Raw genomic sequence first — 71,714 nt, 5'->3', positions numbered from 1 at the left:
CACTGAAGTTCAGAAGCGGAAGATATAAATGCAGATGTTGTAGATAAAACTGGTATTACGTTATTGTAGTGCAGTACACTCATTACAAAATCTGTTTCCCTTCTTTTATCGTTATGTCTATTTCATCTGGCATTTGTCAAATAAATGAATTTGTGAGCAGTTTTTTTAACAGGCTTTTTGGAATTACATGTCAATTTGGTGAGCAGGGCCCCTGTGGAAAATTGCAGGCTTCCTCAACAGAGAGAACTATGTTAGTATTCCAGAATACATAATGGAGCTAGGCATTGAGCTGCTGTATCCCCAAGGAGACATCTATTTCCTACAAATATGAACAGAAAATAACATAAAAGCTTTTTGATAGTTTTCAGATAGTCACCCATTCATTTCCTAAGGACTACAAATTGTCGAAGCAACCACCCTTCTCTGTTGTTCAGTGTTCTCAAGATGTCCCAAATATTGTTGTTACATTTTGTTCAGGTCATGATGGCTTGAAAGTAGTTTCCTCTGTCGCCTTCACAGCTTCTAGCCTCATATGTTGTCACTAAATACACACATCAAAAAAGTTTTGCATCATCTTACCTCGGTTCCGAGAGTTCCAGAACCTGTACAGAAAATTGGAATAGAGATCAACATAAACATCATTTCTGCCTTTTTTATTGCTCATGAAAACCACACATTGCATGTCGTACCACCATGCAGCGAGACCTTCAGAGGTGGCGGTCCAGATTGCTGTACACACTGCTACCTCTGTCCACAAGTTCATCTAGGCACTGTTGGTCCAGATTGTCCCATTCCTCAATGGCGATTCGGCATAGATCCCTCAGACTGGCTGGTGGATCACATCGTCCATAAACATCCCTTTTCAATCTGTCCCAGGCATGTTTGATAGGGCTCATGTCTGGAGAACATGCTGGCCACACTAGTAGAGCAATGTTATCCTGCAGTAAGTCATTCACAAGATGTGCATGAGGGGGGTGCAAATTGTCATTAATGAAGGCGAATGCTTCGCCAATATGCTGCCAATATGGCTGCACTATCATTTGGAGGATGGCATTCATGTATCATACAGCCATTACGGTGCCTTCCTTGACCACCAGTGGCGTACGTTGGCTCCACATAATGCCACCCCAAAACAGCAGGGAACCTCCACCTTGCTGCACTCTCTGGACAGTGTGTCTAATGCATTCAGCCTGACCGGGTTGCCTTCAAACGCATCTCCGACGATTGTCTTGTCGAAAGTATATGCGACACTCATCAGTGAAGAGAACGTGATGCCAGTCCTGAGCGGTCCATTCAGCATGTTGTTGCATCAATCTGTGCTGCACTGTATGGTGTTGTGGTTGCAAAGATGGACCTCACCATGGATGTTGGGAGTGAAGTTGCGCATCATGCAGCCTACTGCGCACAGTTTGAGTCTTAACACAAAGTCCTGTGGCTGCCCGAAAAGCATTATTCAAAATGGTGGTGTTGCTGTCAGGGTTCCCCTAGCCATGATCCGTAGGTAGCGGTCATCCACTGCAGTAGTAGCCCTTGGGTGGCCTGAGCAGGGCATGTCATCGAGAGTTCCTGTCTCTCTGTATCTCCTCCATGTCCGAACATCACTTTGGTTCGCTCTGAGGTGCCTACATATTTCTCTTGTTGAGAGTCCTTCTTGGCACAAAGTAACAATGCGGACATGATAGAACTGCGGTATTGACCGTCTAGACATGGTTGAACTACAGCCAACACGAGTCATGTACCTCCTTCCTGTTGAAATGACTGGAACTGATCTGCTGTTGGACCCCCTCCATCTAGTAGGCACTACTCATGCATGGTTGTTTACATCTTTGGGCGGGTTTAGCGACATCTCTTCTATCTTTCAGGAGTTCTGGGAACTGAGGTGATGCAAAAATTTTTTATTTAATGTGTGTATATTGACAGGAGGGTGATATGTCCAGAGGTGTATTGACTGAGTTCGCATCTTCCTTTTTTGTATTTTGTCCAAGTGCCTTATTTGTCTTGTGTAGTGCTTTCAGCTGTTTCATTGTTTCTGTCTACACTGTTCCATTCTTTGTCCTCTGCATGTAAATTACTGTTGCCTCCAGCCAGTTCTCCCCTTGATTCCTCAAGGGTTCATATAGATGTAAATCACATAAAGTAAATTTTGCACTGGAGCTATGTATTTTCTGTGATATGTTAAACTGTTGAAATATCTTAACAATAAGTGCTTGTTTCTTTATTGCTATTCTTCTATGCACATGTTATAATCATCTGTTGTAATTATCTACTTTTGAGATAATTCAGCAACTCAGTTTGATTAACTTTAGTACCCAATGTTTTCACATCTATATTGATCTCTTTAGTCTTTTTCCTCAATGACATTAATTTAATATTCAGGGTTTTTAAAAGTTACTTTGACTCTCCCCTTTCATAATGCAAGGATAACATTCACATTTTCATGTTTCTTTTCTGAATTTGGAACTACCACTATGTCATATTCGTCAAATTTCCTTCTACAGTTGCTACTTGTTACTCCATCAAATGAATTTTTTTGCACATTACTGTTGTAGCGCAGAAGTTGAATTTTTTTGTGTGTGTAATTTTTTCTATATCCCAGTTCAGTACCGCATCATTCGTATCTGATTCTAGTCTTAATGTGGCTCTCAGCAGGCTACAATTCTCGTCATATGATGCACTCAGTAAACTGTCTTCTTAATCAGACTACCTACCCTACATCTTTCAGCTGTGACAAGACCTGAACTCATAATGCTATAGAAAATACTAATACAGTGTGCTAGTTACAAATATGTTTTTTAAATACAAATAGATGAAATAACTAGACAACGATTTATTTACAGCACGACAGCCCAACCCATCAAAGCAGAGCTGTTCAGGATTGGTTTCAAGGCCAAGACAGGAAAACTAATAAAAATTGCATTAAATATCACTGTGAAGTATTTTAATCCAATGGCAAGTTACAAAATTCATTTTTATGCAACCTGTGTCCTGCATGTTCTTGGAGGACATATTACATCCAAAATGTATTTAACATAGACAGGGTAGTCTTGAGGTTGTGATTCATGACAAGTGCAGCAATAAACAGTGCCCAGTTTGTTTATGAGATGCTCGACTGACACTGCAGCAGATGCTACATTACAAACAGAAAGACATTTTCACTCTGAATGCAATGTGCAAACATTGCTGTCTGCACATGTTCATCAAGTAGCCAACATTTACAGATTTGATTGAGTACGTGGAATGAATATCACATCATTAATCATGATAATATGAACCAGTAATATACTGTCTACTCGCTTTTGACCCCCAAGAAATTGTAAGATGTGATGGTATCAAAATTTACACATCATGCAAAAAAGGTGTAAGGAGCTTTTCTGCAATCAGTTGTAGTACACAAGTAAATAATTTTTCTTAGAAACATATAACTCATTTCCTTCTCTCATCAAATAAGACTTGTTTTAGTATGAAATGAGGAAATAAAAGCTTTAGGGTTCTGACCCATGATTTGACATGAGATTCTTATCTTAGTCCCAATCGGACACATTGCAAAAACCATGCAGTTCTCCATTCTTTCATCCGAAAGTCTGTTTCCTTACATGCATCCCTACTTCTCGCAGACACTTATTTGAGGACTTGGATGCATTGGGTTTTTTAGCAGAATGAGCTTACATTATTTTACTAATGATGGTATGGGGCACATGCAGCAAAGTAGAGTACCCCTTACCGCAATGAAGATCTTTGCAGATACCAGCATTCAGGTCTGACTGCCAGATGCCACAACTCCTTCCAGAATTCAGGCGACAGGCAACACATACCATTAGTCATCAGGAGATAAGACTGAAAGTCAAATTAATATCACATTCAGAATCATATTGAACCCAAAATGGAGTACTGCTTAAGGTATTCATGTGTTAAAGCAACTGAACTTTGATGTTACCCATACGGATATGTTGATAGCTGAAAGGACCTGGAAGTATACAACTGTCAAGAATTAATTAAGATCAAATTGCAAGAATTTGACAAAATACATAGAGGCTCTGCCTTTCCTTTTATGAACCTCTTATTGTTATTTTGGATCTCAGTCTTAGGCATACTGCAAATCAAAATTCTCATTCATAAGGAACTTTTTGCTTTTCTTGACAAAGTATTAGTAGCAATTATATTATAAAGATTGCCAGTAGATGGTAGTAACACCTGTAAGATCATAATGGTATGGATGCTCAATGAATGTGGTGGTGTTACTCTGTCCACCTGGTTTGAATTACGTCAGTGGTGACGGATTTACTCTAGGACTGAGTACCTTAGTAAAAATAGTGTGGGGGCACTGGTGCTTCTTATGAGAAACAACTGTGATTAAGCTGTACTCACTTCCTCCTGCTCTGTGAGGAGGCATACACTATACACTGATGTGCGACTAGGCACACCTGCCATGCTACCCCCACTGCCTCACATTTCCATCAAGAATAAGTGGAGAATGGAACCAAAAACGCCCAACATTTGAAAGGAAACACCCATCAGTCTGCTCAGCCTAATATTCGAAGCACCTGTCTCACTAGCACCGAGCAGGCACACAGTTCATTCTTGTAGTAATTGCATTAATTCTGCAGATAATTCCTTAACAAATATTACTTTCTGCTTTGCAACTGAAATGTTGATCACTATGTTTTATATGTTATACTTAATTAGGTAATAAGCTTACTGCAGTCCTGCTTCCATTGCTCTGAAACATACCGACCATTTGTTATTTGACTATATAAATGCTACACTCTGATTCACATGTATTTGATATGAATTAACGGCATAACTAAACAATGATTAAGGAAAGGATGTCATTAAAATGTTATTACACACATAGCAAGGCAGATGTTCGCAAATCATTAGTATTGTCTCAAAAAAACAATTATGTATAAAATTATATGAATACGGAACCATCAGCTGTAATACATTATATATCTATTGGTGGAGAAGGGACAAAGAAAAGGAAAGGGAAGGGATTAAAATGGAATCTTGCTTAATGAGCACCTCCCATATGTTTAATGAGCAAATCAGGTTGTAAAAAGAATGAATTGCTTAACGAGCGATGTTTTGCATGATGACAATCTAGTGTGATGTCACCAGCTATTTGCATGTGGTGGGGGAAATATTCAACAATATGAACATCTTTCATTATCAGAAGTTACATATGAACAATGTCTTTAGTACATACTGCAGTGTGGGTTTAGCACTGTTTCTGCAACTGTCTTAGTGCAGCTCGTGATCACACATTTTTCTAAACTTGTGTTCACACAGTTTTTTGTGTGCAAATTTTAATAACCTTCGTAGAAATGTCACCGAAGGCAAAGCCGCAAAAAGACGACCATAAGAGAAAGAAAATGACCACAGAAATTAAACGTAAAATCAGTGAAAAATGCGGATATGGTGTGAGTGTTGTTGATTTAGCATGCACATACAATCAGTCTACATCAATTATTTGTGCTACCCTCAAGAACAAGGACAAGATTAAGGAGATAGAAGCTTCAAAGGGAGTGACAAGAGTATCTAAAGAATGATTTCTTACTCTGTTGATGCTGATGTTGAAAAGTTGCTCCTTATTTGGATAAATGGAAAGCAATTGCAAGGTGACACTGTTAACAAGAACATCATTTGTGAGAAGGGGAGAATGATTTTTGCAGACCTTATTGAGAAGATGCCAGGATCATCAGGAGCCAAAGAAGTGTTTAAGGGAAGCTGTGGATGGTTCGAGAAGTTTAAGAGGAGAACCAGCACCTGCAGCATTCTAAGGCATGGTGAAGCAGCCAGCTCTGACAAAAAGGCAGCAGAGAACTTCATCAATAACTTCAAGACTCTCCTAGATTCTGAGGGTTACCTGCCACAGCAAGTTTTTTTTTATTTTTTTTATTTTTTTTTTTTATTGTGACTAGGTGGATATATTCTGAAAAAAGATGGCAAAGCATGCCTTTATAACAGCAGAGGAGAATGCATTGCCTGGTCACAAACCAATGAAAGACCATCCCACACTGCTATTCCATGCCAATGCAAGTGGTGATTTGAAAATTAAACCACTACTTTTTTACCATTCAGAAACTCCATGAGCCTTCAAGAAGTGTAAAGTCCAGAAGAGCAGGTTAAGTGTGATGTGGAGGTCCAACAACAAGACTTGGATTGACATGCGATCTTTTTTGTGATTGGATCAATTAAGTGTTTGGTCCTTTAGTAAAAAAATATTTGCGTGAGATGAATCTGCCACTTTATGTCTTGGTTGTTATGGACAATGTTCCTGCTTATTCTCCAGGCCTACAAGACCACCTCCTTGAAGAATTTCAATTCATCAAGATCCAATTTCTGCCTCCAAACACAACTCTGTTACCCCAGCCTATGTACCAGCAGATTATTTCTAACTTTAAGAAGCTCTACATTAAAGCACTCTTTGAGTATTACTTTGAGTTCACAGAAACTACCAATCTCATTTTCAGAGAGTTCTGGAAATATCACTTCAACTTCATTGCCTGAGTCAAGATGACCAAAAAGGCATTGCAAAGGGGTTACCAAGAGAACTTTCACTTCCGCTTGGAAAAAGCTTTGGCCAGAGTGTGTTGTCGAATGTGACTGTGAAGCATTAGAGGCAGTACCTGTGGAGCCTGTAGTCAATGAGATTGTCTCTTTGGCCAAGAGCATGGGACTAGAAGTGGATAACAATGATATCAAAGAGCTTGTGGAAGATCACAGCCAAAAAATGACCACTGAAGAACTTACGGAGTTGCAGTGTGTTTCAAAGAAGGAAGTTGTGGAGGGTTCTTCAGAGGAGGAGGAGGAGGAGGAGGAGGCAGTAACAGCAAAGAAGCGATCTTCTGGCTTAATAAGAGAAACGCTGGAAGCATGGAGTCAGTTGCATTGTACATTGAAAAGCATCACCCCAATAAAGCAGTGACTACAGGCGCTACAAATTTATTTGACCGTGATTCTGTGTCATATTTTCATCAAGTGCTGAAGCATCAGCGGAAACAAATGACTATAGATAGCATCCTCGCAAAAAAGAATTAGTTACGTATCATGAACAATAATGTACAAAATACTGTATGTACGAGTATAATTTTCTTTGAATAAATTGCATGAATGAGATAAAACTTTTAGGACTTTTTCTGCATGTCCAAACGAACAGACACCACACAGAATCTGTAACTGTGACACATTATATGTAAATTTAAGGTGGAGGGGGGAGAAAGGAAAGGAAAGGGGAAGGATTACTGATGTCAAATGGTCCAAATGGCTCTGAGCACTATGCGACTTAACTTCTGAGGTCATCAGTCGCCTAGAACTTAGAACTAATTAAACCTAACTAACCTAAGGACATCACACACATCCATGCCCAAGGTAGGATTCGAACCTGCAACCGTAGCGGTCACTCGGCTCCAGACTGTAGTGCCTAGAACAGCACGCCCACTCTGGCCGGCGACTACTGATGTCATCTGCATCAGGACATTATGTGGAATCGGCAGCGACGAGCAAACGTGTACAGACTGGGATTCAAACCTGGGATCTTCTGCTTACCAGACAGGTGCATTAACCAATTTGGGACATAGTGATATCACAACTGCAGACTATCTCAGTATGCCTAACATCCGAACCACATTCCCACCAAGCACGACCTATCCACAGTTCCTGTCTATTTCCTCCATGTTCTCTACTCAAGGATTCCTGCAGGAGGTTGAACTTACATGTGCATCTGCACTGAAGAAGGTGGATCCATTGTCCACCTAGGTGAATCAGTTATATGAATGCATGGTGTCTGTTCTTTTGGACATGTCCAAAAGAACAGATACCACACGGAATCTGCAGCTGTGATACATTATATGCAAATCGAAGGTGCAGGGGGAAGAAAGGAAAGGAAATGGAAGGGAAGGGATTTCTTATTTAGCTGCATCAGAACATTATGGGGAATCAGTGGCAATGAGCGAAACTGTGTACCGGGATTCAAACCCAGGATCTCCTGCTGGGCTAGAACATGTCTGAAAGTACAGACACAACACATTCATGTAATCCATTTGCCTATATGGGCAATGGATCCACCGTCTTCAGTGCAGATGGACAAGTATTTCCAATGTCCTGTGAAATCTCTGAGTAGAGGGCATGAACGAAATGGACAGGGCCTGTGCACAGGTGGTGCTCAGTGGAAATGTTGGTCGGCCATGAGGCATGCCAAGATAGTCCATGCAGTTGCAATAACACAGTGCTCCAGATGGTGCAGTGGTTAATGAACCTGCCTAGCAAGCAGGAGCTTCCGGGTTCAAATCCCAGTCCAGTACACATTTTCGCTTGTCGTCACTGATTCTAAGTAATGTCCCAATGCAGCTGACATCAGTAATCCCTTCCCTTTCCTTTTCTCCTCCCCCACCCTCCACCTTCAATTTACTTATAATATAAATGAAATGCCATCCAGAAGATTTTCGGTGACTGTGTGATAGTCGATGGTTTCCAGGACTGGAGCTGAATTATCCTACTATGTTTGCTAGATATTTATGTGTAATTTTGATGAAATAGTCTGAACAATCCTCGCGTGATAAGTCACAGTGAGTTTGCAAAATTTGGTTTTTGACACAAGAAGGCTGTGACTTCATAAGCTTTCCCAATATGATAAGGCTTGAAAGTCTCCTCAGATCCTAAAATCTACTCGATTCAATATTTCAGTGATCCAGCTGTCTGCCGTCTTCACGAGAACACTGCTGCTGCTGAGTCCCACCCTACTGTAAGTAATTTGGATCCACTCATTTATAATCCGACAAAGTATATAACATCTGTTCTTAGCCCATACATTGGCAAGTCTGAACACCATACAGTAGATTTTATTCGACGATTGAAACCTTTGAGGTTGGGTCCTTCGGATGTACTAATGAATTTTGATGTAGTATCTCTATTTACATGATTCCATCTGGAAGAGTCCCTGAGTTTGATTAGTGAAATCTTGATGAAGAATTGGTGAAGCTTTGTCATAATGTGCTGACATCCACATATTTTTTATTTAATGGTAACTTTTTCGAACAAAATGATGGAGTGGCTATGGGTAGTCCTTTATTGCCCATAGTCAACATTTGTTTATGGAGGACTTCGAGGACAGGGCACTGAGGATTTCAGCTTTTCAACCAATGTGCTTCTGGAGGTATGTAGATGATACCTTTCTCTTGTGGTCTCAAGGACATGATGTTCTCAACAGATTTTTGGACCACTTTAGCTGCCTTCATCTCAGCATCATATTTAACATGGAGGTTGAAACTGATGAGATCCTTCCATTTTTGGATGTCATGGTTAACAAAAATAAGATGGTACTCTGGGACACAGCATTCACTGAAACCTGGCACACACCGATTGGTATCTGCATGCTAGGAGTTGCCATCCACCATATCAATGCTGTGGTGTTCTTAGGACTCTGGTATGCTGAGCATATGCTATTTCCAATGAGGACAGTTTAATCTAAGAACTTGCAAATTTAATGGCTGTTTTGAAGGAAAATGGATACACTGAGAAGCAGATTTGTTGGACTACGGAATTTGGATCATGCCAGAGGTGCATGGAGAGGAGCATAGATCTATGTCCTTCATCCCTTATGCTGGGGGCATATCATTTAATATTGGAAGAATTCTAAAGAGTTTTGACATTAAGAGTGTGTTTCATCCACTTTCCAAGATAAGGGCACTACTCGGGTCTGTGAAAGATGATTTGGGGCTTAGGATGCCTAGCATATGCAAAATTCTGTATCATTATTGGAAGGCTTACATCGGCCATTCAATGCTCACAGTTCAGGACAGGTTTGTTGAATATCATTGTCATACAAGGCTTCAACAACCGGAAAAATTGGTTGTAGCAGAACACTGCTTAAACTAGGAACATGGGATGAAATTTGATGAGGCTACAATAGTTGCCAACACTTCCGGTTTTTGAACAGCGTTTATGAAGAGGCAATTCAAATTGGCAGACAGTTTGAGTGATAGACATTGGCTTTCCTCTTAGAAGGATGTGAAACCCTGTACTACCTCACATCAAAACAGAACGTTCTTCAGTGCGGCTGTTCTGAGTGCTTTGAAAATAGTCTTTGAGTGCGATACACGGTTGCTGCTGGTGTTCAACTAATGAACGGCACCAGCTCTCCAGACTTACAGGGTACCAATTCTGATGGGCAGCATACATCCCACATACAATAAAGAGGCCTATACAGGATGACATTTTGCAGCCTTGGCATCAGTTGTCAGTGGGACTCAGCAGCAGCAGCAGCAGCAGCAGCAGCAGCAGCAGCATTCTCCTGAGGATAGTGGACCATTGGAAGCACCAAAATATTGAATCAAGCTGATTTTAGTATCCAGCAGCAAACCTAAGGAGACATTCATGCAAGAAGGATACCCTACAAGTAAATTACAATGTCTCTTGTACTTTATGATGTGGGAAATCTGTTTCTTTCTACCTTTGTATCCACTACAGCAATGTTCGCATCCTTGATGCCTCACTAGCTGTGACTGGTTTAATCTTCAGTGGCATTTGAGTCCACATTTTCTGCATTGCATGTGGTTTCCAGCACAGTAGCCTTTCTTTATTGGAACTTTGTTACTCATAACTTATGAAGTCTCCCTGTGAATCCTCAAATCTTGCAGCCTCTTCACATCTGGTGAGGAGTGTTTTAGTTTTCATCTCTCTTAAGTCAGGAAAACAAAAATAACTGTGGAAGTCCTTGACGTATGATGTTTAGTTTGTGGTCAGTGCATCTGAGAATTATTAGTAACGACACTGTAGTCCCCAAACCTAGTTACAGAAATGCCAATAAGTCTCAGTAACATATACTTTGGTATTCCGACACTTGGCAGCCACATCTTTGAGACAGAATTTTTAGCGCTTCGCAGCCAACTCCAGGAAACCATAGCTGGTATTCTTCCTGGTAGTAGTATAACAGAATCTTGTCAACAATGCCTGAATGACAGAATTGCCCTGCTAAATTCACTTGATCTATTTGTACCACTTTCATTGAATAACATGAATGATTTGCAAATAAGGTGTGTAATAAGGTTATCCATTTATGGTTTTGAGTCTAAGAATGTCATTCCACATGGAAATTGCCTTTACTCTTGTCTTTTACACTGTGATTTAGCAGTCATAACCACATCTGGGGCAATTAAGGAGAGACTAACACTGTAGCTCTTCATCACCTCCGAGGTAATGTGGTCACCTGTGAAGCAGAAGCTGCATTGTCTCATGTTTCCAGTCTCACTGAAGATCATATTTTTATAAGTTCTGTGACGGAGCTAAAGGCAGCCAGATCTAAAATCAACAAAGAAATTTATTTATTTATTTTATGAACTGCTACATTTCTGTACTACTTGAGACTGACGCAGGACAGCAAGTAAACATGGGCCATTTCAAAGCCCAGTGTAAGTAATGTCTTACTAATTTGTGCCAATATAAGCTCATTTATATTACAGATACCTATGTTTTACTACAATGGACTTTCGATGTATGGTTTGCATGGTAAGCAGCATGTCATTTGTATAGGTACATTGAGTAATCTGATAGTATTTTCTATTATTTTACATCAGAGAGAAATTAATCATCAGTAGACTAACGTGCATTTTCGACTTTTTGCAGCGTAATGAATATTCCATGGACTATCACTATTCCATGGACTATCACTATTCTCTCACATTATCTGAAACAGTCTGACAATGCTCAAACAGTTCACCAATAGCAAACCTGTAGAATTCTACAGGATGTGAGTTAAAGCCGTTGTCAAACAAAGTTTGAAGTGGATTTTGATCCACAAAGGTATTTTATTGACAGTTTTTCAATAAGGTGCGAAAATTGTAAACATTTGAAGGTATAAGATCAGAAGAATAAGTGTGTGAGGGTTGACTCTTAAAACAAACTCCTGGACAGTTTTGTATGTGAAATCAGTAGAGTGCATTATCTTATAGTAGCAACACATGATGCAGTTTTGTAGGTTGCTTTTATTACACTGTGAACGATAGATGTGTTAGTTGTTGGTAGGCATGCACCTGGGGAGAGGTTCATAGTGCAAAAAATCCTTTTTGAGCTACAGGATGCAAAATATTACATTCAGACTGCCCTCTGCTTGAGTGTATGTCTTTTGTTAGGGTTCAGCCATTAATTTCTTCTTAAGAAGTTGACACAAATGCATCTTAACAAATCATCAATAACAATATTGCATAGGAATTTTCAATGCGTGAACTGATGTTCTAGCAAACATGCAGCAAGTCATCCCTTTGGCTTTTATTGCTTTGAGTCAGAGCATCCAGTACTCCTACTCCAGACATCTCAACCTTGCCTATTGAATACAAATGTCGCATCCTGTTTAAATGGTCGCATTTCACCACACATCTGTTATTTAGACTTCCTGAATGTGGAGAATCTTTCATGCCAGAATGAACTTTCTTGAAACTAGAAAGCACTTTTCTAATGTGTTTTCCCAAAAGCACTCCCCCTGCACACAATACAAAAGTTCTGAAATGCCTCCACTACCTTCACCCCTCTATTAATTCCACAGCAAATAACATGTCTCAAAAGTTAAACTTTTTTCCATGTGTTACTATTTTATAACTTGAATGTTCATAAGTTTCAAGTAAACGATATGTAACTGAAACATAAATACTACAACTGCAAATAAGAAAACAACAGTTGATAATACACTAGTAATGCTGCAACAAGTTTGCCCAGTCAGAGGGCTCGTGCCATTAGTCAGTGGGTGACATATGGCTAGTATCTGATGGCCACTGTAGGACAAAGAGATTCTCAAGTGTGAACTGTGTTGATCTTGACACAGCCATGAACTGTTTGCTGGAAGAAGTTTTTGCTATTTCTGGGGTTTTAGACAGTGAAACAAATTGTCTTTGAGGTGCCATCAGACCAAAATTTAGCAGACACTTGAAATATGATTTGAAAAATAAAGGCACAAAGGAGACTGGAACTCACGATTTCATAGGCATATTGCACGATATTTACCCATACACTTCCACAAACTGAAATGTTGCCACATTGTGCATATGCATGGGCTTAGTATTCTAAGGTGCAGCCAGCTATATTGGCAGCCTTTAGTGAACAACTCTGACTTAGACTCTGCGACAGCCACCCAGGTTTTATGTCTAAGTCAGTACATGTTTTTGCCTGCTGCTGAACATTTCCTCAGTCAGCACCCACGTGACTCTGAACCTGTGATGTCATCCCTGCTCACCTCAATCATCTTTATACTTATCAACAACTACTGACAGACAATCAAACAGATCAAGGGCACAGCCATGGGGACCACAATGGCTCCTTCCTATGCCACTCTTTTCATGGGGTAGTTGGAGGGAGCTTTCTTGGAATCCAGAAGCCTTCAGCCTTGCATTGGTTTAGACAAACTGATGACATCTTAGTAATATGGACTCATGGTGAGGCTGACTTGTTAAAATTCTTGCACTCATTAAATATATTCTCCCAGTTAAATTTTCTATGGTACCATTCCAAATCTCATACCACTTTCCTTGACGTTGACCTCATCCTCACTGAAGGTCAGCTGCACACCTCAGTTCACATTAAACCTACTAACAAACACTACTTATATTTATTAATAGAGGGAAACATTCCACGTAGGAAAAATATATCTAAAAACAAAGATGATGTGACTTACCAAACGAAAGCGCTGGCACGTCGATAGACACACAAACAAACACAAACATACACACAAAATTCAAGCTTTCGCAACAAACTGTTGCCTCATCAGGAAAGAGGGAAGGAGATGGAAAGACGAAAGAATGTGGGTTTTAAGGGAGAGGGTAAGGAGTCATTCCAATCCCGGGAGCAGAAAGACTTATCTTAGTGGGAAAAAAGGACGGGTATACACTCGCACACACACACATATCCATCCACATATTTAAATATGTCTGCTTGTGTCTGTATATGTGTGGATGGATATGTGTGTGTGTGTGTGTGTGTGTGTGTGTGTGTGCGCGAGTGTACGCCCGTCCTTTTTTCCCCTTAAGGTAAGTCTTTCCGCTCCCGGGATTGGAATGACTCCTTACCCTCTCCCTTAAAACCCACATCCTTTCGTCTTTCCCTCTCCTTCCCTCTTTCCTGATGAGGCAACAGTTTGTTGCGAAAGCTTGAATTTTGTGTGTATGTTTGTGTGTCTATCGACGTGCCAGCGCTTTCGTTAAGTCACATCATCTTTGTTTTTAGATATATTTTTCCCACGTGGAATGTTTCCCTCTATTAATTCATATCATCTTTGTTTTTAGATATACTACTTATATTTAGATAGTTTCCAATCCTTTCCATCTCATACAGCCTTGGCATTTGAGGCAAACATTATTTGTTCAAATGCAGACTCTTTACAGCAGTATGCTGCCATTCACACCTCACTCTTCACTGGACATATTTAACCCACCAGCCTAGTTCAAAAGCAGATTTCCTGGGCCATTACACCAGCCCCAGTACTGCTAATTCCTCCAAAACACATCTTAGCAGTACACATCTTGTCACTCAGTATTATCTTGATCTTGACAGTATTACTTAGCTACTTTGAAAAAGCTACGACTTCTAAAATCAAGCCCTGAAATGAGGTCCATTCTGTCCGACATTTTGCCCATCACACGTACAAAGTTTTTTGTTGTACTCCAAATCTCCACAAAATGGTTGTCAGATGCTACGCTCCGTCTGCCCCATTGCCCTACTCTATGGCTCTTTCTACTGTGACCATCCCCAGTGTAAGACTTGCCCTATGCACCAAACTCCTATACAGTGAACATTTAAAAAAACCATAAGGATGAGTCATCAAGTGAAACCAGCCAGAAGCCTACAAATGCCTAGGCATTTTTCAGTTTAACATTGTTAAGGATTGGTAAGTAAAAAGTGTGGTCAGCAAAGAGTACCCACAAAGGGTTGGAAAAATTTTGGTCAACTAAATGGCAGCAATACCATCATGGCAAGCAGTACCTGGGCCATACCCATTGTCAGATATACTGCACACATTGTGATCTGGACCTAAATACAGCTAGATATAATGGTCAGGAAAACAGAAATTCAGAAGATCCAAAGTGGAAACTCTGCAAAGAACCTGAGGAAACAACTGACCACACATTGAGCTGTTACAGAAACAACTATCAAACTAATCACAAGCAGACACAAAAAGCTCTGGTACAAATGGTGCACCGGAATTTATGCCAAAATTATGATCCGCTGGTGGCAGTGCAAGCCAGGAAACGATGTTAAAAATGGATGTGCAATATTACTGTAAGGGCTCGCAATTTAACCCTTTCGTGAGCCATGGGAAACATGCTTCTCACTACAATGAACTCACTCCTAGTCCCGTGGGATTCACAGTTCCCACCTCTGTATGGTGCTACCACCTATTGAACAGTATAGGGTACTACTTCCAATCGGAAGTTCCCGCCGTTTTTGCTGTACCTTCGCGCAGAGGCATTGTATAGTTGAGTGTTTCTCTGTAGAGGAGCCTTTCAGTGCTGTTTGCGCGACATTTGTGATTTTTTCCTCAGAGCTATAGTATAAGGTAAATACTTTTGATTTTTGCTATGGTGTCTTATTACGAGGGCTATCCACAAAGTACATTATGTTTTGGAATTAAAAATTAATAAAGTATTGGAATTTTTTTTTTATTATATACAGATGAAAGCCACACTTAAATACTACTTTTCTACGTAGTTGCCATTTAAATTAAGGCACTTATTGTAGCGATGGACGAGCTTGGAAATTCCTTTGTCGTAATATTCGGCCGCCTGTGCCTTCAACCACGTGGTTACCTCTTCTTGAAGCTGTGCGTCGTCATCAAAATGCTGCATAGCCAACCCCTTCTTCATTGCTGGGAATAAGTGGAAGTCGCTAGGTGCCAGGTCGGGACTGTACGGCGGATGAGGAATCAACTCCCACTTAAAAGATTCGAGAACTTCACGAGTGGCATTAGCCGTGTGGGCCCGGGCATTGTTGTGAATCAGCAAGATCTTCGAGCCCAACTTTCCCCTGCGCTTGTTTTGTATTGCTCTTCTGAGGTTGTGCAGAGTTTGTCAATACCTTTGAGAGTTTATTGTAGTGCCTCTTTCCAGGAAATCCACAAAAATCACACCTTTTCTGTCCCAAAAGACAGTCATTACGTGGTTGAAGGCGCAGGCGGCCGAATTTTACGACGAAGGAATTTCCAAGCTCGTCCATCGCTGCGATAAGTGCCTTAATTTAAATGGCAACTATGTAGAAAAGTAGTATTTAAGTGTGGCTTTCATCTGTATATAATAAAAAAAATTTCCAATACTTTATTTATTTTTAATTCCAAAACGTAATGTACTTTGTGGATAGCCCTCGTATTTGGTGTGCCCTGTTTGTTGTAAAATGTGTTTTACTTACATTACTTGTGGACTTTACTTGTAGTATTTGATTTTGTTGGTGGGAAGGATCCTTCCCACTGCCTCTTTGGCAGCCCATTGTTTTACGTCTCTAGAACCAACATTTCTATATTTTACCACGTTTATTTGACATTTTTGACTTAGTGAGTTTCAGAAATAATGCACAGATCATTATGTTACTAAAGACTGTCAAGTTTACCATACCAAACCAAGTGCTTGCTTCTGTTGAATCTGTCATAGTATTTTTTACACTCTCCAGTTCTCTATTTCTTGGCATTGCTTTCCTTTCAGATGTCTCTTTCCCTATACCTCAGCAATCCCAAACATGCTGATGAAATTTACAATATATTATTTTCATTACTTGATCAATGTGATTCAAAAACTGAAGGAGATGGAGGTGCTGCAGATGAACTGAATGTTCTAGATGAAACAGTCACCAGTGCTTCAAGGCATGTTCTGTGGAACAAGACATTTATGGTGATGAACATGACAGTGAATCATTCGTGCTTCCGACTGTTGCCAGTAGTGATATGTTGGACAGTGAAAGTGAAGAAGAATGGAACGGCGACTGTTCTTACTTCGACAATGTAAAGAACAACTTTGAAACACGAATGGAAGGAAAACCAAAATTTCTCTGTGGTGCCAATGATCGGGAGCTTACTTATTTTTCTACGTTCTTTGATGGTGATGTTTTCACTCTCATTGTAAATAAAACAAACTTGTATGCAAAACAAAATTGTGGTAGTAGATATCCATCAAAAACCTGGGTGGACACGAACTACTCAAGAAATGAGAGCTTATATAGGATGTCTTATTCTAATGGTAATTCATCAACTTCCTGCTCTCTCTAACTTCTGGAGTTCAGGTCTCATAACTAAAAGTAGAGCCAATTGCTAATGTAATGGCAAGCAAAAGATTTAAAAAGATTGTAGAGAATGTTCACTGTAACAACAACGAAACTGCAAAGCCAAGAAATCATCCAGAATATGATAAATGCATAAATTACGGCCATTGATGGAAAAGCTTTTGCAGAGCTGTAATAATAATTGTGAGCCCTCATCATTTATGTCAGTGGATGAATCGATGATTCCTTTCAAATGATGATCATCTATGAAACAGTATATGCCAATGAAGCCAGGCTACAGTGTGGTGCTTGTCAGATTCACTCACTGGATATATAATGAACTTTGATGTTTACACAGGCAAGTATAGGCAGATAGTGACTTACAAGTCCATCGCAGCCATCGACGAAGACAAAGAACCCCCCTCACCACAAAGACCCAACAATATTTCAGAAAATATAAAGCCCTCGATATGAAACAAAGGAAAACTCGCAGCTACTATCCTTGGAGAATATTTGTAAAGTGAAAATAAATTGGGTGAAAGGGTTGTAGTAGATCTAACAAAGGAAATAAATAAAAATAATGTAGTTGCATTTGACAGATTCTTCACCACCATGAAATTGATGTCAACATTTTTGAAGACGTGTGTGTATGGATGTGCAACAGTGAAGACCAACAGAAAAATTTACCCAAATTTATGAAGGAAAACGTAAAATTGGAACGAGGAGAATTCCAGTTTGAAACAAAAGGAGCCATTTCTGCAGTAAAATGGAGGGATAACTGCCCAGTCACTTTCCTGTCCTCAATTCATGACCCAAGAGAAACAGCCACAGTGAAAAGGAAAAACTAGGATGGTACTAGTACAGAGATTTCTTGCCCTGAAGTTGTGGCAGAATACAACAAAATAATAGGTGGTGTCAATAAGTTTGATCAATTACGAGAAAGGTATGCTATTGGCAGACGTTCTGTAAAATGGTGGCACAGAATATTTTATTTCCTGGTAGACGTTGCTGTAGTGAACAGTTTTATCCTGTGGAAAATATGTAAAAGAGAAAGTGGACAGCATGATCAGCTCACATACAGGATCCATCTAGCCAGACAATTGATCGCTGGCTTCTCATGCTGAAAAAGGAGGACAAAAACCTGTCTTTCTGGCAAAAAGGGTAACGTACCTGAAGATGTTTGCCATGTGGCTGTAGGGGAACATCAACCCATTTTAGGAGAAACCTACTGGAGGTGCCATCATTGTAGTACCAAAGCTGCGGAAAAGAGCACTCGCTGTGTTTGTACGTATTGTCAAATACCACTTTGCGTAGGTCCATGTTCCACAAAATTTCGTGGCAAGTAATTGTGAACAATCATTATAACAAGAGAAGTAAATTTATCAAATAAATATGACATATATTGAAAAAGTTGTTTTTGTCATTTAACTCCAAGGAAGGGCAGTGGGAAGAATACTTCCCACCTTGTTGTGTGACCTCACTTTCACAGTTGGAGCAAATTTGATATTCTGTATGATAAACATACCTATCTGTTAACTACTATCTGCTCTCCATTCATTAAGAAAAATATTGCTCAATAATTTTGCCCACAAAAGGGTTATGGCAGATCAAATGCTGGAACACAGTACACCAGACTTCATAACTGTGGATACAAAGGAAGATCACTGACAATATTATCCTAGGTGATAGCAGAATTGATGAGGAACAAATAGAAAAACTTACTAGTTAGGACTTTTAAATTAACTGCTGTGACTGGCATGAGCCAGTGGTTCTGAGCACAATGGAAGCAGTGCCAAAATATCTTTGTACAGTTGAAAATCATTGACACTGAAAAAATTTCCACATGATAACTACGAAAAGCAACTTTACTGTGATATGAACAATTACTCACTGATACATTACACAATCTTACACACTTGGGAAATATCCAACCAGTGATAAGAAACAAATTCAGTACAGTGATCTTATCTGCTGCATTAATATTTATAAAAGAGAAAACAAATGAACAATTCTTTTTATAAAGACAGAGGTGATTATGGAAGGCGTAAATGAGAAAGTAATTTTGAAGTGTGATGATGGTGACAGATCTGATGGCAACATACTTTTATCTCTTATAGCTCAGACCCCAAGTAAGTGAAGTATTACTTCCAATGTCAGCACATAATGTACCTGATGTGACTTGGAACTACTGAGACAGCCCTTAGGAGGCTGGGTGGATTGCAGCAGCTTTCAAAAAGAGAAAGGATGTGTAGTTCTGCAAATTTTCAGTATACTGGAAATTAATGAGTTTAAGATATTTTGAGTGGGGTATTATTGTATGGTTGGCAGTCTGCATTGGAGTAATCAAAGTTAAGCTTTCAAAAACCAGAGTAGCTATTAATTTGGATGGTGGTACTTCTATACACTTTGTAAACTCAAGTTGCGATAATTATAATTGGATTTTGTAAATTTTCCACAAGGAAGTATTAGACTATACTACAGAATATAGAAGACAAGAACTGGTGCTCTAAAATGTTCTTCCTAGTTCTTTATGTAGGTGACAATGATCAGTATTAACAGATTTTTGTCATTACCACAGAGGCAAGGTTGTCACAGTAGTAAGGGTATCTAATCTACTATGTTCTCCACAAAGTGGACTGCAATATCTTAGGAGCTGCTGGGGTAGTTACCTGCCTCACATTTTTCAAGTTAGAAACACTCAGACAGTAGTGGAGCAAGTCTGAATTATATACTTGACTGCCAGATGAGAATCCAAAGATCTGCAGCAGGTTACATATTCTTAGCTAAACCATGGAAATAAATGGAAGAAAATGGACATTTCCAATGTAAATTATAGAACAGTAGAGTAAAACTGGAAAACATGTTGAACGAATTTATCATGGAACGAAAAAGTTAGGAGTTAGAATTGTTAACCAGAATTGATTTCTCATATTCTAATTTTTTCCAAGTGAATTTTTCTTTTGATACTAATAACAGCATTATTAAGATGCTGCTAGACTACAAGGCAAAAATGTATCTAGGAAAACACCTCACTACCAATGAGGACAGTTTCCCTTGAAGCAACAGGCCCATGGGTCACAACCTAAAAGATGACTAAGTTATGAAGTAAACCACTCTTCCCACTTTGGAATGAAAATCCTCCAGTCCATACCTCTTAAGTGATTGGTTTGCTTATTAAAACCAGGTATTTGTTATTTCAGATACTAATTTTTCAAACTGTTGATAATTCTGAGAAACATGCTTCACTTCACACACATAAATTGAGAATAGTAAGTTTCTGGCCAATGTCAGAATGAATGTGTGGTTCAGAAAAAGCTGGTGTTTGAGGGATAGATACAGATGACCCATGTTATGACGCTGCCATTGAAATTAACCGGCTGTGGTTAGTTACATGTTGTGCCACTAGATGGTCAATTTTGTTCTTGGCTACTGTTTGGTGGTGGCCATTCATTCTAGTTAAAAGCTGGTTATATACTACTGTTTGGTGATGCCCATTCTAGTTGGGAGCTGATTGTTGTACCACCATAACAAACTGTGCAGTAATTGCAGAGCTGGTATGTGGCACTGCCTCTGATGAAGGAGGTAAGCCTGTGTGCGGACTGAAGCAGAAATTGCTGACTGGGTGGCTTGGACAGGTCTTGCACAGGCATATGATTCTTGTGGCATGGGTTTGAGTAGGGAGAACCTCTTGCCACAGATCAAATTAACTGAAATTGTGGCTACAGCAGCTCTGTCCACAAATGTAGTTGATGTAAATTTATTTGCTTGATTGACTGTGTGACCACTTTATGGACATGTCAAATGAACATTTGTTCAGTTCTTTATTTTACAAAGTCACATACTGCAGCACCAATTCAACACTGCTTACCTGACAGAGCCTTTGTGTGCCAAGTAGTTATTTTCTATGTGGAAATCCAGTATGTTTGTTCCTAAATTTCTAGACAAATTGTGTCACTAAAATTTTTGGCAGATTAAACTTTTGTATTTTGTCAAATTGAGAGCATTATAATTCAAGGGTTGTATTTCATACAATACCTCTCAAATCAACATAAATGTGTCAACAAGAAGCAAATTCTTGAGTCACTACTTTGTTAAATGAGGGGAAAAAAGGATTTTATATGCAAATTTAAAACTTTTCACATGTAAACTATCTTCAACTGAAAGTTGTGCACTACATTTTGCAACATGCACTTATTTTAGATAAATTTTATGGAACAGCAAGAAAATATTAGTTTAATAAGGAAACAAATTTAGAATATACGTATCTTTAATAAGAGAAAAAACAGGTCATACATTTTTACAGTTATGTACACAACTGATAATTGGATCTTAAAAATATATATGTATTGTATATGTGTAGCATCACAATGAATGTTACAGTTACTATCAAATTATATGCAGTACTTAATTACATAGAATCAAATTGACTACAAAAAGCCATCATGAATCAGAACAGTACAAGTTCAATTGCACCGCCACACATTAAAATTGTAAAAATAAAAATCAGTATGTGACCATTAAAGTCTGTTAAAAAGGTTACTAGTACGACTAGTACTGAAATTTCCTAAGGAATAATTTGAGACTATTTCAGAGATTTCACTATGAGAGGAGTGATTATATGACCTGTTTTCCAGTCACTATGTTGGGGTAGCACATTTTTAATATTCATCCAGCACAAATGGGGAACACTAATATTCTGAAAAGTAGTAATGCAACGACTTTACAAATTCTGTAAGTTTTCAACCACACCAACATTTTGTTACTGGTCTGACAAGTGGATGGATTTTCACAGCACATTCTGTTTCTCCATTAAGATGATGTAAGGAATGTTAGATCACATACAAACAAAGTTTGATGGATGACAGGTCAAAGAAAGTTTTAGAACAACCAACTTAGACAAAGAGCTTTATTGCCCTCCCAGTAACTTTTCCAAGTTCACAATTTATGTACAAATAAGATTCTAAATAAACTTAAAATGCTTTTTCTATGGCCAGACAAAAGAATCAACTGCCAACTTGTTTATACAATATCGACTATGAACATTCTTCATAAATATAAGCTATCCACATAATTCTGTACAACATTCTTCCTGCACTTACAGGAAGCAGCATGTTTAAACATTAAACCATTTAGTATAACACTGAGCTCTGGAATCTATATGTAGCCACCATTTTGATACTTTTAAATTATTTAAAGGGCAGAATAAAATTTACATTCACCAGGGCAATACAGTATTTGTACATCTAAATAAATTTCATCTGTAGATATCTATTCTTTATAATATATGCATATATATATATAGTAAATATGTTAGAAACTCATTTCTGATATATAAGAAAAATGATTGCAATAATTTATCCAAGACACTTTCACATAAAAACTGCACTACAATTTTTTGCATAATAAAATAGGTTTCAAGTAAGTATAATCAATCTGATGAATCAGATAACACAATAGCCAATGAGATACATATGTATTAACATTTGCTTACAAGCTGAAACAATTTTGTTAGAAAATACCAACTGCTACATAGACCCTACAAGCAGAGAACACTGGTATTAACATTTTTCCAAATTGCACAGCATTGCAACCGTTCATTTTATATTCACAGTGCTTGAGAAGAGTATATCTTATAAATGTACACTTCCACATTACCTATAACTGCCAATGTTCATTTATTTTTTTATGGGAATCAATTCTTAATAGGAGTCCTTTCCACATGTGATGGTTCTCTGTTCTGACTGCCAGGAATGTTTCCAGCCACAGAAATGCCAGATGACCAGACTGGATTAGAGAAGCCAGTTGGATAACCACCTCCCAGCTAATAATGGAACAAACCTGTAATTTATCAATTTTAAAGAAAATTAGATGACAACATACACCAGTAAATGTTTTCTTTGAATTTACGTGCACAGAAATTGTTTGCAAGGAGGTAGGGTGAGAAATGTACAATCTCAAGTTATCAATGGCACAGTGGTTACATTGAAAACCATTTACGTAAGCTGCTTTTCTCAACAAAGATAATGTTGGATTCAGTTTTAAATACATACAAAAACAGCCACCAATAGTTAGCAAAAGAAGTTCAAAAGGAAAGTATGTTGCATGAGAATATTTCAACAAAACCTTTCATTGTACACAGAACAGCCACCGAAAGAATTACAGCAGCATTGAATTAACTGCTTTATTACATATAACAGGGGTAACCATCTCAACAAAAATGGCACAGGACACATGCTCAATAGCATTATTTGAAAAGAAATGCTTATTTCAGCCAGATTATCCCTTTAACTAATATGGGGCTTTAAATCCTTGATCTAAGGTAAGTACAATCTAAATACAGTTGGGCCTGTAAGTTGGCACTTTCTCCCTTATGGAGACACACTGAGTCGTCCTGTACATAGTGTATACAGGACCTCCAAAACATGTTTCTCATTAAGAGCCTACCTTATTTGCTGATCTCTGTCTGTATTTTACAGCTTATTCTGTTGAAACAGCATATACAATTAGATCATGCCTTGACAGACCTTTGAATGCGAGCAAAAGACTTATCTGGACATAGCCCTGGAAAAATTATTTGCCTTTTTTTTGTGGAGGGAAGAGAGATGCATTGTTCAGACAGTATGAACAAGCTCTGACTAAATATAGAGACCTCCATCATTTCTTCCAATATAGAAATGAAAATGTTGTATGAACAGTGGGGACCTCAACTGAAAAATATGCTCACCTTGGGTAGGATTCTTGAGATCAGTATGGTTATATGTGTGTGTTTTATCATGAATGGGCAAGAAATCTGATATCTAAACTGGACTGGATTCTAGACCCCTGTACTCAAATACACACTGCAGCTGCACTATCCACAACTACAAACGTTTCCTTGTTGAGGCAAGGGAACTGCCACCAAATATAATGTGATTTACAATAGCAGCAATTAACTTTTTTAGCTTCACAGACCTGTAGTAGTAATTTTTTACTTTTTTTTTAAACCATTACCCCTCCGACTGAGGTGGCCCACCACAAATTCCTCTTCTGTGCCAACCTCTTTATCTCAGAATAGCATTTCCAACATACATCCTCAATTATCTCATGGATGTATTCCAATCTCGGTCTTCCTCTACAGTTTTTGTCCTCTACAGCTCCCTCTAGTATCATGGAAGTCAGTCCCTTACGTCCTAACATATCTCCTATCATTCTGACCCTTCTCTTTATCAGTGTTTTCCACATATTCCTTTCCTCTCCAATTCTACACAGAACCACCTCAATCCTCACTATCAATCCACCTAATTTTCAACATTCGTCTGTAGCACCACATCTCAAATGCTTCAATTTTTTCTATCCCGGCTCTCCCACAGTCCACGTTTTACTAGTGTACAATGCTGTGCTCCCAAATGTACATTCTTAGAAATTTATTCCTGAAGTTAAAAATCGATTTTGTTACTAGTAGGCATCTATTGGGCAGGAATGCCATTTCTGCCAGTGCTGATCTGCTTTTGATGTCCTCCTTGCTCCCAGCTAGCAGAATTCCTTAACTACTTCTACTCCGTAACCATTAATCTTGATATGTTTCTCGCTGTTCTCATTTCTGCCACTTCTCATTGCTCTGATCTTTGTTTTACTCTCAATCCATATTCTGTACTCACTAGATTGTTCACTCCATTGAGCACATCATGTAATTATTCTTCACTTTCACTCAGCATATCAATATCAGTAGCAAATCTTATCACTGATATCCTTTCACTTTTAATTTTAATTCCACTCCCAAACCTTTCCTTTATTTACTTCATTGTTGATTGAGTCATTAATTGAAAAGGGTTATGGGACCAAATGGCGAGGTTATCAGTCCCACGATACTGAAGTTGGTCATAGAAAAAGAAGGCCCACTAAAAGTGGACAGATCCAGCCAAGGGAGTCAAATTATAAAACAATGTACATTACACACACAGAATAAAAGCCATAAAAAGTGAGACCAAATCTAAAAACTGGAAAAAAGGGGGCAGTCATGGTGCTACAGACCAAGAAGACTGGAAAAGAATTCCCAAACACAACCAACCTGTCCCTACTCCAAATCTAAAGTAGAACTTATATTTGAAAATAAAAACTACTTTCACAGTGGAAACTGAGGACCAGTTCAACCATCTGTGGATCATCTGCTAATATTAAATTTAAGGAATCAGGATGACTATACATAACACAAAGGGCTGAAAGAAGGGGACATTCCACCAATATGTGGGATATCGTCAGTCTGGATCCACCACAACCACATTGTGGGGTGGGTTGTTACGTAGGAGGAAACAGTGGGTGAGTCAGGTATGAGCGATGCGTAAACGGCACAAAACAGTAGATTCCTTCCAAGAGGAGCAGAAGGAAGAGCTCCAAACTGCAGAAAACTTCTTGATTGTGCGGAGTTTATTACTATGAGCAGTAGCACTCCAGATGTCACTCCACTTTTGGGCAAAGAGATTTGACAAACAGGCAGCATGCTCAAGGATGGAGAGAAGGTCATGGATAGCAGAGACCAAAGGGTGACACGAGTAGCATCTGTGAACAGCCTGCAGGCTGCTCATTGAGTCTGAATTAAAACACTGTGGAGGGAGACCCCACAAAAGAAAAATGGAGATCCATCATTGTTAATCTGAGGACTTCGTTCTTTGTCATCCATTCTTATTCCCTCTTGGCTCTCCCCCTTTAACTCACCCCAATTTTTCTCAAAATTGGGAACATCTTGCAATATTTTACACTGTCTAACACTTTCTTCAGGTCAACAAATCCTATGAACGTATCTTTATCTTTAGTCTTGCTTCCATTACCAACCGCAATGTCACAATTGCCTCTTGCACCTTTACCTTCCCTAAAGCCAAACTGATCATCTAACACAGCCTCAAATTTCTTTTCCATTCCTCTGTATATTATTCTTGTAAGCGATTTGGATGCATGAACTGTTAAGCTGAGTGTGTGATAATTCTCACACTTGTCAGCTCTTGCAGTCTTCAGAATTGTGTGGCTGATATTTTATTGGAAGTCAGATAGTATGTCACCAGACTAACATTCTATGCATCAAAGTGAATAGTCATTTTGTTGCCACTTCCCAATGATTTTAGAAATAATGGAATGTTGTGTATTCCTCCTTTCTTATCTTAAGTCCTCCACAGCTCTCTTAAATTCTGATTCTAATACTGGATCCCTGTCTCTTCTAAATCAACTCCTGTTTCTTCTCATATCACATCAGATAAATCTTTCTCCTCTTAGAGGCCTTCAACGTACTCTTTCCATCTATTCACTCTTCTACATTTAATAGTGGAATTCCTGTTGCACTCTTAATGTTAGCACCCTTGCTTCAATTTCACCAAGTGGTGTTTTGACTTTCGCATATGCTGAATCAGTCTTTGATTACGTAATAGTATTTTTTTTTTTTACATTTATGATGACATTGCTTTAATTTTATACTCTAAGGAAATGTCAACAGTATAAAAATGTAATACAACTATTCCTATTATTTTATGTTGCTTCATTTATAGCAGACACCTACATATGATGTGTACATATGAGCAATTTACAAGTTCCAACTTTACATGTACCTACACTCTAATTTGGTCTCAAACTCTGAGCACATTTGTACATTTATATGGAGGCTTTTAAACAAGTTGTGCTTTCACCAGTATAAAGAGGTTTTTCTGATTGCACAACTTCAGTTAAGTTTCAAATGCAAAGTATGCATTTAGTCCTTTTCTTTTAGTGTACAGTCAACTGTGAAACTTTAGTTTTTATGTGAAATGGATACATTAGTTTTTTCACAAAGTGCTCCACCTACTTCCAGCAACTGTTGGCAGAAAGACAAGGTTTACAATGACAGTTATTCAACTTCGTGTTGTATCCCTTTGGATAGAAAGCAACTGTAAATTGTTTGCTTTTAAGTTCTCTTTTAAGAAAGCACAAAGCCATCAAAATTAATTCAACACTTTGACATCAAACAATCAGTTCTTAAAAATGAACCCTTGTAATTTTCAGAAGTAAATTCACATACTTTGAGAAATTAAAATTATGTTTAAGTCATGCCATACTAATGGCAGTGGAGGTGAAGCATCTTATCTCTTAGCATTAAGAGCAGCTAAGACATCCAAACCCAATGCAGTTACTGAAAACCTAACATTTCCTGCAGCAACTTGTATGGTCAGTGTTTCAATAGGCATGGAAGAAGTAAAAAATTGAAAAATTCTTGTTTCTAACACCAATATCAGGCTGAATTGATGAAATGGCTGAAGGTGTTCATGATTGGATAATTTACAAGGTTAGTTCATGCGAATTCTTCCATTTGATGAATCAATGGATGCAGCAAACTTGTCATTGTTATGTTTTGTGAGGTATGAATATGATATGGACACACAATTTGTTGTTTTGTAAAATAATACTGAGTCATGTAAAATGACAATGTGGGATTTTCATGAAGCTAGTAGGAGCTGTACTAACGGGCTGGACAAAGTGTTTCCATGTGTAGTGCTGTTGGAAAAGCACTAACAGGAAAGAACAGCTAATTAATGAAAATAAGAGTGTCTTATACCACAGGTGGAGTGGATAGGCTGGTTCCTTCAAAGATATGATACTGTAAAAAAAAAAAAAAAAAAAAAAAAAAAAAAAAAAAATAGGCCAAAAATCTCCATGTAATTGTTAGTGAAGCTATAAAAATAGTAAAGATATGAATTAATAGAGGGAAACATTCCACGCGGGAAAAATATATCTAAAAAACAAAGATGATGTGACTTACCAAACGAAAGCGCTGGCACGTCGATAGACACACACAAACATACACACAAAATTCAAGCTTTCGCATCAGGAAAGAGGGAAGGAGAGGGAAAGATGAAAGGATGTGGGTTTTAAGGGAGAGGGTAAGGAGTCATTCCAATCCCGGGAGTGGAAAGACTTACCTTAAGGGGGGGGGAGGAAAAAAAAAAAAAAAAAAAAAAAAAAAAAAAAAAAAAAAAAAAAAAAAAAAAAAAAAAGGACGGGCATACACTCGCGCGCGCGCGCACACACACACACACACACACACACACACACACACACACACATATCCATCCACACATATACAGACAAGCAGACATATTTAAAGACAAAGAGTTTGGGCAGAGATGTCAGTCGAGGCGGAAGTACAGAGGCAAAGATGATGTTGAATGACAGGTGAGGTATGAGTGGCGGCAACTTGAAATTAGCGGAGATTGAGGCCTGGTGGATAACGGGAAGAGAGGATATATTGAAGAGCAAGTTCCAATCTCCGGAGTTCGGATAGGTTGGTGTTGGTGGGAAGTATCCAGATAACCCGGACAGTGTAACACTGTGCCAAGATGTGCTGGCCGTGCACCAAGGCATGTTTAGCCACAGGGTGATCCTCATTACCAACAAACACTGTCTGCCTGTGTCCATTCATGCGAATGGACAGTTTGTTGCTGGTCATTCCCACATAGAAAGCTTCACAGTGTAGGCAGGTCAGTTGGTAAATCACGTGGGTGCTTTCACACGTGGCTCTGCCTTTGATCGAGTACACCTTCCGGGTTATAGGACTGGAGTAGGTGGTGGTGGGAGGGTGCATGGGACAGGTTTTACACCGGGGGCGGTTACAAGGGTAGGAGCCAGAGGGTAGGGAAGGTGGTTTGGGGATTTCATAGGGATGAACTAAGAGGTTATGAAGGTTAGGCGGACGGCGGAAAGACACTCTTGGTGGAGTGGGAAGGATTTCATGAAGGATGGATCTCATTTCAGGGCAGGATTTGAGGAAGTCTTATCCCTGCTGGAGAGCCACATTCAGAGTCTGATCCAGTCCCGGAAAGTATCCTGTCACAAGTGGGGCACTTTTGTGTTCTTCTATGGGAGGTTCTGGGTTTGAGAGGATGAGGAAGTGGCTCTGGTTATTTGCTTCTGTACCAGGTCGGGAGGGTAGTTGCAGGATGCGAAAGCTGTTGTCAGGTTGTTGGTGTAATGATTCAGGGAATCCGGACTGGAGCAGATTCGTTTGCCACGAAGACCTAGGCTGTAGGGAAGGGACCGTTTGATGTGGAATGGGTGGCAGCTGTCATAATGGAGGTACTGTTGCTTGTTGGTGGGTTTGATGTGGACGGACGTGTGAAGCTGGCCATTGGACAGATGGAGGTCAACGTCAAGGAAAGTGGCATGGGATTTGGAGTAGGACCAGGTGAATCTGATGGAACCAAAGGAGTTGAGGTTGGAGAGGAAATTCTGGAGTTCTTCTTCACTGAGTCTAGATCATGAAGATGTCATCAATAAATCTGTACCAAACTTTGGGTTGGCAGGCTTGGGTAACCAAGAAGGCTTCCTCTAAGCGACCCATGAATAGGTTGGCGTACGAGGGGGCCATCCTGGTACCCATGGCTGTTCCCTTTAATTGTTGGTATGTCTGGCCTTCAAAAGTGAAGAAGTTGTGGGTCAGGATGAAGCTGGCTAAGGTAATGAGGAAAGAGGTTTTAGGTAGGGTGGCAGGTGATCGGCGTGAAAGGAAGTGCTCCATCGCAGCGAGGCCCTGGACGTGCGGGATATTTGTGTATAAGGAAGTGGCATCAATGGTTACAAGGATGGTTTCTGGGGGTAACGGATTGGGTAAGGATTCCAGGTGTTCGAGAAAGTGGTTGGCGTCTTTGATGAAGGATGGGAGACTGCATGTAATGGGTTGAAGGTGTTGATCTACATAGGCAGATACGTTCTGTGGGGACTTGGTAACCAGCTACAATGGGGCTGCCGGGATGATTGGGTTTGTGAATTTTAGGAAGAAGGTAGAAGGTAGGGGTGCGGTGTGTTGGTGGGGTCAGGAGGTTGATGGAGTCAGGTGAAAGGTTTTGTAGGGGGCCTAAGGTTCTGAGGATTCCTTGAAGCTCCGCCTGGACATCAGGAATGGGATTACCTTGGCAAACTTCGTATGTGGTGTTGTCTGAAAGCTGTCGCAGTCCCTCAGCCACATACTCCCGACGATCAAGTACCACGGTCGTGGAACCCTTGTCTGCCGGAAGGATGACGATGGACCTGTCAGCCTTCAGATCACGGATAGCCTGGGCTTCAGCAGTGGTGATGTTGGGAGTAGGATTAAGGTTTTTTAAGAAGGATTGAGAGGCAAGGCTGGAAGTCAGTGTTTGTTTGTGTGTCTATCGATGTGCCAGCGCTTTCGTTTGTTAAGTCACATCATCTTTGTTTTTAGATATATAAAAATAGTAAATTTTATTTAAAAAGCTAAATGTCACAGAATATGCTGTTTGTGAAATTATGCAATTAAATGGGAGAAAATAAATCACTTCTTTTCCATATAGAAGTTAGATGTGTTAACCCTGATATTTGAAGTGTGAAATGAATTGCGAACATTTTTTTCTAGGCTAAACAAATGCTGTTCTTGACATTTACCAGTTAAGATTTATGACCAGCTCGTGAAAATGTCTGGCAACAGAATGCTCGAACTTCAATTTACATCATGAGATGTAAATCAGTTCTGGCATTCTTGTGTAAATGACAAAGGGAATTTAATCACTGAAGCATTTAAAATTTTAATCAATTTTGCCACATCACTGTCTAGAGTTTTTCATCTATATTTGCACTAACGGCCAAATAAGGAACCTCCTCATTCAATTTGCTTTTGGTTCTTCCTAACACAAATTCATATACAAGAAACTTAACTTAGAAACAAATGCAACCCTCAATTTCGTTTCTTTACATGTGTACTTACTGTAAGTGAAGTGTTTATTATAAGCAGTTTTTTTCACTTAAAATGATTTCATATTTTAGGGTATTTTGTGATTCCTGTAATGTCACTAAATGATGCTCTAGAGGCTTAAGAATGCTAGTGTTGTGCAGAGTGGGGGTGTCATGTAGTGGTCAAAATCTCTCTTCACGTGGAGAGAATTTCATGTTTGTATCTCCTCATGTTGTTGGCATTTTTATCACAAATCTTTATTGAAGTGATTTTTATTAAATTAATTGGTGTAATTTTTATATCCGATATTTTACCAGTTTACTAATACTTTATCATTTTAATCATCTTACTAACTTTTTCATTTACACTTCTTCCTATCACTATTTAAATCTTTGCTCATGTGATTTCAATTATTTCTGTGTATTAACTTATTTCATTTCTTCTGTTTTACCGTTTTATACTTTCATTCAAGTCACTTCCTTAATTTTATTCCTCATTATACTTGCAATTTTTTTCAGTTCCTTCATTTAATCATATGTTTTTTGTCCATAGTGTAACATGAATTTTTGTTTTCATGGTTTTGTGACACCAGGAAATTTGCTTGTAATAATGAAAATACATCTGACAGCTTTGAATTTGCAACCCAAATGGGCTACTTCATTATGTTTTTAAACAATGAAACTGCATTTTGAATAAATATTACAGATAAATAAAAATTAAAACTTGCACAGATCTTTCAAATAAAACAGAATAAGAGGAAGAAAAAGAGAAAGTAAAGTGAATACAATGATAAAAGTGACATGCCAATGGATTAAAAATAAAGTTTCATGTAAACAAATTAACTGATTAAAAATACTGAGTCATTTCACTAAAGCTTTAAACATAAATTTCAAAGAATCTGGTTCAACTCAAACTCTTAACTTTCTACACAATAGGAATGCCTCTAATACTACACTTTGCCCCCACTGTGTAATGCTTAAGCCTCTAGAAAATGATTTTTCATCAATTACTCACAAATGAGGGTCCACATTGACGAATGGCTCCAGATGTGATACCGGGGACAACACATACCACTGAACATATGTTTTCAAAAAGTCAATCCCACCCGTGAGGGACCTCTCCTTATCAGACATTATCCTATGCGATAACGAATGTCTTATCCAAATTAAAGTTCCACTGGTTGGTAGGTTTTTGCTTCACATTTATCTTTCAGCACCTGCAGTAACAATCTAATCTAATACCTATTGTTTGAACATTTGCTGTTACCATATGAGATGTCCTGTGAATTCTCTATGCCACCCCCACTAATTCAGACTCAATTATTTTCTCCCTAACAATCTTTTACTAAAACAATTTTTACATAATTTTCACACTTTTTTTTATTGATCTGAAAGGATGTTGGTTCAATGGTTACTTTGTTTGGCAGGTCATACGTATATTTTCAGGCATCCTTGACACTGACTAGACTTAAGGCTATTGCCTTTAATTGTACCGATTAAAATGTTCACAGAAATATCAAGACAATAGTCACTCCAAGTCACTTTGATAATCGTTAGGCTGATTATCAAAGACTTTATATTTGCAGTGCACCAGTATCTGTTCCAGGAGCACTGAGCCTACACAATGAACTAAGTGCTTCTTAAGAGCCTTTCAGTAACATACTTCTACAGAATTATTTTTGAATCTTTACATGCAATAGTGTCACCTCTAAATACAAGTTTAATCTCCTGGAACAAAAGCTTGATATGTCGTACTGTAAAACATTTTTCAGATTAATCTGGATTATATAGAAATCAAACTGTAAATATTATTGTCATCAATGACACACTTTTAAAAGAAAATGTTTGCAGTAGAAGAAGCCATCCTATCTGATTACTGAACTTCTCCTCTTTGGCTTCATGAACTTATTGTGTGTCCTATTGGGAAAAGGGAGGGTTGAGAAATCTCTGCATGCATCATGCTTTGTCAGGGGTTGGGCCTTTTTTACTGTCAAGACAAAAAAATTACAAATAAATATAGTGGTTTAGCACTGATTAAATGAAGTGTGTCTTATTCTCAGGGATACTCATGAAAATTAAAAGTTTCTGCTACGTTTTAATTAAAGAGTTGAGGTATTCACATGGAAGGTAAATTTAGCTTGCAGATAGCTTTTAGACAAGAATAACAAAACACTTACTTGACTTGAATAAGATGAAAAACTGTAAGTGAGAGGTGGAATGGATCACTTGCAGCAATTTCCAGGTGCTTTCTGCTGCCCTTCTGACTCCACAAGTCTGCGCCCTTGTCCACTAGTGCCTGCACCTGTTACTTGCTCATTCTTTGGAAGTTTCTTGGCTGCAAGAAAGAAAAACACACTACACATCAGAAATAAGCAAGGATAAGATAATCACGAAAATAAATTTTAGGCAGAATTTCTATTAAAGGAGATACCCTACCAAAGTTCTAGGGTAATACTTTCTAAACTAATTGTTACAAATGCATGAAAACTTTACTTGTTTCAGTTTTTACCAAAACTTTACTGACTGCTTAAAAAAGAAGGTAAACATAATTTAACTCCATTTAACTTTCCTAAAGTTCTTTTGATATGACTGTTAAACAGCTCTTTACACATTTAAAGGCTGAAATGATTCAGAGCCAAATAATTGACATAGCATTGAAAAACCATACAGAAACTTACCTTTTGACATAAATTTAAGTATTGTCAAATGTGCATATTCTCTTAAGATTTTGAATGGATCAACAAGCAAGCTGAAATACACAGAAGTATGGAGAAGTGTGCCAACAACTGGAATGCAGAAAGAAAAGAAGAGGAAGCTGTCACACAAACTGCTCTAACGTAGAATTATATTGCAATATGACTGACTTGCCAAACATATTTCTAATTATTCTCCATGTCACATGCTTTGGGTAGGGCATCCATATCAACTTTTTCCAAGTGTATCGCTTTTTTTTGTTCATTTCATGTACAACTGGTGAAAGACGCATCTTATCAGGTACCAAATTTCTCCAAACTGGAGTGACAAAAGTGCCATCACTATGTCCGGACATAATAGCACTGCTTACAAGTAAATCTATTTAATACTTATTTCTCCCCTCTCACTTGAAACTAATGGCTCATAAAAATAGTTTTACAATAAAGCTAACTAACACAAAGCATATCTGTTTGACAATTATGTATTCCTACTGTGTATAAAATATGAATGCAAATAATTTGTTTACGAATAAGCCCATTTCAAGGGCTAACTTCCAAAATGAATCATTCCATGTGTGTAATCGACTATTTACCACAGTAAACCATATTTCATTGTTGCTGGCTACAGGTGCTCAAAGTACAGAAGAAGTACTTCGAAACTTAACCCACATTTTAGAGGATGTTTCATTACAATCAATGTATTCCCTCTTGCAACAGAAACTATTCCAATATTCCTTATAATCAAGTTACTGTTTTTGCCTCTGTCTTCATCTGTTAAGAAGTAGGAAGGTAAATACCCAGATCTGCAAATTTCTGGTTACCAACAACCCTACATGAATGAAGTGTTAATCTGGCTAATCTTATTTCACGACCTTGCTTTAAGATGATGTATTAACAGTGTTATAAAGTTATAGCCATTATTATGACAAGAGTTAACTACAAGTGAGGGGAAAAGTAACAACTAAGACTAGCCTTCATACCAATGTTATGAAGACTTAGGCTAAACTTGCATATTTGATCCCCCTGAAATCTTGCTTGTGGTGACAGACTGATATGTAGCACAGCCTTAGGTCTACTTTAGGTTGGAAAGAGACAATTCACTAGTAGCAAAGCCTAATGATCATGTCCACATCTCACAGAAAAATGCAACTGTGGTCCAATACACAACTTTTATACTGTATTTATCATGTCTATAGTACAATCAATATTTTGATCAGCAGAACAAATTGCTTAACATTTCATGTTAGATTTGTGTTCTCCTACTAACATTTACAGTTTTACATGAACCGTGGACCTTGCCGTTGGTGGGGAGGCTTGCGTGCCTCAGCGATACAGATAGCCGTACCATAGGTGAAACCACAACGAAGGGGTATCTGTTGAGAGGCCAGACAAACGTGTGGTTCCTGCAGAGGGGCAACAGCCTTTTCAGTAGTTGCAGGGGCAACAGTCTGGATGATTGACTGATCTGGCCTTGTAACACTAACCAAAACGGCCTTATGGTTGTGGTACTGTGAATGACAAAGCAAGGGGAAACTACAGCCGTAATTTTTCCGAGGGCATGCAGCTTTACTGTAGGATTAAATGATGATGGCATCCTTTTGGGTAAAATGTTCTGGAGGTAAAAGTCCCCAATTCGGATCTCTGGGCAAGGACTACTCAGGAGGACGTTGTTTTCAGGAGAAAGAAAACTGGCGTTCTACACGTCGGAGCATGAAATGTCAGATCCCTTAAATGCGTAGGTAGGTTAGAACATTTAAGAAAGGAAATGGATAGGTTAAAGTTAAATATAGTGGGAATTAGTGAAGTTTGGTGGCAGGAGGAACAAGACTTCTGGTCAGGTGAATACAGGGTTACATATACAAAATCAAATAGGGGTGATGCAGGAGTAGGTTTAATAATGAATAAAAAAAATAAGAGTGCAGGTAAGCTACTACAAACAGCATAGTGAACGCATTATTGTAGCCAAGATAGATACGAAGCCCACACCTACTACAGTAGTACAAGTTTATATGCCAACTAGCTCTGCAGATGAAGAAATTGATATGTATATTGAAATAAAAGAAATTATTCAGATAGCGAAGGGAGACGAAAATTTAGTAGTCATGGGTGACTGGAATTCGGTAGTAGGAGAAGGTAGAAAAGGAAACTTAGTAGGTGAATATGGATTGGGGGTAAGAAATGAAAGAGGAAGCCACCTGGTAGAATTTTGCACAGAGCACAACCTAATCATAGCTAACACTTGGTTCAAGAATCATAAGAGAAGGTTGTATACATGGAAGAATCCTGGAGATACTAGAAGGTATCAGATAGATTATATAACTGTAAGACAGATTTAGGAACCAGCTTTTAAATTGTATGACATTTCCAGGGGCAGATGCAGACTCTGACCACAATCTATTGGTTATGAACTGCAGATTAAAACTGAAGAAACTGCAAAAAGGAGGGAATTTAAGGAGATGGGACCTGGATAAACTGAAAGGACCAGATGTTGTAGAGAGTTTCAGGGAGAGCATTAGCGAATGATTGAGAGAAGAAAGAAATACAGCAGAAGAATAATGGGTAGCTTTGAGGGATGAAATAGTGAAGGCAGCAGGGGATCAAGTAGGTAAAAAGACAAGGGCTAGTAGAAATCCTTAGGTAACAGAAGAAATATTGAATTTCACTGAAGAAAGAAGGGAGAACAGAAAGGTGGAAGGAGTATATAGAGGGTCTATACAGAGGTGATGTTCTTGAGGACAATATTATGGAAATGGAAGAGGATGTAGATGAAGATGAAATAGGAGATATGATACTGCATGAAGAGTTTGACAGAGCATTTGAAGACCTGAGTCGAAGCAAGGCCCCAGGATTAGACAACATTCCATTATAACTACTGACAGCCTTGAGAGAGCCATTCCTGACAAAACTACCATCTGGTGAGCAAGAAGTTTGAGACAGGCAAAATACCCTCAGACTTCAAGAAGGATATAATAATTCCAATCCCAAAGATAGCAGGTGTTGACAGATGTGAAAATTACCAAACTATCAGTTTAATAATCCACGGCTGCAAAATACTAACACGAATTCTTTACAGACGAGTGCAAAACTGGTAGAAGCAGGCCTCGGGGAAGATCAGTTTGGATTCCGTAGAAATATTGCAACACATGAGGCAATACTGACCCTACGACTTATCTTAGAAGATAGATTAAGGAAAGGAAAACCTACATTTCTAGCATTTGTAGACTTAGAGAAAGCTTTTGACAATGTTGACTGGAATACTCTCTTTCAAATTCTAAAGGTGGCAGGGGTAAAATACAGGGAGTGAAAGGCTATTTACAATTTGCAGAGAAACCAGATGGCAGTTATAAGAATCGAGGGACATGAAAGGGAAGCAGTGGTTGGGAAGGGAGTGAGACAGGGTTGTAGCCTGTCCCCGATGTTATTCAATCTGTATATTGAGCAAGCAGTGAAGGAAACAAAAGAAAAGTTTGGAGTAGCTATTAAAATTCATGGAGAATAAAGAAAAACTGGTTCGCTGATGACATCTTAATTCTGTCAGAGACAGCAAAGTACCTGGAAGAGCAGTTGAACGGAATGGACCGTGTCTTGAAAGGAGGGTATAAGATGAACATCAACAAAAGCAAAATGAGGATAATGGAATGTAGTCAAATTAAATCGGGTGATGCTGAGGGAATTAGATTAGGAAATGAGGCACTTAAAGTAGTAAAGGAGTTTTGCTATTTGGGGAGCAAAATAACTGATGATGCTGGAAGTAGAGAGGATATAAAATGTAGGACTGGCAATGGCAAGGAAAGCATTTCTGAAGAAGAGAAATTTGTTAACATGAAGTATAGATTTAAGTGTCAGGAAGTCGTTTCTGAAAGTATGTGTATGGAGTGTAGCCATGTATGGAAGTGAAACGTGGATGATAAATAGCTTAGACAAGAAGAGAATAGAAGCTTTCGAAATGTGGTGCTACAGAAGAATGCTGAAGATAAGGTGGGTAGATCACGTAACTAATGAGGAGGTATTGAATAGAATTGGGGAGAAGAGGAGTTTGTGGTGCAACTTAACTAGAAGAAGGGATCGGTTGGTAGGACATGTTCTGAGCCATCAAGGGATCACCAATGTAGTACTGGAGGGCAGTGTGGAGGGCAAAAATCGTAAAGGGAGACCAAGAATGAATACACCAAGCAGATTCAGAAGGATGTAGGTTGCAGTAGGTACTGGGAGATGATGAGGCTTGCACAGGATAGAGTAGCGTGGAGAGCTGCATCAAACCAGTCTCTGGACTGAAGACCCGAACAACAACAACAACAACAACATTTTTTTGTGCGTATCCTGATAACATGATGGCCGAGGAGTACAAACATTCTACTACCGAATGCCTGCACAGGAAGAATCTTAGTAAGACCACTGACCTCACAAAGTAAACAATTCAGCACATTTCTCTATACTTTCAACAATAAGTGAGCTTTCATGTTCAATTTACAGTATATTTTAGCTTGTATCCTTGACACAATCATCGTGGACCAATATGTATGACAAGTTCAGCACCAATTTTTTTTTTTATGCTCATTTGCAAAGCTTTCCTCAGCAACGTTATTAAATTTGTATCTAATGCAGTATTTGTGTTCTGATCAAAGTTGTGAAATTGTACGTGCATACTAACCAATTTAACATCGTTAATTTCCAAGAGCAACAATAAAATGGCAAAATACATTATTGTGTGGCCCGAGTTCTGTCTTTCGTTTTCGTTACTTGTCTATGTATTGATCATATTTTGTGAGGTAATCTACAAAATAGCTTCAGAGCACTCCAATGTGAGTTCATTTAACATAATTTCTAATGTTCTTTTAAGTCCAATGCTAATGGTATACTGTTTTGCATTTTCTTGTTTCAGTTTTATTCAATTTTTTCTATCTCAATATCTGATTTAGCTGCTTCTATATTACTTCAGTGTTTTTCAATTCAAAGCTCCATTAATTAAACAGTTATCAATATGCAAATAGCCAACAGAATTTAAAAACCTGTCACAAATGTAATAAGGTGCAAGGTAGAACAGGAAGGTTTAAACAAATTGTAAATACAATTAATTTATGAGTAAAATTGTGCACACCTGACGGTAAAGGAATTTACATCATGCACTGTGTTGACTCACCAATTGCTAGGAAGATCTCATTCACATTCATTGCAGTCTTAGCAGATGTTTCCATGAACAAAAGGCCATTTTCTTCTGCATATCCTTGCGCATCATCATGTTCCACCACTCTCTTGTTAGCAAGGTCAGACTTGTTTCCAGCCAAAGCAATCACAATATTTGGTGATGCTTGTCTCTGAAGCTCTTTCACCCACGTTTTTGCTCTTGCAAATGTATCCTATATAACATTATGTAATTTTAAAAATTTATAGCTAATCAATAATCATGATCAAACAGTTTTAAGTGATTTTTCACAAAAATAATGTACCAATTTTTAAAAATCACTGAAGACTATCTCAGAGTGTACTTACCTTTATTTCAAAAGGAGAGTATGTTAGGGACATAGTGCACATTAACAATTTTTGTGTCAATGCAGAATATGAAAAAAATGTTCCACAGAAAAAATTGTTAAGGATGTATGGTTCAAATGGCTCTGAGCACTATGGGACTTAACATCTGTGGTCATCAGTCCCCTAGAACTTAGAACTACTTAAACCTAACTAACCTAAGGACATCACACACATCCATGCCCGAGGCAGGATTCGAACCTGCGACCGTAGCAGTCGCGCGGTTCCGGACTGAGCGCCTAGAACCGCGAGACCACCGCGGCCGGCGATTAAGGATGTAACTTCTGGTAATATGCAAAGTTGATACACTGAGAATAAGTAAAGAGACAATGAAAAGGAGTTGGCCACTGTAATGGTTGAAAGTTTACATAGATTTAACAAGACAATTTCCAATTTACTACTCATCTGAGGTCAAAATAGTTAAGATGAGATGCAGAGAGGGAGGGGAAAAAAAAAAAGAAAGGAGAGAGAGAGAGAGAGAGAGAGACTAGCTTACAAATCCTACTTTAAAAAAAAAAAAAAAAAAATCACAAAAAGAAAAGTTGCCACTCGCCATGTAGTAGAGATACTGAGTCGCAGATAGGGACAACAAAAAATAAGTCACAAATATAAGCCTTTGGCCAATAAGGCCTTTGTCAAAAGTAGACTGTGCGCGCGCGCACACACACACACACACACACACACACACACACACACACACACACACACACACACACACACACACACACACACACACACACACACGTGTGTGTGTGTGTGTGTGTGTGTGTGTGTGTGTGTGTGTGTGTGTGTGTATATATATTTTCGACAAAGGCCTCATTGGCTGAAAGCTTATATCGCAACAGTCTTTCTTGTGCCTATCTGCAACTCAGCATCTCCACTACATAGCGAGTGGCAACTTTCCTTTTCATGATCTTGTTACATTCATCCTGGATTTTCTATTGTTTAATGACAATACATTTTTGAAATGAACACTTCAAGCTGGTAGTTTTTATAGCTGGCTGGCACAGAAATGTAAAGTATCATTCTAATTGTTCTAGTAAGGCAATTATGTCAAAGTTTACCACAAAAGTAGGTTTCTATTATATTTAAAACATACATGATCACAAACAACTTTCAGGTTAGTATACTTTGAAGCAACCTGCAAAACTAAGTCTTACAACTGGTCTTTCTGTAAATTTGCAGCCATTCTGTTACAAGGAAAAGCTTTAAATTTGTGCATGTTTACCTTTTCAGTGGCTTGGTGAACAGTAAAAACATTGTGCACTGTAGTAGTCTTACACCACTTTTCTTTCCACAAAGTTTGTGGCTAACAATTTTAAGTTTTCTCAGTTTGTGCTAATCTTAATTGTGCAAGAGCACACATTCACCTGCACTTAGCTGATTTTGTACTGCTGACCATCTACACATGGCAGATTAATACAGTGTCACTTTTTATATTTTCCATCATTTGGTAGTTTTTTCTACATTCTTGCGATGCAGTTCATCTAAGTAAAAGACTGTTGTCCCAAACGAGTTTTTTGTTGCGAAGCATCTTCAGTGACCCATAATATGTATTTTGTATGTAATTGTGTAGTATACTAGTTACAGATAAAATATTACAAAGTTTTTCTTTTTTGTAGCTTCTATTTCATGATATTAAATTACAATTTGTTTCTAATTACAATTTTTAAGTAGTACAAAGGTCCAACAAAAAACTAATGTAATAACAAACCTGTGATTATATAACAGTTATATACAAAAACATGTATCACATACCACTGAAGACGCATCACAAGTAAGATTTGTAATGCATATGGCACTTCATTTAGTTGCATTAATTAATCGCATCCCAAGGATGGAGTTTTACATGCAGGATTTAAACTGGCAACTACACAGTTGGCTCCCTGCCAATGCGGACACTAATAGGTTACTAGTATACACTCTAGTTCCTGGTATAAGTCTTAATGACTAGATGCTCAGGTTGTCATTTAGACACCGCAAGGTGTCTTCTCTACTTATTTACATTTAGATGACTAACTGAAGTTTGTTAATAATCACAGTTTAATGAAAGAAAAAGCACCTGCAGTAGCAATTGCATCTTCCAACAAATAACACAAGCACTAATTAGCTATTCTTGAACATTCCACCATACAGGAAGTTAACTTTGTAAAATTATGATAAAGTTTTAGTCATTGACTAATGGTGAATATATGCTTTAGATGAATTCAGCCGAATGACTTGACCACAGTTTAGTTGGACCTTCTTAGCTGTCCAAACGCAAAGCTACACAACAGAAAAATTATTACATAGCAGTTATGATGCCTAGCTTTATTCTTAGTGAACCCACATAATTGTTAATTATGATTTACTTTTTCTTGAAGCTCTTATCTTCATGTTACCCCTACACACTAATTCTGAAAATGGTGTGTTCATGTTATTACACTGTCATGGGAGTGACTAGTATTGGAGCTGTAACCTTACTGAGTTGTAAACTACTTTGCCTGGTAAAAGCTTTGGTTGGAGAGAGAGAGAGAGAGAGAGAGAGAGAGAGAGAGAGAGAGAGAGAGAGAGAGAGAGAGAGATCATTTACTTATCTGAATGCCAAGCAAGTCTTAAAATAATAAGCCTTAAGCACAAAACTTTACAGAATATATTAAATGCATGCAAATGAACAAGCAGAACAGCAAGCTATGCTGAAAATGACATGGCAGGGAGTATTTCACAAGACATCCAGTAAAACAAGTATGGTTAAAGTTTAAATCCTGGTGACAATGTCAAAGATGGTTTCATCAGAGCAAAGTCTGTTTCAGTAGCTATTCTGAGACTGCACAGCTTACACGACATCTGAATGCAGCTGACTGAAGGTAAGATTAATCTGCTAAACTAAGTAATTTTCATGTCACATGTACATTAACTAATGAGTTAATGAACACCTCTTGTTCATTGGGGGAGGGGGGGGGGGGGGGGAAGCAGTATTTTAACCCCCCACGAAGAGATGCAAACTTCTTTCACAATGATTTTACAGATTAACAGTTCCACTACGCCTAAAAGGTCAAAACATTTAGGAAGCAAATTTTTCATTATATCAATAATCACATTTGAAGAAATAACCTCCATATGGTTTACAGACAGCATTATATAACCCCCTGTTAAGGCTGAAACCTGCGAAGTGCTAAGCAAATTACAATACGAGGGCCTTCTCCAGAATATGTATTTAAAAATACCCATGCTGGCAATGTGCACAACACCCTTTGTTGAAGTATTTGCACAATTTTGCCATTCCGAGAATTTAATTTTTTTAGCAATGGCATGTGTTCAGAATTATGAAGGAGAGAGAAAAAAAAAAAAAAAAAAAAAAATCAATGAATCATTTAAATTTAGTGAACAAAAGTCAAGCCAGAATTTTAGCATACATGTCATCAGAGAATGCTATTTATTACATCACCTGGCATACAATTTACATGGATTTCATGCTGATATCAGCCATTTCATTTCTGTAGTAATCTGCTAAAAATTTAGTGTTTTCGTTTAGCAATAAGATTTATGGGGCACACAACACAGTCAAATATCAAAAGTTCACGTAAACAATCAAATTCTCATACTACATACCTACAAGTTATGAGAATATACAACATCAGTTACATTTTTAACATGTTTTAGAGAAGCATGTTAATTGAACAGTACCCCCATATAAACATATTTCACTAAGTTTTGGCTCTATGCAAACCATCTATCGGCGTGGAAAATTTGCAGTAGGGTTTAATATTTGTTCTTCAGTGTCTAGTTATGTTTCTGGAATACTAATTTGAAGTGTAGACATTCATGGGAGAAAATCTCAAATTAAGAAAGTCAGCTATACGACATGCATTCAAGTTCCAAGGCCTCCGATTTTTTTCTCCGGACTGGAAAGAGCTAGAAACATACGCATTGTTTTAAAATGAGGCCGCGTTCATTGTCAATACGTCCCAGAGATGGCAGCACTGTATGGCAGATGGAATTTTACCGCCAGTGGCGAGAATGAGGACTGTTTAAATTCCTAAAATGGCAACGTTTTATTTACTTGAACAGCGTGCAATCATTCGTTTTCTGAATTTGCGTGGTGTGCAACCAATTTAAATTCATCGACAGTTGAAGGAGACATGTGGTGATGGAGTTATAGATGTGTCGAAAGTGTGTTCGTGGGTGCGACAGTTTAATGAAGGCAGAACATAGTGTGACAACAAACCGAAACAACCTCGGGCTCGCACAAGCCGGTCTGACGACATGATCGAGAAAGTGGAGAGAATTGTTTTGGGGGATCGCCAAATGACTGTTGAACAGATCGCCTCCAGAGTTGGCATTTCTGTGGGTTCTGTGCACACAATCCTGCATGACGACCTGAAAATGCGAAAAGAGTCATCCCGGTGGGTGCCACGAATGCTGACGGACGACCACATGGCTGCCAGTGTGGCATGTTGCCAAGCAATGTTGACGCGCAACGATAGCATGAATGGGACTTTCTTTTCATTGGTTGTGACAATGGACGAGACGTGGATGCCATTTTTCAATCCAGAAACAAAGCGCCAGTCAGCTCAATGGAAGCACACAGATTCACCGCCACCAAAAAATTTCGGGTAACTGCCAGTGTTGAAAAAATGATGGTGTCCATGTTCTGGGACAGCAAGGGCGTAATCCTTACCCATTGCGTTCCAAAGGGCACTACGGTAACAGGTGCATCCTAGGAAAATGTTTTGAAGAACAAATTCCTTCCTGCACGGCAACAAAAACGTCCGGGAAGGGCTGCGCATGTGCTGTTTCACCAAGACAACGCACCCACACATCGAGCTAACGTTACGCAACAGTTTCTTCGTGATAACTTTGAAGTGATTCCTCATGCTCCCTACTCACCCGACCTGGCTCCTAGTGACTTGGCTTTTTCCAACAATGAAAGACACTCTCCGTGGCCGCACATTCACCAGCCGTGCTGCTATTGCCTCAGCGATTTTCCAGTGCTCAAAACAGACTCCTAAAGAAGCCTTCGCCGCTGCCATGGAATCATGGCATCAGCATTGTGAAAAATGTGTACGTCTGCAGGGCGATTACGTTGAGAAGTAACGCCAGTTTCATCGGTTTCGGGTGAGTAGTTAATTGGGGGGTGGGGGGGGGGGGGGGGGAATTAAAAAAAAGAATCTGAAGCCTTAGAACTTGAATGCACCTCGTACATAGAAGGGATAAATAGAAATGTCAATATGAGCCATCAACTTCACTCAGTGACATAGGAAACATCCAACAAGCTCCATAAACAGTATGGAGACTAATGTGATTAGCACTTTTTCAAGCAGGCTAAGCTATATCAGTGCCACCCCAACCTGTTTCCCTTACTTCCCACCCACATTAGTTGGCTTCAACTAACAACAAAACTGAATATACGACTTTATAGCAGCCATTAACATCATATAACTGGCCAAAGCTGACAACCTATCTAACATTTCTTTTGACCCCAGAGGAGATGTTAGTGAAGCAGGTCCACAATAGATTTCACCAACACGTTCATGTTGAGGCTTACTGCAAATGTTATTACAAAGTTAAACTTCAAAACAAATCTTTCCAACATGACTACAGTTTGTCTGCCAATACTTCATAGCAGATCTTACCTGGTTTGTTATATCATAAACAACAATTGCAGCCTGTGCACCCCTGTAATACATGGGTGCTAAACTGTGGTATCTCTCCTGACCAGCTGTATCCCATATCTCAAATTTCACTGTCGTGTCTTCCAGACAAACAGTCTGTGTTAGAAATGCAGCTGTAAATTTATTAAAAACATTTTAGCAGAATAATGTGTTGCAATACATACTGTTATAAACACTATTACTGTATTATTAAAATATTACTATCTTCACAGTAATTCTGTAGATCTTTCATTGGAAGCTTACATAAAAACTATTATTTTACAGTCTTTGTATTATGAGTGCACTTTAGTAGAATTTTTCCTTATTTGTAGGAACATTTACATATTGCATATTAGAAGAATTATTACATCATTCCTCTCAATGTAGCAACCTGGGTGCAGAAGAGTCTATATTGTCAACTATGGCAATCAGTTTAATAATCTACAAAACATCAATTTTTATTAGTAGTCATTTTGGTATTAGTTCATCTTCAAATTAACACTAACAAATATTTTTCTAATTTTGTTATTCAGGTCTCAAGAGCATTTGCAAATGCTTATGGTAAAGATATGTATAAACTGGTATTTGATTCCTGACAATCCTACAATATTTTTAAAAATTCTCTGCTTGAATAACTAATTGACTCCACTGATTATCAGACTAAATATAAATTTCAACTAGAACCTGAAAAGTTAAAATAAATCTCATCTTAGAGAGAGAGAGAGAGAGAGAGAGAGAGAGAGCCCTCATAGAAGTACTTGCCACAAAAGAAGGCAAGTTTGCAGGTTCTAAGCGTGGGCCAGCATAGTTTTAATCTGCATGGAAGTTTGGTATGTTATTTTAACCATTTTCAAGTGGTTTTAATTAAAATGTATGCAAACATAATGAACAGTTACTGAAGTCTATTACACAACTACAACCATTAACCCTTAAAAGCAATTTACACTTTGATAAGCAAAGGACATATCATTTGATTTCGTTGACACAGCTTGAACCTAAGGCCTAACCCACCTGCAACAGATTCGTCTCAATTCACAACAGACCAACGAATTATGTCTGTTTCCATTCTATTCAATGATAATTACAAACTATTACTTTTTGCAATCTTTCACCTTCTTATACAGTATGTTCAAGTTCCACAGAACATTTACTTTGCTACTTCATGTACAAATAACTATAGTATGATTTGCGCTAACAGATTTTGATTTACATCTTTCCCTATACATGTCATTTTTGCATTTGTTTACTTTCGTAAAAGTTTCAATAGCCTGTGAAAAAAATATTCATGGTACCTCATATTCCAGCAGCATAGATGTAATCAATGCCAATGCTATGTTGGCATTTATCCACGGAAAATCTGCAGGTAATAAGTTTTTAGAAACCCTAGATCTCTCTTATAGCACTGTTCGAAAGGGTATGTTTTAAATTTCTTTTCATCCAACTACCTTAGTTAATCTGAGTAATTTGTTCCCGCAAAGCATTAATTATTTCTCAGGAATATCCTGACAATACCTAACTGTCGGCAAAGTTATTTCTTGCCTTATGTTTTTTAAAATTACGTTCCTTTATTTCTCTATGCATCAAACGCGTCACTCATGACAGGTCAGACAGTACACAACGAGTAGCGTCATCACAATAGTATTATCAGACACAGTCAAAGAATTAAAAAAGCTACCTCCATATCGCTAAACTTTGTCCCAGAACAATTTAATAGTACTAATTAGATACAAACTATACGTGAACTTACGAAGTCGCGAGGCGACACGTTTCTTGATGCTGACTCACCTCCTATTGTGCTTTCCTGATATTCGTGGAATTGCCCTTTAACAAACCTGAGGACTAAACTCGATTTGCCAACAGCAGATTCACCAAGAAGAACAAGTTTAAATTGACAGACCTTTCCTTGCGTTGATCCATTTGGCCTCTGGGCCCCACCGCGACTGGCCATGACAGAGCCCTGCAACAAAACGATACCGATTAGTTCTATCTCAAAAGATTTTTCCATTCCATCAAACTTGTCAGCTCTTAACTGTCACGTTGTCTATATCCCTCACGTGTTTTCGTCCTACGGTTGGCGTTAGGCAAAATTAAAGTGGCTGACGTTTACTCCGTAAGTGAAAACAATCAGCTGACACCACTGAAGTTTAGCCATACTCCTGCAGAGAGCATACTATTCTGACAGCTGAAAGCGGTACAAATTTTCGATTGCTACAAAGACTAGGTCCAGCAAACCAACTAGGGTAGAGATAAAGAATAAAAATTTAAATACAGTATCTGAACAATAAGTAAGTGTCTGATACTGAGAATATATATCTAAGAAATTTTTTTTCCTAAGAGGAGCAACCTACCTTTCAAACTACACACAATGTCCACTGGTCGATTATAATACACCACAAAACGGAGATTCAGAGCCGATGCGATGGAATGCCAAAACAAACTACACAACCAACAACTAATTAGCCACTAAGACTGCTGAATATATGGTTGAGCATGGGCGACTTTCTCACAGCCCTATCGCACCTTCCAGCATCGAAACACCCCCTACCATAGCCACATCACAAAAGTGAACTACATTCATAGACTCTATAATTGCAAAAACGTCTAACGAACGCAAAGTGTTTTAGAAAAAAGAACCATTGTTGAAGGTAAAATTACTTATGACTAATATTGGACTCTAAAAGAACATTTGACTATAGCGAATATTAAAATATGTGGGGGACTATTTTGCGATATCACAAACCGGAAGAAGACTTACTCCGCCAAGAGCTCGTGATGCATCTTACGTCACACCAAAGGAGCTGAATTTGAGTGTTGCTTTTGATGGTTAAAGGCGTGTGATGGAGTTATTGAAAGTTGCAGTACATTTATAATGGCATACATTGGGAAATTCACTGATAGAAGCCCCGCAATAAGAGCGGTAAGATCTCTCTTTATTTTGTATCTTATTTTTTCTCGAAACTGACTGTACGATAGTAGAATGAAAATCCTAACTTTTTATATTAGAAACAACTACACAATAGTTCTACAAAAATAAGGGACAGCAACACTAACAAATATTTAGTCGTACAAAAAGAAAAAAAATATCTCTTGCTGCCTGTCATACTTGCCTCCTTTAATTTTAGTCATTAGTGATTATAAAACCAGATGTTGCGTTAGTAATTCTGACGAGAAAGAGAGAGAGAACTGATATAAATGCTTTTCAGATGTTTTGAGGACAAATTACTGATGCAGCACTGAGTGTGCAGTAATGCACCATCATCCCATCCCTTAAATTTCACTATCACAGGAAAAGCTACTGAAGTTCTAGTACAAATATGTTGCATAATACATTACTGTTTAGCCAGAACTTTTCATTCTGGTTGAATAATAATGGGTCTTATTTCTACATGCTGTTAAGTACTTGACACTTTTTCCAAAAGAATGTTAATTGCCATACAGCTGGAAAAACATGATTAAAATATACTGGGAGAGCACTATACAACAAAGGTAAAGATTTATTTATCATGCAGGCACTTGATGCCTACACCTTACAAAAAGGTGTCAAGAATGAAGTCCACAATCACTGGGTCATTCCATGCCAAACTGAGCCTGAGGCTTATTTTTTGAAAAAATGCCAAATTTAACAATGTTATAGTTTTTTGAATCTACAAAAGTTGAATTTTACTGTCCTGAAAAAATTATAAAAATTACATGATTAGCTGAGGAAATATAGTTAAACAAAGTTGACGATTCTACAGATGAGGATGGAAAAGAAAAGGTTTGCTTTTTGTGTTGGCAGCCGTTTAAATTTGGGTTGCAGTGATTGTTGATGTTTTAATTGTTAAATTTCAAGATCAGAATCTTATCTTTCTGACAAACTTCAGTTTTTAAAGAAAGGTAAGTTATTAAGTATGCAGCTAATTCACAAAAGTTACTATGTATTTAGTGTCCCACCCGTGACAAAAAACATGAAAAAGTTTACCTTCTAACTCAGCAATTATAGTAATTCTATGCATTTTAAGTTAGAAGTAAGAAAAACAAATAAAAACATCCAATGAACCATAAGGCACCTTCTAAGTTGTAAATGATCATTTATAAATGTTAAAAGAAATTGTGTCCCACCCGTGACAGGTTTTTGATGTTACTCAAATCTAAACCGTTTGACACTTCTTGTTATTGTTAAGTTAAATTGGTTGATATAACAAGTGCTTTGATGGTTTACAATAAATAAAAACTTACTGTTTATTCAGAAAATGGGGAAAACATCAGCAGAGTGTATGAGAAAACTTCGCGAAAAACTGAAGAAAGATACCAGCAAGTACAATGTCCATAAAGAAAAAGAAAGAGAGCGGGATAAAAGAAGAAGGGAAAATATGAAGATGAAGGTATTCTCCGGTGAAAAATCTTTATTAGAATATCGAAAGAAGGAAGCTGAAAGAAAAAGGAAGTACAGACTTAAGCTAAAATCCGTATTAATTAAAGATCAATCTGAGACCTGTATTTCCCAGTTAGGATCATATAAATGTCCTCAGTCTCTTGGCAAAGCTGTTTCTCGGGTAAAGAAGGTGCTTCCTTCAAGCCCCTCAAAAAAATCAGCAGTAGTAAAAAAGCTTGTAAGTGAAAGCTTACCTAAAAAGGTAGTAAAGCAGATTTTCCCAGTAGTGAAGAAAACATCTCGTAAACTTACAGGTGATAATCTGCTCAAAATACAAAATTTTTCACGAATGATGAAATCAGCAGGCAGACACCTGGTATAAAGGATGTAAAGTCTATTGTAGACCATGAAACTGGGAAAAGAGTTAGCTTGCAGAAACGTCACATGAATATGACAGTTAAGGAAGCATTTTTTCTTTTTAAGCAAGACAATCCAGATATTGATATCAAGATTTCAAAATTCTACGAGTTGCGGCCTAAAAATGTTGTTCTAACGTCTCAAATGCCTCACAATGTATGTGTGTGCAGATATCATGCTAGCTTCAACTCCATCATTGAAGCCATTCACAAAGAAATAGCTAGTTTCCCTGCTACTCACACTCACCTTATGAATCTTGTTTGCTGTGATGTAGAAAGTGAAATATGCATGACAAGTCAATGCAAGAAATGCATCATGAATTTATACACATTAATAGATGGAAAGTTTGATTTGTGTGAGATAATATCTTGGAGAAAATGGACCGAACATGAGTGTCACCCTAAACAGACTACTACCTGTGGAACACTGTGAAGCTCTCTCTGAACTTCAGTCTCAACTAAAAACATTCAAGGAGCACTTCTTTGGCAAAAGGATGCAATCTGGAGCTTTCAAGACTGTGAAAGCATCAGTTAGTGATGATGAAGTGATATTGCAAATAGATTTTGCAGAAAACTATGTAGCACTGGCACAAGATGAGATACAAAGTGCCCACTGGAGTCATACACAGATTACAGTGGTCACTATTTGTGTTTGGATGAAAACAGGGCTACAGTCATTTGCAATTGTGAGCGATGTACTGTGTCACGACAAGTACTCAGTTTATGCATGTTTGAAGAGTATAATAAGTAAGCTGAAACAAGAGCTTCCCAATTTGACCTCGATACGAATTTTTTCTGATGGTTGCGCAGGTCAATTTAAGAACAAATTCACCATTTCCAACCTTTGCTACATGATGCAAGACTTTGGAGTGTCTGGAGATTTTTTGCAAATTTCACATGGGAAAGGTGCAGCGAATGGCATTGGAGCTGTAACAAAAAGGGCTGTTTGGAATAAAGTTAAGCAAAGAAAAGTCATCATCAGCAATACATAGGAATTTTTAGACTGTGCCAAATCATCTGTTTCTGGAATAAACTTTCTTCTTCTGACAAAAGATCATATTGATGAAAACAGAGACCTTCTGGATGGTCGCTGGAAAACTTAAAAAAATAAGATATTCGCAGCAAGCATTACTTCAACGGTTACAATACCTGTAACCTAGTATGTGGTAGAACTTTCCTAAAATCAGATTTAGAGAAAGTGGAGGTTTTCCCATTTTCGCCCAACATACATTCACTAATCTACACAGATTCTGAGATGAGTGATGAGGAATCATATCCTTATGTCCTGTTGACACCCAATTCCCAAGAAGTTACAGGTTCAGAACCAGCTGTGGAACAAATCATGCCAGGAACATTTATTTTAGTCGAGTTCCAAACCTCAAGAAAGAAATCCACTACATACAGATATGATGCAATTGCACAGAGAAGTGTAGAAGACAATGGGGAAATACAGATTATGTGTATGCGATCTGTTGGGGACCCAGCAAAGGTATTTAAAGCTGACAAGCAGAATGTATACTACATAGAGTTTAAACAAGTTCTTGCTATTCTCCCGAATCCAAATGTCAAACATGTTAGGAACACCTTATATTATGAGTTTCCCGGCAATTTAGACATTTTCGAAAGTGGGTGAGAGGTCAAGTGTATTTTTTCAAAGTGGTACATTCTTCAAGTGAAATAATTAAGTACTCAGAACTGTAAACCAATACTATACCAAAATTTATATTATTTATAAGCAACAAAAATGTTCTACAAAGTTATTAAAACTTAACGTGCCCTCTAAATATATGTTACCTACCGATTCATAGCTAACTGACATAATAAAATCAGTTTAAATTAAAAAAAAGATTGTACTTCACATGAGTCCCACCCGTGACAATTCCTTGTCCCACCCATGACAGTCTTTGATTGCAATTATTGTAAGTAAGTATTACTAATCTAATATTTATTGATATTATGTTATGTAGCGAATTGTTTTATTAATGTGAATTCAATATTTTAAAAAGAAAATAAGTGCATAAATCACAGAATTCTTCTAAAATGTTGGTGGTTATTCAATGCTACGTCTATTTGCTGTCCCACCCGTGACAAAGTTTTAAAGATGAATAACAGCTCAATTTGTAAACTTCTGACATTCAGATTTAAAGGGAAGGTAAAACAATTATTTGTAAGGCAACCAGTCAATTTTTACTTTATTTCTATTTATACTTTATGTTATATCAGCACCTGACTGTTGAAAAACGTAGTGCAACTGTCCCACCCGTGACAATGGAATCCCCCCACTTTATTAGACTACACCGATAAATTGATTTTAAATATCAAACATGACAACAGATACTTAAACTACTTAATATATTTCTCAGAAAATTCAACAACAAAAATCAGTTGACACTTGCTGCCAGGTGTTGTTTCAGATAAACATACCCTACAAATGCATCTTCAGCTAGAACATATTCATCTGGACCATCCAGTATGGTTATTCTGGTATTGGCCTCTCAATATATGTATTCTTTTCTGTTGTTTGTCAACAGTATCAGCTTAGGCTTATTCTCGAGAATTAGCAGCTTTCACTCAGTTAATACTAGACAGAAATCCAGTCTGCATTTGGACTGTACTTCCTTGACTCTTGTGCAGAAAGGTGTGCAGTGTACTGCTGCATCCATGTTTAAATAAGCTACCACAAGAATTCATAAATCTCAGCAGTTAATCCACACACTTTCAAATCGAAGCTGAATAGTTTCAGCATGGGTCACTCCTCCTATTCTGTTGAGGAGTTCCTTGAAAAATTAAGCTGATTCCTGTGTAATATTATTGATTGCATTTACAGAAACTTATGGCTTGTCTATTTTTGGGTTCATAAACTTTTTATTTTATCTGTTATTATTTTTATGTTGTTATTGCATGTACGGACATGTTCCATGACCTTGAAGATTTGCTCCTCAATTAGGTGCTACGGTACTAGATGGGCAATAAAATAAAAGATGTCATTGTCTACCTGAGTTTTATGTTTAAATTTAACTTGCCTAACTCAGTGATGTTGGTAAAATGATGAACATAATTAATGTTCCACAGTTTTTGGTGCCGTAATAGACTAGATCCAGGTGGTTTCTTTCCCCTTTCTTTTTCTTTCCCTCACAAAATTACTCTCCTCAGTCTCATGATTTACATATAGCATGTTGTTATCAATGGAGAGACGTCTACAGACGTTAAAGTAACCTCTGGCGTGCCACAGGGGAGTGTTATGGGACCATTGCTTTTCACAATATATATAAATGACTTAGTAGATAGTGTCGGAAGTTCCATGCGGCTTTTCGCGGATGATGCTGTAGTATACAGAGAAGTTGCTGCATTAGAAAATTGTAGCGAAATACAGGAAGATCTGCAGCGGATAGGCACTTGGTGCAGGGAGTGGCAACTGACCCTTAACATAGACAAATGTAATGTATTGCGAATACATAGAAAGAAGAATCCTTTATTGTATGATTATATGATAGCGGAACAAACACTGGTAGCAGTTACTTCTGTAAAATATCTGGGAGTATGCGTACGGAACGATTTGAAGTGGAATGATCATATAAAACTAATTGTTGGTAAGGCGGGTACCAGGTTGAGATTCATTGGGAGAGTGCTTAGAAAATGTAGTCCATCAACAAAGGAGGTGGCTTACAAAACACTCGTTCGACCTATACTTGAGTATTGCTCATCAGTGTGGGATCCGTACCAGGTCGGGTTGACAGAGGAGATAGAGAAGATCCAAAGAAGAGCGGCGCGTTTCGTCACTGGGTTATTTGGTAACCGTGATAGCGTTACGGAGATGTTTAATAAACTCAAGTGGCAGACTCTGCAAGAGAGGCGCTCTGCATCGCGGTGTAGCTTGCTCGCCAGGTTTCGAGAGGGTGCGTTTCTGGATGAGGTATCGAATATATTGCTTCCCCCTACTTATACTTCCCGAGGAGATCACGAATGTAAAATTAGAGAGATTAGAGCGCGCACGGAGGCTTTCAGACAGTCGTTCTTTCCGCGAACCATACGCGACTGGAACAGGAAAGGGAGGTAATGACAGTGGCACGTAAAGTGCCCTCCGCCACACACCGTTGGGTGGCTTGCGGAGTATCAATGTAGATGTAGATGTAGAAGAACTGAGATATCATGTATGTCTGTATTAGACTCAGAATTGATATTTCCCATGCATATAATGATACATTCATGTGGTGACACCTCTTGTAAATGATTAATTTGAGCTAATGTAGATGTAGTGAGGTATATAATTGTACTTAACATAGTACAAGACTAATGTTCCTGGCACTTTCTGTGCATCTTTCCATCATTCGAGAACCAACAGTAAGGTGAAAAAATTTCTTCTCTATCAGCATACAAATTGCAAATATTCTCTTTACAACCACTGATGTGTATTCAATATAAACATGTTTGTTTCATGCAGTACGCTCAACCATGCAATCCTCTTGATATCGCTTCCAGTTCCATCAACTGCATCTTTGGCCTGTGACATGGGAGCTCCAGTCAGCTGAAAATCCCGAATCTCCCATATGGCATGGAAGGTTCTCAGAAATGAATCTACCATATTTTTGAACTGATGTGTTGCTCTGTCATTTCAGTAATGACAGAATTTAATCTTATGGTCCCATTGCTGAAACTCATTTAAAACATTGTCATACTGCTGATGATTCGTTGAATCAGATATAACATAGTTGTGAAACTGCCATAAGTTCATCTCTGATGCAATATTATATCACAGCTGTGAGTAATGTGACAATTTCAAAACACCAGTGAGCATGCATTATTTCATTTTGAAACTTGATGACATAATTTTCTGAGAAACCAGAATACAAAATTATTTCACTATCTTTCAAATTTGCCATCAGCGCATAAGTCCTCTAACACTATTGTAGGGGTGAGGAGAGAAATCTTTTGGTAACTTCTTTAAAAGGAAAACTTCTGTGATGGTCGTGAATTGAATAATTTTTGTTTCATCTGGTGGTTTTCCACACATTCACTGGAAGGAGTATTGTCTTCAGTAACTTCAACTTCAGAAAGAAATTTGTCCGTTGTGTTAACAGTTTTTGCATCCTCACTTGGCACAAGTGATATCAGTTGTGCGAACTATTTCAGCTGCCAATAACTCTGCATTGCATAGAAATGATGGTATGTTGTGAGAAACCTTATTCACAAGTAACTGCACATTTTTGTTGTATAAACATTTGCATACCTCTTGATCTCTGTTGTAGGAACTATTTGAGGTTGTCAATAAGATTGAAACTTCATAACTCCTGTAAATATGTGTGGATACTCCTCTGTAAATAGCCTCTGTGATATGCATGATGAGGTACCTTTTCTGCATTAGCAATGCTTTTACCAAAATTTATGGATTTGACATTCTTCCTAACAGGAGACATCTTGCTAATATCAAGCCTTAATCACACTGCAGATACTGTGTGCAGTCTTGTCAGAGTATTCCTTGCATGATTTTTTTTTTACTAAGAACTGGCTTTTTTGTGATAATTTGTAATAAAAGTACTGTAGTACCATTATCCATTTGTTAGGTGATCTTTGATTCTGCTTTCTTAGTTCTGCAGACTGAAGTAGGTGGCGTCTGCAGTGTATGCAGTAGTTTGCTTTTCGATGTGCAGGCTATTATGGAATTCTTGAAGGGAATCTCGCCATGGCATTCACAGATCTTTAGAAACCAGATGCATTTAAATAACCTGTGTAAATGTGTTCAGGATTTGTGGGTTGTGAATATGGACCCCAGTCAAGCTCCTCTTATTGAACAGCTGTGCCATAAAGCTATTCAGTATGAAAATTTTCACTCTACAGCGGAGTGTGAGCTGATGTGAAACTTCCTGGCAGATTAAAACTGTGTGCCGGGCCGAGACTCAAACTCGGGACCTTTGCCTTTCGCGGGCAAATGCTCTACCACTCCTGAAAGAAAGGATATTGCGGAGATATGGCTTAGCCATGGCTGTGGCTAAGCCATGTCTCCGCTATATCCTTTCTTTCAGGAGTGCTAGTTCTGCAAGGTTTGCAGGAGAGCTTCTGTAAAGTTTGGAAGATAGGAGATGAGGTACTGGTGGAAGTAAAGTCGTGAGGACGGAGCGTGAGTCGTGCTTGGGTAGCTCAGTTGGTAGAGCACTTGCCTGCGAAAGGCAAAGGTCCTGAGTTCGAGTCTCAGTCCGGCACACAGTTTTAATCTGCCAGGAAGTTTCAGCTATTCAGTAGTTACTAAATTGGTGAGATACCAGTGGTCAGGACAGAATCAATTGTTATCCTCCTGACAGAGACTCAGGGTTATGAATTTAGATTAGAGGATAGTGAATGTGGAGACAGGTGGAAAGAATTTAACAAATTACTTATTGTACATTTTCCGGTAATACAAAACGTTAACAAGTTGTTGGTTGAAATCAGCTGTTGAATTATAGGCCTTTGGTGGTTAAATGTTGGTTACAAAATTGTCCATGCAGCAGTATTCAACTTACATGTCCATTAACTTGACAGATAAACAGATTCACTCTGAAGCCCTTGATAAGGGTGAGTCATTGGATAACTTGTGTGAACGCTTCCTAATGAAAAAATATCAAGCAGAGTTAAAAATAGGTTGGCCAATCAACATTTTTATTGTGTTCAGAATCATTAGCAACTTGACCAATATATGAGGATATTTGAATGCCTTGTGAGCACTTTGTCTTCTCGTTACTGAACGGGAAGTGGTTAAAATATTTTAGGAGATATATACCTGCCAGACTGTTCTCACATACTATTTACTATCAAGCCAAAAACTCTTGTTGATTTAGATAAAGTGTTTGTGGGTATAGAAAAATTTAGTTTAATGATGAAAAGCACAGCACTTATGAATTATAGTTTGAATCATTTTGTGTTAAAAACACTTCATCTGGTGGTAATGAGGGAAAACAGCTTGCTTCTGGTAACAGAACTTGTTTCCGCTGCCATCAATTAAGTCATCTAGAGCACAGATGTCCACTACCATGAGAAAGATTGAAGAGAGGTAATGTTAGCATTGGTAGCTCATGATAGGAATCACTGTGGGCCACTGAAAGGCTGTAATGAGATAGTGTGTTTCGAGGTCGACTTTAGAGTTTTGCACCATTTTAAACCATGAATCAACATGCTTTTTCCTTTATACAGGCAGCAATATTCTTCTTCTTGATTGTGTTTTGCCAGGTTGCGTATTCATGAGAAAGAAAATAGGGTGTTTAAAATACAGTAGTAAATAGTTTTTTTTTTTTTTTTTTTTTTTTTTTTTTTTTTTTTTTTTTTTACCGCAGCCGACCGACATTATTGATTGTACAATCATAATTTTATTCTGTGCATTTGGAGTGTTCAAGACAGTCATTCCTTTTAATGGGACTTGTCTGAACAAATTAAAAGCCAAGAAATTGGTTAATTGCTTGATCATTTACCAAGGCCTTTACAGACAAATTGGGAGTCAAGAACAATATTCGCCTTGAACACTGGAGAGGGGTGCTCTACCTCATTAAGTCAGTGTCATAATTCTTTTGAAAGCTCTGTGGGTACTTAGTAGGGGAATCGGAAATTTTTTGCCAAGTTGTTCAGCCACTTTGTTGGTCTGTGTCATGATATCAAAGTTTTATCTCCAGTTAACTTTCTTATTAAAGACTGAGCCACTATGAAAAAGATTAGGACACATAAGTCAGCCTGATAATTGGAATGCTGCACTGCACTTGTATTAATTAAAAGGAGAATTGAGCCATGTGCACATTATAATTGATTTCTGCCACTCATGAAACTTCTCTGTTCATTGTTTCCAATCAAAAGGGTTGGTCGGCGTCTCGCAAAAGGGTGCAGAGTTGCTTGCAGAGTTCACTTAATTGCATGTGCGCTCCTCTTTGTTCTCAGTTTTTGTCTGGTGTTCTGGAGAGTTAACTGTGCTCTTTCACTGAAGATAAGAGGCCTGATTTTTCATGTTATCAGTGTCTGTGGAAACTATGTGCATTCAACAGTTGGAGAGTTATTGCTTCCCTCTGCCTTCATGCTCACGGGTTTGCGTCTTCGGAATCAACACATTTCTTGGTTGTGGGTGCTGTGCTGTTGGCATTTACTTGAAGCCAAACACAGTCGAACCAAGAAAATGTTGGGGACTTTTCTGACCTGTAACAGAAGAGCTAAAAAAGACTTGGCATTAGTGAAATCCCTTCTTCATTGAGTGAAACTCGGCTTGCTGCTTAGTTTTGGACAGTAACAGCTGTAGTAGTCTTGGACCACAATCTGGATCAGCATTCCATTGTCATAGTACAAGTCTAAGTTCTTTCAAGCCTATTTGTAAAAGGGGGCAAACAGGAATTATATTTTAATATTGATTGCTTCATGGAAGTTCTATTTCTGCATTCATTAGTTTACAATAGATTAGTTTTTTAGTGACATGGTTTCATGTAATGGCTCCTATGTTAAAACTGGCAGTCATATTGGATTGTTTGCTTTTCCTTTAAATTGTTGCAGTAATTCTTTAAATTCAGTTTTGCTATGTGGAGATTTGCAAACTTTTATTGTTAAGTTGTAAAGGCCTTGCAAGATCTTCCGGCATGCAATTTTTAGTAATGGCATTTTGAATGTACCTATGTCTGTGTTTTAGATTTGAAGGGATGGAGCCATGTCTGATGTAGCTCAAGCTGGCGGACTGATTAATGCGTGATTTCTAATCAGTTGCATTTATTTAAAGTTCTTTAATTATTTATTGTTTTGAAACTTATCAACTTGTTAACACTGATTCTCTCACTGTTCCTTGTACCTGAAAGTCATGTGTATGAATGTTAAAACTTTTTGTAATGTTGTGTAATTTTCAGTAATGGAATTACTAACAGTGTTAGTGGCTTTGCAACACCTGGTTTGATTTGTTTATTTGGTCACTGTTAAAATACTTTTAAGACAAATAAATATTATGAAAAGTTTTTAAATTTTGGTCCAGCATTTTATTTTAACATTCCCAGATCCAAGCTCTCTACCATTTCAGATCTACATATTTCAATGCAGACAGCTCTAGTCACACTGCTCTCCCTTCTCTGGCTACTCCACGGGAAAAGGGACAATCCAGATGACTGGTAGCAAATCATTTAACTCAATACATGGTGTGTACTAGAACAGATGGAGATACTTTGATGGTGACAAAACAGACTGTTCTTTGTGGAACACACAGAAGACAAATTTGCAGAAGTTGACTCATGGGGCAAACTGCAAAATTGATCACTATCCATTAAAGCTTCCTCTGCTGCTCTTCAGGGATGTGAATGACTGGATGAGACACCAGTGACTAATATCCCACAAGAGTATGGCGCAAGGGGCTGTTTTTCACAGGACCTTATATTCTTGACAGGTGAGGAGCTATGAGCTGATCTTGAACAGCAAAGTGCAAATTTTTGTCAGATGTGTAGAAAAGTGTCCCAAGTACAGTAGAGTCCCGTTAATCTGAACTAATTGGGACTGGACCTTGTTCGGAGTACTGATTTGTTCGGATTAGCCGGTATTACGGTGAAGAGTTTCTAGATTGAATTATACCAAGCAGATAAGTAGGTGCACCACGGTAACAAATGGGAACAAGTGTGGGAACAGTGGCTCTCTCACTCCCTGCCCTTGTTGTTGTGCATTGTTGAGACCTTTGTAGTGTCTCAGGACAGTGCACTACCAGTTGGCTCACAAAGTGCTTGGTTATGTTAGTTATCAATCGCTGGCACACGTAACAGTTGTATTGTATTCGTTCAGGTGTAGTGGTGTATGTATTTTCATATGAGTAAATGGAAACATACAACATTAACTCTCAAAGAAAAACTGAATGCTTTGAAGTGGATAGCCAATGGTGAGAATGTATCTAAACTGGCAACAGAACTGGGTGTTGGTAAAGCAACCATTTGTGATTGGAAGAAGAACCGAGTGAAGCTTGAACAGTCCTGTGCAATGTCTTCAGGAAAAACACTAGAAATTCAGCAGACTTTGAAACAGTCCCAGTACGATAAAGTGGATGAAGCTCTTTTCCTTTGGTTTACCCAAGAAAGAGAAAGGGGAACTCCTTTGAGTGGAGCACGGGTTCAGGAGAAGGCTGTTTACCTGAACAAGTTCATGAATGGTGACGAGTCTTTTAGTGCGATTGCGGGTTGGTTGTACAGATTCAAAAAATGTAATGGAATCCATCAGCTAACAATTACTGGAGAGCTGCTTTCTTCTGAGTGTGATGCAGCAAAGGAGTACTTGGGTGAGTCTGCAAAAGTGAAAAGAGAGTGAAAGTATTCCCCCCCAACAAATTTATAACGCTGACAGGACTGGCCTTAATTTTCGGGCATTGCCAACAAAAAGCCTGGCATCAAAAGCAGAAGACAATGCTCCTGGTTTTGAAATGTGCAAAGATTGTGTGACTATTAGTGTGCAGCAATGCTGCTGGTGATCACAAGCTGCCTTTAATGCTGGTCGGCAAATCTGCTAGGACCACAGCTTTTAAAAACTGCAACATGAAGTCCCTGCCCATATATTATCGCATCTAGAAAAAAGCATGGATGGATGGTAAGCTGTTCAAAGAATGGTTTCAGGGCCAGTTTGTTCCCCTGTTCGAAGGGTTTTCTAAGGAAAGTCATTTGTCTCCCCGTGCAATCCTTTTGATTGATAACTTGCCATCTCACCCCTGCACTGAGGAATTACGTGATGGAGAAATTGTGGCGAAGTTTTTGCTGCCGAATGTTACACCACTTCTACAGCCGATGGGCCAGGTGTGCTGCAAACATTAAAACTGAATTACAGGAAACAATTTTTAAGAATGCTGATCCAAGATGATAGCATTCCTTCAGTGGACAAAATAAAAAAGACCAATGTGAAGGATGTTGTTTATTGGGCCGCAGAGGCCTGGCAGAATATTTCAGAAAATACTCTGAGAAAATCGTGGAGAAAACTGTATATATCTCTTGAATTTCAGGACAACCTAGTTGAAAATGAAGAGGAAAATCTACTACAAATGATACAATCCCTGGACGTGAAGAAGCTAGTGAAGGAGATGTAGATGAGTGGATGACAGTTGATGGGGCATGTGTGGACAACCTTATTGATGCTGATTTAGTTGCTGCTGTGACTCAAGACCAGGAAGAACTGGACTGCTGTGACGGAAGTGATGATGAGCCTGAAAGCGACAAAGGACAAAGGAGAGCTGATGCCACACAGTGACAGCAGAATCCTTTGACCTTTCACTAAATTATTTGGAGCAACAACCCAATGCTACACCTGCTGATTTGATGTTTATGAGACAATGGTGCAACTATGCGTCATATAACAGACTGTCTTCATTACGCCAAAAAACAATGACTGAGTTTTTGTCATCTAAAAAGTAGGGATAAAATGTCTGCTGTATTTTAGTAAGTTTGACAGCTTTTCTTTCATTGTTATTCATTGTTTAAACCTAATGTTTCCTTGCCAATTTTTCTAATGCATGTTTACTGTACTGTGTAAATTAAAATAGTGTGTATCTACAGTGGTTTACCACAGTTTTCCATACTTAAACTAACGTTTTTTTCATGTTCGGATTAACCGAAAGTTCAGATTACCGGGGTTCGGATTAGCGGGACTCTGCTGTATGACCAAAGGGATACATTTATCATCATAGCCTTTGAAGGAAATGCCCTCGCAGGAAAAGTTAACATTACGATGTATAGGTATGATGGGAAACCTTATGTCCTGTCACCCATGAGATGTTTCATATGTTTATGCTTAGGTTTTATGTCATCCTGCTCCACAGCAGACTCAAAATGTGGCGATTGTTCTACGAAGGTTGTCCTTGTATGTCAATTGTACTGAGTACAATCTTCCACTTTTACCAGTTTGCGCAGTATTTATAAAAAGAAAAGAAAACACAAAATATAAATCCTTTGACAGCCTGTTACATACTGAGGCAAGCCGAAATATGAATGCCTCCATCTCTTCAACACGATGACCTATTATAATGCAAATAATGCAAAACTCACTCTCACTGTGCCTCACCACCACCACCACCACCACCACCACCACCACCACCACCACCACCTCAATATGTTTCAAACGAGAGCTCTTGTGGTTCTTGTGGCACCATTTTTGGGAACCAATTTCCACAGCTGGCTGTCAAAGCAGATTTCTTTCTGGCTTCTACAGATGATAAGACTCCCTCTGGGACCCCTCTCCTTGGAAACTCACAGATCAGAGGCCTAACACTGGTCAGTGTCTGAGACAGCTGCAGCCTGGGAGTCCCAGGGCTGTCCTGTCTTCATCCATCCCCGTGCCTTCAGCAAATAAGCCCACACACAAGAATCTGTGATCAAGAGTTGGGAGTCATCAGCAGTGCAAGTGAAAACTACCCCAGCATTCACCATCTGTGACATTTGTCTATCTCCAGGCAGGGCACTGTCTTTGCTTGAGATGACCACCTCAGTCCATCCATCCATCCATCTCCCTCACTTTGCTCCTACTTGGGGATTTCAATGCAAACCATCCTCTGTGGGGAAGTAACACTTCATCTGCCCGGAGCCTTTTGATTGGGCAGCTTCTTTCTGATCTCAGTCTGTGTCTCTTAAATGACAGCACTCCTACCCACTTCATTGCTGCTCACTGCACCTTTATCATTTCTGACCTTATGATCTCTTCTCACAATCTCTTGGCTTCGTGACATTGGTCATTCCACGATGATCTTCGTGACAGTGAATCATTCCCAGTGGCCATGTCGAGGACAGTATTGAGGCTATGTCAAGATAGGACTCCGCCAAGAAAGCAGGCACGTGGGGGGTGCAAAAACAGGCCAAATGAAGTTGAAAAAGGCAGCAATAACAGGTCATTTAAGAGTTACCTGGGAGAGGGGACGAAACTTTTTTCCTTCATCCAGATAGCGTCATAAAGAAATGACTACTACCAAACAGTCGTCACATGGTTTGTGTGTCAACGGTGTGCTTGGTTCATACAGGTGGTGCCTACATAGCTAGCTCATGTTTTTGCCACTACTTCACTGTGGTGCTGTAAGACATCACAGATTAGTGAGTAGGTCCTGAAAGAAATATGCCATTTGACCGAAGGCTTAAGATTTTTGACAGTTTCGGCCAGCTGAGGACAGGAGTGAAAGTGTTTAACCTCCAAATCATTTGATTGAATCAAAAATGAAATTGGAAACATAGGTCACGTATAACACACTATGTCATCTCACTTTAATTTTTGTCAGGAATACCTGGAATGAGAAGTCTGTATCTTATTTTGAAAAATGTCGGCAGATTTTGGTGTCAAATATAGCAGAAATATCAATACAGCTGAGATAGTTAATAAAACAGCGACTTTCAAATCTTAGTAGTTGAGTACTGTATACTTGTGACAATTTCAGTGACTGCAGCATCTTGTCAATGCAGTTTCAGCAAATTAAAGATGATAAACTATTTTTAGCTCAAGTATAGGGGAAGTAGACCATCAAATTCACCTATCTTGCTGATAGAATACAACACAGCTGCTAAATTGATTTCAGTAGCTTAACCAATGATTTAACGACCTTATGTCGTCACAAAAATGTAATTTTAGGAAAGGAATATGTTCTCAACATTTATTTACAGCACTTTCTTTTATTTCTAATTAATAAATTGTGTCATTAATAATTAATGAGGAGCAAATAAAATCTGTTATTTATTATGCATTATACTAAATTCTTCGAAATGTGGTGCTAAGAAGAATGCTGAAGATCAGATGGGTAGATCACATAATTAATGAGGAGGTATTGAATAGGATTGGGGAGAAGAGAAGTTTGTGGCACAACTTAACTAGAAGAAGGGATCGGTTGGTAGGACGTGTTCTGAGGCATCAAGGGATCACCAATTTAGTATTGGAGGGCAGCGTGGAGGGTAAAAATCGTAGAGGGAGACCAAGAGATGAATACACTGAACAGATTCAGAAGGATGTAGGTTGCAGTAGGTACTGGAAGATGAAGAAGCTTGCACAGGAAAGAGTAGCATGGAGAGCTGCATCAAACCAGTCTCAGGACTGAAGACCACAACAACAACATATACTAAATTCATTGTACATTGCTAACATAAAAGAAAAGATGTAGATTTTGTTTTACTTTGAATTTTGGAGAAAGTTTATAAAATTTGTGTTTTATTTACAAAAATTATACATTTAATTAGGTGTGTAAAGCATTTTTCATCTGTTGTTGTTTTGGTAGTCAGGTGACTGCTTTGCTGCTGCTCTCCATACTGGTCTACCACGTGGAAAACTTTTTTATCTCTGCATAACTGCTGTGCCACACCCACTTGAATTGAGCCAGGGGGCGCAGTGGCTAGCACACTGGACTCGCATTAAAGACGACAACGGTTCAATCTGACGTCCAGCCATCCTGATTTAGGTTTTCCGTGATTTTCCTAAATTGCTCCTGGCAAGTTGTGGAATGGTTTCTTTGAAAGGGTATGGCAGACTTCCTTCCACGTACTACCCTAATCTGATGAGACTGATGACCTCGCTGTCTGGTTCCTCCCCCAAACAACCCAACCCAACATCCACTTGAACCTGCTTACTGTAATCATACCTTGGTCTCCCTTTACAGTTTTAATCCCCACTACCCCCCCCTCCCCCGTGCCCCCCCTCCCCACCCCTCACACACACACACACACACACACACACACACACACACACACACACACACACTTACTTCCAATACCAAACTGACAATTCTGTGACGCCTCAGGATCTGTCCTATCATCTGATCCCTTCTTTTAGTTAAGTTGTGCCTGAATTTCTTTTTTTCCCAGTTTGATTCAGGAACTCCTCATTTGTTATACGATCTAAACCTATCTAATACTCAACATCCTTCTACAGCATCGCATTTTAAAACCTATCATCTTCTTGTCTGAATTGCCTATCATTCACTTCCATAATGGACTACATTCCTGACAAACGTCTTCAGAAAGCTTCCTAACACTGTTTTATATTGGTTGTTAACAAATTCTATTTTTTCAGGAATGCTTTTCTTGCTGTTGCCAGTCTGTATTGTATTTCTTCTGTACTTCAGCCATCATTAGTTATTTTGCAACCAAATAACAAAACTCATCTACTACTTTTAGTGTCGCATTTCCTAATCTAATTCTGTTAGTATTGTGTGAGTTACTTTGACTACATTCCATTACGTATGTTGTAATTTTCTTGATGTTCATCTAATCTCTTTCCAAGACACTGTCTAATCTGTTCAAATGCTCTTCAAAGTCCGTAACCATATATGACAAAATTGCAATGTTCATAGTTCTCCTTTCTGAATTTTAATTCCCTTTCTAAATTTCTCTTTGGTTACCTTCAGAGCTTTCACAAATTACAGAGCTAATAACATTTCCTATCTCACTTCCTTCTCAACTGCTGCTGCACTTTCATTTGCTTTTATAACTGCAGTCTGATTTCTGTACAAGTTATAAATAACATTTTGGAACCTGTATTTTTTTCATACTACTTTCAAAATTGCTATTAAGTGTAGTCCGGTGCAATTGCAAAAACCTTTCCCTAAATGTACAAATGGGACAAGGTGTAAAACTTTGCTTCCACCGTTTGCCGATATGTGGCGGCAGCGGTAAGTAGTGGTTGAAAGAAACAGATTGCAGACGTAAGGCAGTTAGCTTGGACCTTGGTCAACATAACCTCACTCAAACGTTAGTCGATTTATGTCTGCATCAGAAAGTTGTTCATGATTGAAAACGTCAGTTTACGAGCCTATTTCTCGTCACTTGAGAGGTGTTAACAGGGTGTATACGATCCGGGACAACCTGGAATTTTTTCATCTGGGAGAAAACCGGGAAAAATCCTGGAATTTTTTAGAATTCTGGGAATTTTTCGTTGTTTTAGTTTTCAGTTAAATTTTTGTAATTTTCAGTGGTAAGAAGCGTTACTCTAACAAAGGATATTACTGTATCCCGCTACTGCAGAATAATACTAATACGAGGGAAAAAAACGAAAATAAAACTTAAATAGCAAAGAAAATGCGCCATATAAAATAACACAGTGCTCGTACAAGCGTCTGCCAACAGCAAAAGGCTTTTGGAAGACTATGTAATGCTTCATAACTACAAATTGCCTTCGATGAGCGTGACATCACAATTGTTTACATTAGACTAATTTAAAATGTTATGAGTGGGCTCATGCACGCACGCAGAGTCGCGTATGAATAGTACCTTCTCCTGCTTCTGGCTACAGAAATGTGGCTGTTGGCTGTGTAAGCAGCAATCAGCCACATGATACCCGGAAAAATTTTACTGGCGCGCCCAAGTTGCCAGATTCACACGTGTGCAGCAGGCCCGGATCTAGTGGGGAGTGAGGGCAAACCGGGGTATCTGAACCGGGCGACAATTTCGGGGGATGGGGTAAATTCATATTCTTGAGAAGAAGAAGAAAAAAAAACGTGTTTCATAAAGCATCCAGCGCACGTCAGTCTATCGATTATTGATATCATTTTGAAACGCACCCCTGCTGGTTTTTGAACACATTCTAAGTTGATTTTTGAATGCGTGCATAGTGTACGTGATGTCTCTGCCAGGGGATTTTATTTTTATTTATTTTATTTGGTATGCGTATTCCATAGATCCGTACATGCGAGTGATTCGCCTGGATGTGGAACGTGTCAATACAATTGTACAAATACAATTAATGCTACAGAATAGTAATATAATTCAATGATATAGATATTACAAGCTGTCATTAAACTAGTATAGCAATTCTCAATATAACGTTATAACTATAACATTAACACTATAACATTAACATAATATTGTATCATCCATATAATAACTAAGAGACTAAATACATCTATTATTAAGGGAGGGCATTACTTCTGGAAAAGAATTCATCTAACGAGTACAGTGGATGGTCGAGCAGGTATTTTTTTAACATACCTTTGAACAGCGTTTCATTTTCTATTGTACATTTAATATAATTAGGCAATGCATTAAAAGTCTTTATAGCCGCATACTTTACTCCCTTCTGTACAAGTGTTAAATTTTTTAGTTCAACATGTAGATCATCTTTACCTCTAGTATTGTAGTTATGGTATGAACAATTTGTTTCATACTGAGCATAGTCTTTATTAACTACATTCATCAGAGAGTATATGTACTGACATGTTGTGGTCAGAATACCTAACTGTATAAAAAGTTTTCTACATGAGGTTCGTGGAGGAACCCCACACATGATTCTGACTGCTCTCTTCTGAGCAGTTAAGATTTTTTTTGAGGCTGGTGAATTACCCCAGAATATTATTCCGTAACTCATTAATGAGTGAAAGTACCCAAAGTAAGACGATTTTAGAATGTTGATGTCCCCAAAATGAGTAATTATTCTTAGAGCAAAAGTTGCTGATGAAAGCCTTTTTAGAGTAAGGGACACATGCTGTTCCCAGTTGAGCCTACTGTCAATGTGAACCCCCAGGAATTTAGTGGATTGCACGTGTTCTAGTTCCTGGTTGTCATGAGCAATTACTATACTTTCTAGAGTTTTATTTTTTGTGTGGAACTGTATAAAATTAGTTTTTTTAATATTAACTGAAAGAGAATTAATTGAAAACCAAGCTGTAACTTCTCTGAGTATATCATTAGCATCAGTCTCCAGATCAGCAGTAGACTGACCATCAACGACAATGCTTGTATCATCAGCAAACATTGTGAATTCACAATTTTTACTAATGGACAGGGGTAATTCATTAACATATATTAAAAACAGCAAGGGTCCAAGGACAGATCCCTGGGGAACTCCATGCTGAATTTTGCCCCATTCAGAATCCACTAGATTAGGAGATCCTTTGTTGCAGCCATGTAGAACCACCTTTTGTTTCCTGTCTTGAAGATATGATTTTAGCCAGTTACCTATAGGCCCTTTGATTCTGTAATGATAGGCCTTCTCCAAGAGTATCTTGTGGTTTACACAATCAAAGGCCTTGGAAATATCACAGAAGACACCAACTGGTGACTTCTTACTATTAATAGACTCCAAGACATCATTTGTGAGTGAATATATGGCACGCTCTGTGGAAACCCCTTTTTGAAAACCAAACTGTCTGTGGTTAATAATATTAAGTTTATCAAGATGTGCCACAATCCTGTTATACACTGCCTTTTCAAGAACCTTTGAGAATGTTGTTAAGAGAGAGACAGGACGATAATTTTTTACATCTGTAGCATCGCCAGACTTGAAAAGAGGTCTCACAATGGCATATTTCATTCTCTCTGGAACAACTCCCTCATAAAGAGACATGTTGCAAATGTGAGCAAGTACTACACTTACATCATTACTGCAGGCTTTCAACAGTTTATTAGAGATGTTATCTATACCTGAAGATCCTTTACTTTTCAATGAGTGAATTATTTTTTTTATTTCATTAACAGTTATGGGTGTTACATTTATATCATTAAAACATTGTGGGAGGTTAAGTTTCAGAATATCTAAAGCTTCTCTTAGGTCACCACTGCAACCTATTTGAGAGGTGACACTTAGAAAGTGGTTGTTAAATGTGTCTGCTATCTGTTTACTATCAGTTATTTCCAAATCGTTAATTTTTAGGACAGCAGATTTTTCATTGTCAGATGGTGCAGTACCTGTTTCCCTCTTTATTACATTCCAAATCGTTCTGATTTTATTGTTTGAACAGTTAATTTCAGATTGCATGCACATACTTTTAGATTTTTTAATGACTTTAGTTAAGATTTTGCAGTATGTCCTATAATATTTCATCTGCAGGGGATTATTGGATTGTCTAGATATTATATACAGTTCCCTTTTTCTCTGGCATGATATTTTTATGCCCTTGGTGAGCCATGGTTTTTTGCTTGATTGCCTGTTCTGTAGTCTACAGACCTTTTTTGGAAAGACATTTTCAAATATACCTGATAATTCATCAGTAAATAAATTATATTTTGTATTAACATCATTTGCAAGATAAACATACCTCCAGTCAGTCTCCCGAATGCATAATTTGAATTTTTGGATATTTTCCTCATTCATGTTTCTAATGGTTTTCCACTGTGCACTAGCTTTGTTCTGATTTGTATTAAAGTTGTCAATTGTGAGTATTTGCCCATCATGATCAGAGAGTCCATTTATGACTTTTTCAACATTGATGTGATTAGTTTTACTCATATCTACAAAGATATTGTCTATTAGAGTGCTGGAAGTGGCAGTAGTTCTTGTGGGAAAACTGACAGTGGAGACAAGGTTGTAGGTATGCATTAAATTTGCAAACTCTGTCTTAGAAGATAATCCTCGTCACATCTAGAAATAAACTTTCCTGCAGACAACACGGGACGGGGCTATACGAGCTGAGCGGAATAAAGGCGAACCGGTGAATGCCAACTGCTGCTTGTTGATGATTTGGTTTGCGAATGTTCAGCCTTGTTATAATTACTAGCGAAATCCATAGATTCAGATTACCTGAATGGAAATAAACAACTAACAAGAATAACAGGTAAGGAAGATAGTATATAATCTTCTTGATATATCCAAGAAAGTGAAATTTTGACAAATCTTTTGACCAGATCGCTACATGAGACAGGGTCAGTTGTAGCCCCCCAGCTAGCAGCCGCTTAGCCCGCATCTCGTGGTCGTGCGGTAGCGTTCTCGCTTCCCACGCCCGGGTTCGATTCCCGGCGGAGTCAGGGATTTTCTCTGCCTCGTGATGGCTGAGTGTTGTGCTGTCCTTAAGTTAGTTAGGTTAAAGTAGTTCTAAGTTCTAGGGGACTGATGACCATAGATGTTAAGTCCCATAGTGCTCAGAGTCATTTGAACCATTTTTTTAGCAGCCGCTTAAGTTCCAGTCCGAGAGTACCGCGGAAAACGCGTTGTACGAACACGTAATAACGCCTAACCGGAGAATAATCGCTGGATAACTAAACCGGTGATTGTGGCAGGGTTAGTGAAATTAACCGGAGAATGAGTTTTGACAGTGGTAGGAATAGTTAGAGTTAGTGATGACAAGACTGTTTGTTAGAACGAGAAAGGAGAAGAAACGGGGACATCACACAAATTATGGAAGAATATTACGATTCCAAATTTATACAAAAATTTTGTTCTACTACTTTTCGGTCTCGTGCATGAGAAACTGGAGTGTATGAATGAAATGTGAAACTATTTCCTAACGTAAAGCATTTTTGCTGTAGAAGGCCAAATAGGTATTTTCTATTGGTACTTCGTGAATTATATTCTGATGTATTATAAAAATGATCATTATTGCCAAAACAGTCTCGCTTATTTGGTGTGTGTTACAATTGCTGAAATATTTGAAAGGCCTATTTTGTTTTCTCCGGCACACAGTGACAAAATAGACATAATCAGATCGAGAAACCACACAAGTCTTGGGTACTATTTGTATTAACAGCTTTTTCAGTATTAGACAACGACATTGCCATTTTTCATGTAGTAAAACGTTTGACGAACTTTGATAAGGTAATAGTCCTTTCGCAGAAAGGAAAGCACACCATATAAAGCCGTAGCAATTTTAGACAGAAAAATCGCTAGGACCTAAGGATTGAAGAAACATGTACTGTCTTGCCTGTCTCTTGTCCTTACTGGTTTTAGGTGCCCTATATTTAATTTTATGTCACACAGAAGAGCAAGTTATTAGCTAATAGGCAATAAAGAGTCCAGTATGTAATGTGTTGCGAATACATAGAAAGAAGGATCCTTTATTGTATGATTATATGATAGCGGAACAAACACTGGTAGCAGTTACATCTGTAAAATATCTGGGAGTATGCGTGCGGAACGATTTGAGGTGGAATGATCATATAAAATTAATTGTTGGTAAGGCGGGTACCAGGTTGAGATTCATTGGGAGAGTGCTTAGAAAATGTAGTCCATCAACAAAGGAGGTGGCTTACAAAACACTCGTTCGACCTATACTTGAGTATTGCTCATCAGTGTGGGATCCGTACCAGGTCGGGTTGACGGAGGAGATAGAGAAGATCCAAAGAAGAGCGGCGCGTTTCGTCACCGGGTTATTTGGTAACCGTGATAGCGTTACGGAGATGTTTAATAAACTAAAGTGGCAGACTCTGCAAGAGAGGCGCTCTGCATCGCGGTGTAGCTTGCTCGCCAGGTTTCGAGAGGGTGCGTTTCTGGATGAGGTATCGAATATATTGCTTCCCCCTACTTATACCTCCCGAGGAGATCACGAATGTAAAATTAGAGAGATTAGAGCGCGCACGGAGGCTTTCAGACAGTCGTTCTTCCCGCGAACCATACGCGACTGGAACAGGAAAGGGAGGTAATGACAGTGGCACGTAAAGTGCCCTCCGCCACACACCGTTGGGTGGCTTGCGGAGTATTGATGTAGATGTAGATGTAGTTTTTCTGAAGAGTTCTTGTTCTCCTGGTTACAAATTATCCTACCCAGTATTAATTGCTAGGTTTTTTTTTACAAAAAAAAAAAAAAGTGGGAGGGGGGGGGGGGGGGGGGGAAGGGGGGGCGGGCAGGATGTCAAACCGGCCGGCTGGGAGCAGGAGAGGCGCAACAGGGCATTTTAATTTCCGCTGCCCTGGAATGGTTTGAGGGCATCCATTACAAAATATACACGTTTGAATTCCACAGAGCGAAATAGTGATGTGCGGTATAACAATGTTGTTTGAAGATGCGTGGCACCTCACTACACACTTAAGACCAAATAACGTGTTTTACATATCCTCGAAGATCTTTTATGTATCAGACTCTTCAGAAAGATGTGCGCTACAAAATGAACTTTTTGAAAAGCTTCTTTTCTTAATTTTTGACGTTCTGATGGGGGGAAGGGGGGGGGGGTGGGGGTAGTCTCCACGTGACCTATTTTTACATTTAGTGATTTTTCTGTTTCCTTTTCGTTTACTGCTCTCACGTAAAATGAAAACAAGACGGATTTCTGTGGCTGGGAGCTATCAAGTGAATTAAAATACATTCACATAATTACAGAAGGGTAAACTATGCTAGTAGTTTCACATTTTATTTTATTTTATTTCCACCTTTCTGACAGTCAAGCCTTAATCGCCTTGCAGAACAATGAAGTTATTTTTGTCGGTTTGATAAATAAATTTGGCTTTTATTAAGCTTTCATGCTGAGGCAGTCAATTTATTCCACACTATTAGCTAGTTTCAACTGTTCGCTGCATTTCAGGTGCACATTTTCATCTTCTAGCGCGTATGGCATTATGCCATAATAAAGAACCAAACATGAGA

The 71,714-nt window shown here is 38.5% G+C and overlaps 1 protein-coding gene across 2 annotated transcripts; it reads right to left on the bottom strand.

The window, feature by feature from the left end:
• Window positions 1-21,472: 21,472 nt before the first annotated feature.
• On the bottom strand, window positions 21,473-47,295 carry LOC126479139 (ras-related protein Rab-5C). Of its 2 annotated transcripts, none has more exons than XM_050103757.1 (6): window positions 47,101-47,295; window positions 46,538-46,709; window positions 44,735-44,886; window positions 38,734-38,950; window positions 33,078-33,235; window positions 21,473-23,061 (listed from the first exon to the last, which is right to left on the bottom strand). In XM_050103757.1, the coding sequence occupies exons 2-5, from the start codon at window positions 46,698-46,700 to the stop codon at window positions 33,123-33,125; spliced, it is 645 nt and encodes a 214-aa protein (XP_049959714.1). In that variant the 5' UTR covers window positions 46,701-46,709; window positions 47,101-47,295; the 3' UTR covers window positions 21,473-23,061; window positions 33,078-33,122. The 2 variants fall into 2 exon arrangements, with proteins under 2 accessions (XP_049959714.1, XP_049959715.1); XM_050103758.1 differs by lacking the exon at window positions 47,101-47,295 and adding an exon at window positions 46,807-46,949.
• Window positions 47,296-71,714: the final 24,419 nt, after the last annotated feature.

The sequence above is a fragment of the Schistocerca serialis genome, chromosome 1 (assembly GCF_023864345.2).
Source record: "Schistocerca serialis cubense isolate TAMUIC-IGC-003099 chromosome 1, iqSchSeri2.2, whole genome shotgun sequence".
Classification (NCBI taxonomy): domain Eukaryota; kingdom Metazoa; phylum Arthropoda; class Insecta; order Orthoptera; family Acrididae; genus Schistocerca; species Schistocerca serialis.
The sequence above is the reverse complement of the archived record's forward strand: the minus strand, read 5'-3'. Positions and strand labels throughout refer to the sequence as shown.

Excerpts from the sequence above, each read along its gene's own strand:
- LOC126479139 (XM_050103757.1), bottom strand. The coding sequence starts at position 46,700 with ATGGCCAGTCGCGGTGGGGCCCAGAGGCCAAATGGATCAACGCAAGGA. Across the intron at positions 38,951-44,734 it reads TTTATGATATAACAAACCAG|GATACATTTGCAAGAGCAAA; the intron begins GTAAGATCTGCT and ends AATGTTATATAG. Across the intron at positions 33,236-38,733 it reads TGAGATCTTCCTAGCAATTG|CCAAGAAACTTCCAAAGAAT; the intron begins GTGAGTCAACAC and ends TCTTTCTTGCAG.